This window comes from Cannabis sativa, chromosome 8 (assembly GCF_029168945.1).
Source record: "Cannabis sativa cultivar Pink pepper isolate KNU-18-1 chromosome 8, ASM2916894v1, whole genome shotgun sequence".
Taxonomy (NCBI): Eukaryota; Viridiplantae; Streptophyta; class Magnoliopsida; order Rosales; family Cannabaceae; genus Cannabis; species Cannabis sativa.
Window position 1 is genome coordinate 34,565,183 of NC_083608.1, and position 72,089 is coordinate 34,637,271.

The window sequence follows — 72,089 nt, forward strand, 5'->3', positions numbered from 1 at the left end:
AATATTGATGAATTAGATTATAATCTGTTTTGTTAATGAGTAAATAATGTATAATTGATAATTAATAGAGTTACTATAGCATTTAAAAAAAAATAGATTACTAGTAACTCTACTAAAATATTTTCCAGTGTCATTATATATACATATATTTAAATAGAACAATTGCAAAATAATGGAGAAACTATCCTACATGCATGTGATCTGATAAATTTATAGGCTTTAAATAATATCTGTCGTTCGAATTCATAAGTCAAATATTCGATCGGTGCTGAAATTCTCGAGTTGCCTTAAATTGCTGATAATTCATGTAATCATGCATTTTGACCAAAAGGCTCAATTTTCGATCAAATTAATTAATAACTAAATTAACTACAACAAGTGGACATATATTCTCTTCCCTATATATACTTTGTATAATAAAATGAACAGTACTTGGCAGGACAGCTACCCAAGTGTTTACCAAAATATAATTAATTGTTCAATGTGTACGTAGACTCTATATATATATATATATATATATATATATATACTACTGATATGTATGTAGAAGTCAATTGTTAGTTATGTCTTATTCTGTGGGAGAGAAACTAATTTGAATCGGAGCACTCGATAAGACATGAGGATAATGTTAAAGCATTTCCTCTCTGCTTCCCTAACTACTATTCTTGTTCTCACAGCTCTTGTTCTTGCTCATGCTCAGACTCAAACAGGTCTTTTTTTTTTTTTTTTTTTTTTTTTTTTTTTAATGCACATAAGAAACAACAGTTAATGTAGAAAATCCCATCACTGATTTTTTAATTTCTTTTCTCTTTTATGATTTGGATCTTAGGCTTCATCAGTATAGATTGTGGAATACCAGAGAACTCGACTTACACCGACAAAACAACCGGCTTAATCTACGTTTCAGACTCAGGTTTTATAGATCGCCATGTTGGTGTAAGTAATACTATTTCAGTTGAGCACCATTCTGATACTCTTGAGCAGCAATTTTCAACTTTAAGAAGTTTCCCCCAAGGACACAAAAATTGCTACACCCTAAGGCCAGCAGATGGGAAAGGGAACAAGTACTTGATAAGAGCAAGGTTCTTGTATGGAAATTATGATGGAAAAATGATAGTGCCAGGGTTCGATGTGTACCTTGGAGCTAACAAATGGGGTTCTGTGAAATTGGATAATGTATCCATAGTTGTGAGCATGGAGATCATACATATTCCAAAAGCAGATTACATATTTGTGTGTGTAGTGAATACAGGCCATGGCACACCTTTTATTTCGGCTTTGGAGCTTAGGACTTTGAAGAATTCTACGTATGCTCCTGTTGAAGCGGCTGTTCTATATCGGCGCTATGATGTAGGCTCAGCAAGTAATAAATACACCAGGTATATATATACATATATTGACTATATCACATGCATATCCATGCAAATGCTATTTAGCAAAGTTAATTTTTATATATATCTTTATCGTTATACGTAAATCAGTAAATGGAACTATTGAACTGTTTTTGTTGTTTTAACCAATTTTGTTATTCTTCAGTTAAAGTTAGAACTAATATCCTTAAATTAATTAGTTAGTTAACTAATTCTGTTTTTAGAATAATTTTTTATTATATTTTTGCTTGAAATAGATCTAAATTAAATGTTTTATTTTAACTCATATAATTACTTAATCCAGTTAATTAACTTTCTTTTTTCATTTTCCATAAAATGGTAGATAATATTTGTTTAATTAGAATACATAAATTAATTTTTTTGATTTATATATAGTTATTAAAAAGATAAGTACTCATATAATTATTTTTAAAAAATAGGCTAGATAATTTTTTATTTAAGTCTAAATTTAAATATGAATAGAATTGAATAAGATTTTTTTTGTTATTATCGTTTAAATTAATAATTTTTTATATCTTTATATACATAAAACTAAAAAAAAGAGTTAAGACATGCAATATTAATTTCTTATATACCTATTATTATTATTATTATTATTATTATTATTTTGTAAACTCTTAATTTTGTTATATTAATTATTTGTAATTATGTTAATGGAATGTCATATAAACAACAAATAAATTGTAAAGGATGATTGTGTTGAATTAATGTTTTTTATATATATATATATATATATATATATGATAGGACTAATATTATATGTTTATATATAGCTGTTGACTTAACTTGTACATGATCTATAATATGGATCACTGCATGCAGAAAATAGCAATGAAAATCAAAATTAACATATATATCATTCTAATTGAATTTATGATTTATTAATTACATAGTATTTATGTTATGTGCATATATAAATTTATCTATTTTTTTATTTTTAAAATCGTGAAGAGTTGTTGCATATTTATTAAATTATTTTTAATTTTAATCAAGAAAAATAACATATTGATTATTATATATTGCATAGTTTATTATTTAAAATTATATAATAATTAATTTTCTTAATGAAAATAAAATAATATAAAGTTTTTAAGTAAAACTAAATAAACATGCAATATAGTTGCTATTACCTAATATTTAATAAGACCGTGTCAAGTTCCCATAAATTATCATAAAGTTTTAAATAATTGAAGATACTAAATCAACATTCAAACAATTCCATTCTATAGTCTATTAGAGTTGTGTAATTGTATAATGTATACCTACTTTAATTAGTTTATTTATTTTTATTTTTATTTTCATATTCTATAAGATATATACATACTTTTATAGATAATATTTCTGTTATACTCATTAGGTTAATGTAAATTATGTATTACACTTAGGTAGAAAGTGAAAATATATTGAGCAACTCACAAAGATAAGTATATTTTAATAAAATATAACACGAAAGTATTTTTAATTGATAAATAAAAAAAATATTCCTCCCTTATATATGCCATCAATAATTGAATTTATTATTATAGTCACCAATATAAATGTATAGATGCCAATCGCAACAATTACCTTGTTTTTGATATATTTTATAAATTATTCTGTTGGTTAGCTAAAAGACTTGAGAAATGTATTAAGGTGGCAAAAGGTAATTAAAAACTATATCAAACAATTAACTAAAAAAATCTTCTTCTTCTTTTTTTTTTTTTTTTTTTTTTTTTTAAGTGTTATATATAAATAATTTATTTTTTAATGTCCTTTGAACGATGAAAGACTGTTATATACTCAAATATAATGCAAAACGTTCTTGGTACTTATCGGAATTAATATGTTGTTATGAATAACTAATGTATTAGGGTGGTTCGAGAGACCAACTCTTATTAGGGGTGTGTATAAATTGATCTAATCCAATAAGAATCGATCAATTCAATTACAACCGACTACTAAATATTGAATATCCTGATCAAATCGGATTGGATGTTATTATTAAATATCCAATTGGATCGGATCGAATGGTGGATGGGTGTCTAAAAATCCAATACATCCAACATCCAACATCCAACAGAACTAATTAATATTTTTATTTAGTTTGGATGAGTAATTAGATTTTATATTGTTTTACGTCAAATCTATATGTATTATGTATATATGAAAATTAACATTAAAATTTTATTCTTTTTCTCTTGGATTGGATGGATCCAGTCCAATCTAATAGTACTGGGCCTAAAATGTTGGATGGATCTGATCCGATCCAAACGTCTAAAATATTGGATAAATTCAAATTAAACCCATAAATATATATAAAATACATGAATAGAATGAACACCCCTAACTCTTATGTCATTTATCAACCTAGTTGGAATTCTTTGTTAACTTATATGATTTTTCTTAGTTTAATTTCTCGATGATTTTCAATTTTCAAGATACAAAGAAGATGTGTACGATCGTATATGGCAGCCCTTTAATTTCCCAGATCGCAAAGTTATAAGTACATCGTTGGCAATAGACTCTAATATTGTTCAATCCTCTTTCAACCCACCATCAAGTGTTATGGCCACTGCCATGTCCCCAGAAAATGTGACAAGTCCTTATTTTTCATTCTACTTGAAGCCTGAGAATCCCACAGCACAATACTATGTGTACATGCACTTTGCTGATCTACAAAAGCTCCTTCCAAATGAGTCCAGAGAATTCTACATCTATCAAAATGGGGAGTATTTTAATGGTGATGTTACACCTCTCATTCCTAACTACTTATATACCACCACTTCATATAGTCTTTCACCTGTCAGTGGTGATAAAATCGAGTATGATCTCCAACAAACCAAGACATCCACTCACCAACCTATTCTCAATGCTCTTGAGATTTATATTGTTAAGAATTTCACACAATCACAAACACATGAACAAGATGGTATGTATATATGCTTTTCATAATTGTTTCTAACATTTTTATGATTTTACCAACTGTAACGATTCTTTTTATGTACAAATTACATAATAGTTGGTGCTATGTTGAATATCAAGTCAAAATATGGAGTTAGTAAAGATTGGCAAGGGGATCCATGTGCTCCTTACACATGGAATGGTCTTAATTGCAGCAATATTGGCCAAGATCAAGTTAGAATCATATCCTTGTAAGTTAAAAAGTCTTCAGCTAATCAATTACAAATAACAAATTAATTCAAAACTACTTACAAAAATGTGTCATGTTATTAGAAACTTATCTTCAAGTGGATTGACTGGGATGATACCTTCTTATATAACAGATCTTACTATGATACAATTCCTGTAAGTCCATGCCTGACTTTCTCTATCTTTATAATCATTATAATATTAATAATGGTTTAAATTTAAGACTCCTTATTACTAAAAATGTACGTGCTCGATCATTTCAGGGATTTATCAAACAATAGTTTAACTGGCACTGTACCTGATTTTCTTTCCAAACTACAATCCTTAAGCTTTTTGTAAGCTTTTCAGATTTTACATTATTACATAAAATAATGAGTTGTGAGTGGCCACTCACCATGCTAGTACTTTTGATTATAACTTATACTTTGTTTATGTTATTCAGAGACTTGAGAGGAAATAATCTCACTGGTTCAATTCCAGTCAACCTCATTGAAAGATCCAAAAATGGCAAACTAGTACTAAGGTACAGGATAACACATATACATTATATATTTTTGGTATATATATATGTGTATTATATGATTCCTATTGATTTAAATTAAATATTTTTGATATGGTTTCATTGTGCTTTGTTTTTTATTCAGTGTTACTGGAAACACAAATCTCTGCTCCTCAAATTCTTGCCAGAAACAAAAGAAGCATAAAAACAATAATGTTTTTATTATAGCACTTGTTGTATCTCTCTCTGCCCTCCTAGTTGCCTTCTTTATCGGATGGAGATTGATTAAAAGAAGAAAAAAAGGTAATATTTTAAATTTATACAACAGTGTATGATATGTACATGTAGAGATAAGAAGCCATTATGAATTCTTGAAATTATACAAATATAATAATATAGGAGCAGACAAGACCAAATCAATGAACAATTTTGGGTCAGAATTGGAGCGTAAAAAAAATCAATTTACTTACTCTGAAATCACAAGTATTACCAACAACTTTGAGAAAGTCATTGGAAAAGGAGGATTTGGACCTGTTTATTATGGCTACCTAAATGACACTCCAGTGGCTATTAAAGTACTCTCTGAAGCATCAGAGCAAGGGTATAAGGAGTTTCAATCTGAGGTATTATGTCTGTAAAAATTTAGAAATGCATTACATTGATTAGAACAAGAATACAGAAGACACAAATTAATGTACTTAGTTTAGTTGAGTGTATTTTGTTCGGACATTTATCTCCACAGTATGATAGTAAGCCTGACACCTTTTCAAAAAGCCTCATAGTAATATGGATAATGTCTATCCTTATATACCAATGATTCTTTTTATTTCTAACCAACATAGAATTTTGGTTGCACACCCGATAATCCTCCCCTCAAACAACGTACCACCTTGCCTCGCTTCCATCCGTCCACTCTTCACCAACTAGTGTACTTCCCTCCAATTCATTGAGGAACTTTGGTTGCACACCTAACATATTTTATCATTGTGAAAAATAATTTTCTCTATTTGTTTCTTGGTTAAATCTGCAGTCCAAACAAAACTTGAAATCTAAACAATGTCCCAATAGTTTTCTCCAACAAATACAATTCTTACACCTTTATACAACCCCATGAACCAATAAAATGAAGCCATCATATTAATAAGCTTAGCAAATCTAGTAACTAACTACATTTACTAGTAAGTTACAAGCAAGAGGCAACAATATTTATTGGATGGCCTATCATTTTAACTTATTTTGGATTTGTTTGCTATTTATTCATTTTAAGAAGTTTAACTTACAGGTATTACTTCTAATGAGAGTCCATCACAGAAACTTGACTAGTCTCATTGGATATTGCATTGAAGACAATTGCATGGCACTTATCTATGAGTACATGTTCAATGGAAACTTGAAGCAACATCTCTCAGGTTCAAAATTTTTCATTCAGCACTAAATTAACAATAAGGTTGAGTTTATTTCAAGTCCGTAATTATATATAAAAACAACAGGAAATGAGTTTTTTTTAATATTTTGCAATGCAGAAAAAAATACTTGTATATTAAGTTGGGAGTCTAGACTAAAAATTGCAGTGGATGCAGCACAAGGTTAGTTGTATATATAAGTAGTACATTATCATATGTATGTCTAAATGTAGTTGAAACTAAATTATGTGGTAGAATTTGGTTAAAATTTCAGGTTTAGAGTATCTGCATCATGGTTGTAAGCCCCCAATAGTCCACAGGGATGTGAAAACTCCCAACATCTTGTTGAATGAGAAATTGGAAGCCAAAATTGCTGATTTCGGGCTTTCAAGAGCTTTTCCTATTGAAGGTGGCACACATGTATCAACCATTGTTGCTGGCACTCCTGGATATCTTGATCCTGAGTAAGTTCTTTAATTGAGTTTTTTGCCTGATACATTAAATAGATAATTAGAATATATTTGTATATATCTCGATAGGACAACGTTCTCATCTATTTTCAAGTAATAAATTATGTTTTTTGTCTTGTGATGTTGGGTAGGTACTTCCAATCAAACTGGTTAAATGAAAAGAGTGATGTATACAGTTTTGGAGTAGTTCTATTAGAGATAATTACAAGTCGAAGTGTTCTATCAAGAAGTAGTGATAATGAGAACATTCATCTATCTCAATGGGTTCAATTCATGGTTGGAAATGGAGAAATTAAGAGCATTGTTGATCCACGATTACAAGGACACTTCCAAGTCAACTCTGCATGGAAATATGTTGAAATAGCTACTGCTTGTCTAAATAAAAATTCTATTGATAGGCCAACAATGACTCAGGTTGTGATGGAATTAAATGAGTGTTTGGCACTAGAAATTGCTAAGGATAGTCCTTTGACTAAAAAGACGACTCTGAAAGTCCCTACTGATATAAAACCTTCACCTAGATAGACTTTGGTAAGTGGAGTAATTGTGGATTTTGTGGGTTAATTTTATTTTAATCAAGCTACATGTACTAATATTTTTGGTAAAATGTTGTTCAAGTTTGACATTAATTTATTATTATTGTTAAATTCCTTTATGTACTAAAAGCTTTTATAATTATTATTTTTTTTAGGGTAAATACCCTTTTGGACCTTCTGTTTTACAAAAGTTACCAATTGGACCCTGTGTTTTGTTAAATGACAAAATAGACCCTGTATTTTCTAAAATAGTACAAATAGGATCCTAAATTGATTTTTTGTCAAAATAAAGTTTAATTATAATCTGATCTAAAAGTGCTATGACAAAACTGTTTACATTTTTTGTATCTGTTCGTATTAAGCATTGTCTTCAACTTGGTTGTATTAAAAAAAAATTGTCAAAAATTAAGCTCAGGGTCCTATTTTTACTATTTTAGAAAATACAGGGTCCATTTTGTCATTTAACAAAACAGAGGGTCCAAGCTGTAACTTTTGCAAAACACAGGGTCCAAAATGGTATTTACCCTTTTTTTTATCAAAGAAGAATTATCATTAATCACCAAATTATTACAAGCCAAATTACAAACTCTACATCCAAACTACCCAACAATTATAATTGATCAAAGTACTTCTAGTATAGTTTTTCCTCTTTGGTACCCTTCCCTCTAATTACAAGAGATAATCTAGTTTTGACACTCTTCTCAAAAATACAAATATCTATGTTAACCCATATGTTGTAGAGGAGTGCTAATCACACTCTATTTTACACTCTCTTTTGCACTCTCTTTATATTTTAATGACAAGTGTCACTTTATAAGCAATACTTACTTATGCCTAATAATTAGTCTTAACATTATAATTTAATTACATTTGTGCCATTCTAATTAAATTGTCTACTACTAATTTAGCAATTTGTTCTCTATAGGAGAATAAATATATTTTTAATTGTTTAGTTTTTTCATCATTTAAACAAAAACTATGATTATAATTATGTATTCTTGTAAATTATAATTTTTATAAAGTTTGCATATCATTTGTAGGAGAGTTATAACACGAGTACATTTAATTTTTTTTCTTAATGTTTTATATTGATACTCTTTTAAATTTAAAGTTACTAATATTATAATGGTGTTAGTATATATATTATTGTTTTTCTTTTCATTTTTTAATTAATTAATAAATTTTATTTATGAATACTTTAATTTTCGTTATGTAAATTATTTCAATTAATTAATGATCTTATTCTTTCTTAACATTGAATTTAATAATTTATTATTTTTGATTTACTAATAGATTAGAACTATTTTCGAGAAGATAAATAATTTTAAGTTTTTATTTTTTATTCACAATTATATATTGTGTTAATTGAGCTAATTAAAGAAAATAATCAAATTATTTTCATTATAATGTTATAATAATAAATTAATATTTATTGAACTAATTAAATTTTTAGTCATTACTTATAAACAAAAATAAGTTCTAAGATATTTATATATTGAGTTAAAATTAATTTTACTTTAATTGTATGTATCATATGAATAATTTGTTAATGTTAAACAAGAATATATAGTGATAATTAATTTTATTCAATTTAAAATGGGAGAACTAAAATAAACTAAAAAACTTTATATATATATACTCCAAAAATTTATTTACACATCCCAATAGAATAAATCAACTTAAATTATTTTTAAATTTACACTTATTACTTTTTATATATATTTGTTCTACGTTAATTTTTAGTAATTTTTTAAATTTTATTTTCATATATTTTTTAAAATAATAACTTTATTTTATTTTTACTCTAATATTTTTCTATATTATTTTCTAATTTCTTCGTATTAATATTCAAAATATATTCTGTTTTATTTTTTATAACGTGGGAAAGAAAAAAAGAAGTATGAATTAAATATATATATGTATTTTATGCCAAATGTATTTATATATTTTAGGGTGTAAATATTATTTCATTTAAAAATATTTATTGTTCTATAAATGAACAAATTATTTAACTAGTAGAGTAGTTTAATTAAAATGGCACAAATGTAATAAAGTTATAATAATATGACTAAATATTAGCTATAAATAAACATTGCTTAAAAAATGACACTTGTCATTAAAATATAGAGAGAGTGCAAAAGAGAGTGTAAAATAGGGTGTGATTAGCACTCCTCTATGTTGTAAACAACTCCAGCAAGGAGAGAATTCGTCATTTTTTATGTTCCCAATTTGGTGAGATTTCGTCCAACTAACCCATCCTGCATAATCAATCAGCCAGCTGACCATACCAAGCCAACTCTGAATCTTTTGTAAAACTTTCCTTGAAAACATACATTCTAGGAATTAGTGTTTATGACACTCATAATATTTCATAAACAGGGCATTTTGTGGTTTCTAATGCCAAATTCATCTTAGCCAAAACATCTCTTGATAGCTGATGAGAATTAGGCTTGCCAGAAGTAGTGTAGAGATCCACATTTTTCCCATAGGGATGAGGCCCCGCGGGGACCCGCCTCTACTGGGGCGGAAATTCTCCATCTAAATAGGGAAGAGGGCAGAGACGAGAATTATTTTTTATCCCAAAATATTAAACGAGGCGGGAATGATGATGACAAACTCCCGCCTCGACGAGGATCCCGTTTTGTACTTTATTTTATATTTCTAATAATTTTTTATAATTTATAATTTATGTTTTTATTGTTTTTAGTATATTAGTATCATTTTTTATGAATTTTAAGTTGTATTTTAGATAATAATTAGTTTACTGAATAATAATTAATGTGTAATATTTTAATTTTTATGTAGTTTAACATTGTTATATATTTGAATTTTTATTATAAACTTTATTTTCTTATATTAGGAGATTCCTCGCCCCGTCCGTGCCTCTATTAGGGGACTCCCCACCCTATCCTCGATCGAGAATAAGCGGAGATGGAGATCAAAATCCTTAACGGGAATGGGGACCGGGAGAGCACTCCTGCCGATTTTCTGCCTCATATGCACCCCTAGCCATAAGACAAACCTGTGTTTTGGTGTCGCTAACCTACACCAAATAACTTTGCCATAGTCTACATTTACATCATTTTGCCGAAAAATGCTCATAAACTTAGATTATTTTAAATTTACCCATGCTCCTGTTGCTAAAATTTATGATCACTACGCAAGTGCACGCAATCAAGTAGTATACTCACGCAAGTGAGGTCGAACCACAGGGAATTGGATTAATTACTACTAAACTATACTTATAATTCTATTTGGCAAATTAAAAGTATTTATGATTTAAAAGGAAGAAAGAAATTCAAGAAACTTAAAGAAACAAGTGAATATTAATCAAGATGAGAGAATAGGGAGACGAATCCTGTTGTTAAGTTACCAATATTAATGTCTAATTGCTATCCTTCTCTTGAAGTGAATGACAGATTATAAATTAACCTAGCTCTTTTCAGATCTTCTAGGTTCTAAATCTCATGCTCTCTAATTAATCTCTTAATTAAACTAACATGAAATCAGCATTAAGCAATAATCTAAATATCACAAAGGCTATGTAAATACTTTTGTTTCACATCAAAACCTAGACTATCCAATTTTAGCATTCTCAATTCTCACTTTTCAGATTTCGAATTGAGATCATAAAACATGTAAAAGGTGATCAATCTTGCACATGAAAATTAAACACAAATATGAATAGTGTTCACAATCAAGATGGAGGAATGACAATTATTCATTAACTAGGAAAAACTTAAACAACATTCATCATTCTCCCTAAATAGGAGTTTAGTTCAAAACATCCATAATTAACATTGAAATAGAAAAGAACATAGAAAAATTAAAGAGAAGAGAAAGAACTAGTTGAAGCAATTGATCCAGGTCGCCACAAGCCGCTCTTCTAGCCTCCACCTTTGTTTCTAGGGTTCCAATTCTGAATACTCTCTAATTTTCACGAACCCTTGCTATTTAAACCAATTCTCATCTTTAAAATTCGTGAAATTACGAAATTGCCCAAAAATCCCGTCATAAGGGTCCCCGTCGCGACTGGCAAAGCCCCCGTCGCGACGGGAGTTCACTTCGAATTTTTTTGAAACTTTCTGCCAGTTCCCGTCGCGACTGGCAGACTCCCAGTCGCGACTGGAGTACAGTTTGAGTTCTTGGGGATGTCTCTGCCAATTCCCGTCGCGACTGACAAATTCCCCGTCGCGACTGGAACTGGCAGCGACACCAATTTTGGATTTTCTTCTCGATTCTTTCACCATTTTTCCTCAATTCTTGTACATACTTTCTTTAAATGCCTGAGGACCTGAAACAAAAGAATCAAGCGTAATATAGCCCTAAAACTAGAAACAAAGAGTGAAAACTAACCGAAATATGACCCGAAACTTAGACTAATTTAAGTCTAACAGCTCCCTGCTGAAACAATCTCAAATTGAGAGAAGCACTCCCTAAGCTTCATGAGCTTCTTCCAATACCAACTAACATCAAATTTTAGCTTATTGTCCCTTTAAGTAGACGTTGTTGACCTATTTAACCCATAACACATCATTTTTGAAAGTGAGTGCCCATATGCATTTTGTCATTGTCGCCTTGTTCCATTTGGACCATCTTGGAACCCCAAACCACCATATGCTTTCGGTTTACACACAAAATCCCAAGAGGCAATATGTATTTGGCTAGTATTCCATCTTTCTCGCCACAAAAAGTTCCTACATAGTACCTATAAGCATTATTTTTTGAAAAAGAAAGTATATGCCCATCCAATAACTACTAATGCCAATAAGTACCGAATTGAATAGCTAAACTTGGCCTGCATACGAAAGATGCCTACTAGCCCTAAAATTGAGCTTGATTCGAATCTTCTTGATTATTGTCTCACAATCATTATACTTCCATTTTGTTGGCCTCAATTGCACTTCCAAATATTTCATTAAGAAAGTCCCTGAAATTTCAGCAATTGCAGCATTTATTGTTATTTTTCTTATCCATTAACCGCTGCTAGAAGAATATTTGATTTGGCATTGTTGGCTACAAGACCTATGCTAAACTCCAGTATGACATCAGCTATTTGTTGGAAATATTTTACTAGGATCTAGATTTACTAACGTGTATGTTTGATTTTAAAATCTATAATCTAACATCTTAAATATGAATTTCCTAAGAATAATCAATTAAACACATAAAGTAGTAATAGAAAACTTTACATTAATGGCAGCAGAATAACTATGACTCCTTCCGTTCAGATCTCTAACCCTTGATCCTTTCTGTTGCAGAGCATGATCAAGATCTGAACCTCGTATTACCTTCAAGTGATAAGAACGCTACACAATCTTCCACACTATCTTGAGTATTAACTTGAATTGTGTGGGTAATCACTCATTCACTATAGGGTTCAAAAATATGAGAAGAATAAGAAATGGGATTCGAAAATAGAAGTATCTCTCTTTAATTTCTATTTATTTGACAAAGAGTCAATTAGATTATGAAAAAGAGCTATTTTATGATAGATATTAGGGTTAGGTTTAGAATTTAAAATAGAATAAAAAAAAAAGTTAAAATTGACTTTATTTAAACCCTTATGGTCGAATTCCTTAGTGGGCCTAATGAGTCTCAATTTCGCCACTTTATTAAAACTTATCTTTCTTTTCTTAAATGTCATCTTTTAATTCTAACACTATAAATGTCAATTCTATCTATTTAATAATTATAATTAATTATCAAATAAAGTTACCATTTAACTTATTTATTAATTAGATTAGGAGTGTACGTCGGTCAGTTTGATCGGTTTATACTATATTTTATTCAATCCAATGTCAAATTCAGGATACAAAAATATAATTGCAACCCGTCTAATTAAGAAAAAAGAAATTAGTAATCCGTCCAATAAAATTGGTCGGTTTGGTCGGATGAAACCGCTCAAACTGACAACTAATATTTTTTTTTAAATTTTTTTTTACATTCAATTATTATATTTTAGTTAATTGTGATAATAAGACAAATATATATATAGATTGAATTCAAAGTTTAAATCAACTATCATAAAAGAAACATAATAGTTTGAACTTTATATTTTTTTTTTAAATATGTATAAAAATTATATGATATGTAAATATATATACATACATAACCCTTTTTATCAGGTTGGTTGAGTTAGTTCAGATTGATTGGACGTACTGATATTATTTTTAACCTGCCCAATATAAAGATTGGGGTGGTTATATTTTCGTCGGGTTATTCAGTTTGCATTATTCGTTAGGTTATGTCGGTTTGGTTTAGGCGGGTTGTTCAGTTTGGGCGGTTTACAAAACTTTATGTACATCCCTAAATTAGACCTTTCAAAGTCTCTTAATTAATAACTAAATCTTAAAAAAAAATTTCTTCTCAAATAAACCCTTGCTTAGTGAAAACTCATAATAGTCTTACTTAGAATTAAAATTGCTTAATAAAATCAATTAATTGAGTCTACAAGATAATATTATCTCAACTAGTGTGGGGACCATGGGCCTATATAATCAAGCTCTCAATAAGTAGTTATAGAATTTACGGAGTAAATTCTATATTATATTAATTCCTCCTGATTCTACTATAAATTAGAATTGTACTCCTGATTATATAAAGCGCTCTATACCAAGTATAGATGCGCAATAAATTATCCATTATTTCAATCTAAATAATTAATGATCTTCTATTGAAGATCTACATCGAGTAGGAAAAAAATTTTCGTTCTACCATATATTTTATCTTTAAAACACTTAGCTACTTGTAAATGATATTCCAGTAAACTAATAAAATTAGGCAAATGAGCACTCCATCATTTAAGTTCATTTAGCTAAGCTCAAAGGAAACTATCGTTTCACTTCTATGTATTTATAGAACTTATAGATTTTGTATCCATGATCAGTGCTCCCACTCAATTGCACTACCGTGTTCCCAAGATGTAAATATTGGGCCAATCCAATTGGTTAGATTTAATGAACAAGTCAAAGAACACAATTACGGTAAGTTTATGATATCTTTTTCACTGTAAATATCGTTCGAGTCTGATGTATAACTATACATCCAATATAAGCTTACTTTGCTAATGCCTTGGAAAAGTCATTCCACTATACAAGTGTAAGTAAATTAAATTGTTAATTATCATATCAGTATAAATCCTGTGTACGGATAAATCATGGGACTAATTAGTTTAATCACATAATCTTGATTATTTTCTACTATATAGATAACACAATAATCATGAATAGCAATGTAATAAGAATTTAATAGAATTTATATATCAAACATATGATCATGAAATAAACATGTGAACCAAACATTATATTAAACAAGTAATAAAATAATTTTTTTCCTTTATTGATAATAAAATTCAAGATAACATTAAAATAGGATTTTAGTTAGGGCACAAAACCCAATAAAATCCTACTTGTACTAACATAAAATAATCACTACATTTCAACTAATTTTAAGATTTTCTCTATACTTTTGAAATGTAGTCCGTGTCAATGTCTTGGTGAATAGGTCAGCTATATTGTCTTCAGTATCAACCTTTTCTACCAGCATGTCTCCTCCTGCCACATATTCTCTGATGATGTGGTATTTCCTCTCAATGTATTTACTCCTCTTGTGGCTTCGAGGCTCTTTACTGTTGGCAATTGCACTGGTGTTGTGACAAAGTAACTCAATGGTTTTTCTATATTTGGAATAACACCAAGCTTTGTGAAGAATTTTCTTAGCCAGACCAGTTCCTTAGTAGCCTCAACGGCAACTATGTATTCAGCCTCCATATTGTATAATCAGAAATTGCAGATTGCTTGACACTTCTCTAAACAACTACTCCACCCCTATAAGAGTGAAAACTATCCTAGATGTAGACTTCCTATTTCAAGAAAAGCTTGAAAATCTGAGTCAGTATAACCTAAGGGATTCAAAGAACCACCCTTGTAGACTAACACATGGTTCTTTATCCTCTTTAAGTATTTTAGAATATGCTTAACTATTGTCTAATATTCTTTTCATGGGTTAGACTAATATATACCTGCTCACAATTCTCACTGCATAGAAAATGTCTGGTCTAATGCATAATATAGCATACATCAAACTTCGAACTGTTGAAACATAAGAAATTTTTCTCATGGCTTCTATCTCTTGGGGATCAGTAGAAGACTATCCCATTTGGCATTGGTCCTTGAGAAACACTCTAACATCTTATCAATGTAAGTTGCTTGTGAGAGAACAAGTGCTCTGTTCTTGCGATCTCTAATAATTTGGATTCCAAGAACATAATTAATTAGCTTCACCCAAGTCTTTCATTTTAAACTGGGTGCTAAGCCATTCCTTTACGTCAGTCATCTTCTTGACATTGTTACCAATAAGATGTCATCAACATAAAGGACCAGGAATATACTACCACTTGATTATCCTTGAGTCGGTAAACACAAGGTTCATCTTCATTTTAGTGAAAGTTGTAAGTTTTGATTATTTGATCAAACTTTTTATTCTAAGAGTGAGAAGCCTGCTTAAGTTTATAAATGGACTTATTCAGCTTGCAAACTTTCTCTTCAATTTCCTAGAAGTTTGTAACCTTCTAGTTTCTTCATATAGATTGTCTCATCAAGAATTTCGTTAAGGAAAACTGTCTTGACATTCATTTGTCAAATCTCATAACCGAGATTGGCTGCTATGGAGAGAAGTATTCTGATGGATTTGAGTATGGCAATTGGACTAAAAGTATCCTTATAGTACTCCACACCTTCTCTTTGGGTATATATAACCCTTTGCTACAAGTCTAACTTTAAATGTTTCGACTTGTCCATCAACACCTCTTTTCTTCTTGTAGACCCATTTACATCTAATTAGATGGTAATCATCAGGTGCATCTACATATTCTCAGACTTTATTTTTTTTTTCATGGAATCTATTTTTGAATCTATGCTAGCTGACCATTATTTTTGTTCAGGACTTGTCATTTTCTGTTTTTATAGATTAATGGGTGGTCATCAATACTGTCACCAATAACCATATTAATTTAACAATATAAGAAATAATTTTGTAGAAACCCTCTCTTTATGACAAGGAACTATGATCTTTTAAATAGGAAAATTAGTGATAGTCTCCTCGGTGGTGTCAATTTGCATAATTTTGTAATGTGCATAATTCAGTAATGTCCATAATTTGGAAATTTTACAATGTGAACAAAATGAGAGGACACAATCTAATAATGTTGTAGTTAATAGTAATTGAGGGCAAAAATTTTATTTATTCTTTTTTTTTTTTTTTGTAATTACTAATTTTGTTTACTAACAAGAGAAATGGATATATGGAGTATTGGAGTTTATACATACTTTAAAGTAAATGAATTGTTTCAATGCATATATTTGCAAGTTGGATTTGTTAATTTATCTACATGTACCTAATGTATTACTTTATATGAATGTTTGACTTGAAAAGAAAAGGAAGAAAAAATGAAACAGCTGGAATATATATATATATATATATTTATATGTTTGTGCATATATGTTTGTTTGACTGTGATGATCATTGACAATTAGAAGTCCATAGAACGTGATCTGTAGTGCTTTAAAAATGTGTTAGATCTCTGCTGTAATAATTAATCTGACTAATTCTTAATATTTTAATAATTTCCATTTCTCTTTTCTATAGGATACATAATTTCTACTTGCTTGATTCATACTACGATACATATTTAATTTTCATACCATTGAATACTGTGTAATTGAGAAGGAGAAATGCTAAAGGATATCAGTAGTATTTGATAATTTTTTATATGGTAATATCGCTATTGGTTTGATTAAGTATAGAATTTTATATACTTTAATGTAATAATTTTTAAAAACTATCATATCTAAAATAGTAAATACTGCTGCTACACAATTAAAAACTTATTAAAGCCAAGTGTGCATATAAATATATATATAGTATATATTTATATACGTAATAACGTTTCGATCATTTGAATACTTGAAATCAACCAATTTAATTTGCCCCCCAGCAAATACGTACAGCTATTGTAGTACTAATTAACAAAAGCAATGAATCTAATGATGCCTTATAACTTATATACATATTTATAGCTTCATGACTTTACATGATTCTGATCAATATATATATAAGAGACCACAATAAAATTAAGTCGGCCAAAGCTTATTATTCTTTACAAAAACAAATGATTGAAGATGTTAAAACATTTCCTCTTCGTTGCATACCTTACTGTTCTTCTAGCCTCAACATTTCTTGTTCAAGCTCAAACTCAATCAGGTACAAAATTAATGTTATGTGCAGATATATGCAAGCCTTAAAAATATGCTATCAGAACTGCAAAATATCAATAAATTCTTTCTTTCCTTTACATTATATAATAATCTAAATTTTTCTATTTGTCTGAATTATTCTCAGGCTTCATCAGCATAGATTGTGGAATGCCAAAGAACTCGACTTACACAGACAAAACAACTGGCTTAACATATGTATCAGAGTCTGATTTTATTGAAACCAACTTAGGTGAAACCAGTTCCATATCACTCGAATACCTTTCAGATACTCTTGAGCAGCAATTTTCAACTTTAAGAAGTTTCCCACAAGGAGACAAAAATTGTTACACCCTAAAGACATCAAATGGGAAAGGAAACAAATTTCTAGTAAGGGCAAGGTTCTTGTACGGAAATTACGATGGAAAAATGACAGTACCACGGTTTGATTTATACATTGGAGCCAACAAATGGGGAACTGTGAAATTGGATAATGCATCCATAGCTGCAACAAAGGAGATCATACATATTCCAATTTCAGAGTATATATTTGTATGTCTAGTAAATACTGGACATGGTACACCTTTTATTTCGGCTTTGGAGCTTAGGCCTTTGAAGAATAATTTGTACACTCCTACTACAGCCGTTCTCTATCGACGGTTGGATGTAGGGTCGAGAAGTAATACGTCAATAAGGTATGAAGTATTGGATTCAGTTTAATTACTATTCTCTGTGTGGATTATATTACATTTAGTAGCTTGCAAATATCATGTTTGGTGATATTTATATATACCAAGTCTTAACATCATGATAGTGTTATAATGTTATAGTAAATACTGCTGTGTTTGTCTATATAAGAAAAAAAATAATAATTGTTAAATTAGATCTCACTGTAATTTTTATTATTACAGTTTTACAAGATGAAGAGAAAGTACAAATAAAATACAACAGGATACAAAAGAAAAAAAAAAACAGATCCTATGTGGCTTCGCCTCTAGTGGATCAAGATCTGGTTGTTAGTTACAACCGAAATTGTAACTAACTTCCAGATCTATGATCAACCCTAAAACTACAAGTATAAAAGGGACACTAGATCATACCAGATCTCTCAGTCGAGAGATACCAGAAACTCGAACCCTAGAGTGCAAGATCTGAAAGCTTCAGCTCCAAATCTCAGCAGTCCATGTTCATGCAAAGAAAAGAAAAGTGTTAGTGAGTGAGAAACCAAGGGAAGACAGAGAGATAAACACATAGAAAGAAAAAGAGAGTTAATCTGAAATACCAGTCAAAGTATTGTGACTTGGATTTCTCACCTTTGTATCAATATTCATCATAATAGTGCAGATCTGTAGATCGTCTTCAAGGCGAGCTCAAAGAGGACGTACCCCTGATTTAGGGCGAACCTCTATAAACTCTGGTGTCATTTTTCTAAACCCTAACCTAAATGATCTATGCTTGATATTTGTATGTGTGTGTTGTGTGGTGTTTTTTGGGAAGGTTTCTGGGTAAGATCGATCAATAGATCGAGAAGGATCTCTGGTTCTAGGGTTTGAGAACCAGAGAGAAGGCAGAGAGAAAGAGAGAGAATTTGAGAAATTCTCGAATGTTCGAAGGTGCAAATGAGCTAGGGTTAGCTCTGATTGAACTTACTTGTGTTCAATCCAGAACGACAAATCGTTTGGTTTAAACGATTTGTCGTGTGAGTGAAGAACGACAAGTTTCCATTGTCGTGTAGGATAAACGACCGGGGTTCTTTGGTCGTTGATTGAGGTTTAAATTGAATTTTTCTGGGACAAATTTGTCCCTGTCGTTTTGACTCTTTTCTTGAGTGGTGTAGGGCAAACTTGGGATTTCACCAAGCAATTTTTCCTACAGTGGTATCAGAGCTTTGGTTCAAGCTTAAATCAACTCAAGAAAGAATCAAGAAAGTGATCAAGACTGGGAGAAGAAGAAGAAACACAACAAGAAGTTGTGGACAGTGGGAAACCTGTGGAAATTCCACAAACTGATAATAAACAAATTTTTCTAAACTCAACTCAATTTAATTTTGATTTTTCTAACATGAGCAATATCAAAGTTGACATTGATCGTTTTGATGGATCTGGTGATTACAGGATCTGGAGGAGAAAGATCAGATCTCTGTTGGCTCAACAGAAACTACTTAGGGTTCTTGAAGACCCTATTGAATGGCCAGACAACACTTCAAAGATTCAACAAGAAGAACTGTTGGAAACAGCCACTGGAATCATAATTTTCAACCTTTCTGATGCCATCATCAGATTGGTTGATAAAGAAGAAACACCAGCTAAAATTTGGAAGAAACTTGAAGAGCAGTTTCAACAAAAATCCCTAACTAACAAGATCTACCTGAAAGAAAGGATCTTTGGGTTTAAGATGAGTCACACTAAAACCCTAGATCAGAATCTTGATGAGTTTCTCAGAATGCACATTGAATTGGCAAATTCAGGAGAGAATGAAGCTCTAAGTGATGAAAATCAGGCAATAATCATTTTGAATTCATTGCCTGATTCATACAGAGAGGTAAAGACAGCAATCAAGTATGGAAGGACTTCTATCACACTTGATGAAGTCATCTCAGCCCTAAAATCTAAAGACTTGGAGATGAAGAGTGAAAAATCCAATTCTGGACATGGTGAAATGAATCTAAGTAGGGGAAGGCCATCTCACAAGAAATCCTACCAGAACAGGGGTAGAAGTAATAGTGCACATCATCATAGAAACTCAAACAGAGGGAAGAGTAGATCACCATCAAAAGATTCTGGTGATTCTACAGGGTGTTTCTATTGTGGAAAACCTGGACACTACAAGAAAGACTGCTATTTCTACAACAACAAATACAAGAACAAGAAAGGTGGAAGGTTTCCAGAGAGATCAGATCAAAACAGGCAACAAAATGACAAGCAACAAGAAGCAAACTACTCAGATGGCTATGATAGTGGTGAAGTTTATGTTGCATCTACATCTTTCAAAGATGACTGGATTTTGGATTCTGGGTGTACCTTTCACATGACAAATTCTAGGGAAATCCTAACTGATTACAGAAATTCTAATGGTGGCAAAGTAATTCTGGGAAATAACAATACATGCAATATAGAAGGCTCAGGTAATGTCAGTTTTAAAATGTTTGATGGAATTGTCAGAACTCTAACTGGTGTAAGGTATGTTCCTAATCTTGCTAGAAATTTGATTTCTATAAGTGTTCTAGATGACATGGGTATTGTTAGCAAAATTGAAGCAGGTTCAATGAAGCTAAGTAAGGGTGCTATGACAATAATCAAAGGCCACAAACATGAAGGATTATACTACCTAGATGGAGAACCAGTGACTCACTGCAACAATGCAGTCACTAGCAATCCAGAGGACCTAAAGGCTGTTCTATGGCACAGAAGGCTGGGGCATATCAGTGAGAAAGGCCTACAGATCATGAGTGATCAAAGGCTACTGGGTAAGGACAGAGTAAGTAAAGTGGATTTCTGTGAATCCTGTGTCCTAGGTAAACACCATAGGTTAAAGTTTAAAACTGGTATTCACAAAACTAAGCACATATTGGAGTATGTTCACTCTGATCTTTGGGGACCAGAGAAAACTCCAACACATGGTGGAAATGTGTATTTTATGTCTATTGTTGATGACCATTCTAGAAAAGTTTGGGTATTTTTACTTAAACATAAAAATGAGGCTTTATCTAAATTCATACAATGGAAAACCCTAATGGAAAATTTAACTAATCAAAGGGTTAAAACCCTAAGAACTGACAATGGTTTAGAGTTTTGCAGTGATGAATTTAACAGGTATTGTGGCTCTGTTGGAATTCAAAGGCACAGAACTGTGAGAATTACTCCTCAACAGAATGGGGTAGCTGAGAGAATGAATAGGACCTTGATGAACAAGGTCAGATGCCTATTATTGCAATCTGGACTCACTAAAGGATTTTGGGGAGAAGCTGTGTTAACAGCAGCCTACTTGGTGAACAGAAGTCCATCCAGTGCCATTGAATTCAAGACACCAGAGGAGATCTGGTCAGGTAAGCCTCCTGATCTCTCAAACTTAAGAGTATTTGGATGTGCAGCCTATGCACATCAGAGTGTAGGTAAGTTAGAGCCTAGAGCTCTGAAATGTGTGTTCCTAGGCTATCCTGAAGGCACTAAAGGCTACAGACTATGGGTAAGAGAGAAACAAGGGTTTAAAGCTATAAACAGTAGGGATGTTGTTTTTAAGGAAGATTTATTTCCTTGTATTACTAATAATAATGCAATATCTAGTCCTATTCTAGACACTAACCCTGCAGGCACATCTGTGGACATGCAAACAAGGAACACTCAACCTAACACTGTTCAGGTGGAACCAGAACAGGTGGAAAATACTCAGGGAGATGAAAACTTGGTAGGAAATGACCAAGTTCAGGATGACAACATTCAGGTGGAACCTATTACTGAAGAAGGACAAGAAAATGAGGAAATCCAAGACTACCAACTGACCAGAGATAGAACTAGAAGGATTCCTAGACCTACACAGAGATTCAGCTTCACAGCTTGGGAAGAAGTGCTAGCCTATGCATTTTTCTGTGCTATGGGAGTGGAAATGACAGAACCTAAGACCTATGAAGAAGCTATGACTGATAAAGATGCCAAGAAATGGTCCAAGGCAATGGATACGAGAGATGGAATCTCCGAGAAAGAACAACTCGGATACTAGTAAAGAAACCTAAAGGAAAGAGCATAGTATCATGCAAATGGCTTTTCTAACACAATGAAGGACTCACTGAGACAGATCCTAAGAAGTTTAAGGCCAGACTAGTGGCTAAGGGATTTACAGAAAGAAGGGATAGATTTTAATGAGATATTCTCACCTGTGGCTAAGTATAAAACCATCAGAATTATACTTACCATAGCTACTCAATTTGACCTAGAAGTTGATCAAATGGATGTAACTACTGCATTTCTACATGGGGAACTTGAGGAAGAAATCTACATGCAACAACCTAAAGGATATGAGGAAAAAGGCAAGGAAGACTTGGTTTGCAAACTGATTAAGTCCCTGTATGGACTTAAACAGTCACCAAGACAATGGAATAAAAGGTTTGATGAGTTCATGATCAAGAAAGGATTTTCTAGGAGCTATTATGACACCTGTCTATACTACAAAGGCACTAAGATTGATGAAGTCATCTACTTACTGCTGTATGTAGATGACATGCTCATTGTGAGCAAGGAAAGGACCAGGATTGACCTAATGAAAGGTTGGCTAAGGGAAGAGTTTGAGATGAAGGACTTAGGCAAGGCTGCTAAGATCCTAGGCATTAACATCTCTAGGGACAGGGAACATGGGACACTAAGGCTACATCAGAAAAACTACATCAAGAAAGTCTTAGAGAATTTCTCTATGACTAATGCAAAGCAAACTAAGCAACCTATGACTAATCAGTACTACCTAAGCAAGGAGCAATGTCCTAAAACTACAGCTGAGAAAGAATCTATGAGTGAAGTGCCTTATTCTAGTGCAGTGGGATCAGTGATGTACCTAATGGTTAGCACCAGACCTGATTTAGCCTATGCCATTAGTGTACTAAGTAAGTACATGGCTAACCCAGGTAAACAACACTGGGAGGCTATGAAATGGTTACTAAGATACTTATTGGGATCTACTGAAGTAGGGTTAAACTACAAAAGGAGGGACAAAAGCAGAATGATCACTGGGTATAGTGATGCAGACTATGCAGGTGACAGAGATAGTAGAAAATCTACCTCTGCCTATTTCTTTACTTTATGGGGGAATTGTATCAGCTGGAAAGTACAACTACAGCCTGTTGTAGCATTATCTACAACAGAATCTGAGTATGTAGCTGTTACAGAGGCTATTAAAGAAGCTATTTGGCTTAAAGGACTACTAGAAGAACTTAAACTACTAGATGAAGAACCTATAATCTACTCAGACAGCCAGAGTTGTATCCACTTGTGTAAGAATCCTGTCTTTCACGACAGAACCAAACATGTGGAAATTAAGTATCACTTTATACGAGATAAAGTGACACAGAAGGTTGTACAGATAGAGAAAGTTCCCACTGAAGAGAATCCTTCTGATATCGGTACTAAGGTGCTACCCTTAACCAAGTTCAAGCACTGCTTGGACTTGTTAGGGGTTGGTAGTGGTGGATGACCACTACCACTATGAGCTAAGACCCTTGAGGACGAAGAACTATGATAATAAACATTACAGAAGAGATCTAAGGTGGAAATTGTTAAATTAGATCTCACTGTAATTTTTATTATTACAGTTTTACAAGATGAAGAGAAAGTACAAATAAAATACAACAGGATACAAAAGAAAAAAAAAACAGATCCTATGTGGCTTCGCCTCTAGTGGATCAAGATCTGGTTGTTAGTTACAACCGAAATTGTAACTAACTTCCAGATCTATGATCAACCCTAAAACTACAAGTATAAAAGGGACACTAGATCATACCAGATCTCTCAGTCGAGAGATACCAGAAACTCGAACCCTAGAGTGCAAGATCTGAAAGCTTCAGCTCCAAATCTCAGCAGTCCATGTTCATGCAAAGAAAAGAAAAGTGTTAGTGAGTGAGAAACCAAGGGAAGACAGAGAGATAAACACATAGAAAGAAAAAGAGAGTTAATCTGAAATACCAGTCAAAGTATTGTGACTTGGATTTCTCACCTTTGTATCAATATTCATCATAATAGTGCAGATCTGTAGATCGTCTTCAAGGCGAGCTCAAAGAGGACGTACCCCTGATTTAGGGCGAACCTCTATAAACTCTGGTGTCATTTTTCTAAACCCTAACCTAAATGATCTATGCTTGATATTTGTATGTGTGTGTTGTGTGGTGTTTTTTGGGAAGGTTTCTGGGTAAGATCGATCAATAGATCGAGAAGGATCTCTGGTTCTAGGGTTTGAGAACCAGAGAGAAGGCAGAGAGAAAGAGAGAGAATTTGAGAAATTCTCGAATGTTCGAAGGTGCAAATGAGCTAGGGTTAGCTCTGATTGAACTTACTTGTGTTCAATCCAGAACGACAAATCGTTTGGTTTAAACGATTTGTCGTGTGAGTGAAGAACGACAAGTTTCCATTGTCGTGTAGGATAAACGACCGGGGTTCTTTGGTCGTTGATTGAGGTTTAAATTGAATTTTTCTGGGACAAATTTGTCCCTGTCGTTTTGACTCTTTTCTTGAGTGGTGTAGGGCAAACTTGGGATTTCACCAAGCAATTTTTCCTACAATAATCATTATCTAAAACTATATTTCTTTTTTTCAGTAGAAATCTAAAACTAATTAAAGTAGATATTTGTTCTTCACTGGGTTTTAAGGTACAAAGACGATGTTTATGATCGTATATGGCAGCCTTTCAATTTCCCAGAACGCAAAGTATTAAGCACATCATCAAAAATAGACTTAAATACTAGAAGCATTTACGAGCCTCCATCAAATGTTATGGGCACAGCTATGTCACCAGCCAATGTGACAAGTCCTTTATTTTCATTTTACTTAAGTCCGGATGATCCCATGGCTGAATATTATGTATATATGCACTTTGCGGAGTTGGAAAAGCTCCAACCCAATGAGTCGAGACAGTTCAGAATCTATGAAAATGGTGAGTTTTGGAATGGTGATGACAAACCTTTTACTCCTAAGTATTTGCAAACCACTACTTTATCCAGCCTTGCATCTGTGAGGGCCGATAGTTCATCCATAAACTATGACTTCTTCCAATACTCCACATCTACACACCAACCCATCCTCAATGCTCTTGAGGTTTATATTATTCAGAATTTCTCAGAGCCACAAACGCATGATAATGATGGTAAGTACGGATGTATGAATGCATTAATGTATATACATATATTATATCTATTTCGTGTCTTAATTAATTATATAGAGTAAATCTTTGCTAATAGAGTTTTATTGGTGTAAGATTTAGAGATAGTTATACAAAATGAAATATGCTAATTAATCGTTTGGCATGTATAAAATAGAATAGTTTATTTTATAAAATTTCCATAACACTTTCTCTTTTAAAAAAAGGTTTAGATATCTCCCCCATATTTCTATTTTGCTTTTCTTTCCTTATTTTTCATCATTGTTAATATGATAAAAATTTACAGTATTATTTTTTTAATTATATTTATATTAGTTGTATTATTTTATTACTATATTTAACTATATATAATATTAAATTATGAATTATTTATATTATTTATTATTGGTCTTATAAATTAAAATAATAATAAAACTATTAGTTTTTAATTTTTTTAATAAAAAAATAATTAAATATTAAATTTTACATCAAAATTTTGTAATTGTACATGAGCTCAATGCTAAAATTTAATGTAAATCTACCACAAAGTTACTTTTTGTAAAGAATATAACACAACTTTATATCTTCCATTAGAGATGTTCTTAGTGATATGTTCTCTAAAAACTATTATATTAAATTAGATTTATGACTAAATGTTTAGTCACAAAAAAATATTACTTATAACTAAAACATTTATTTAGTTACAAATTGTCACTAATTTAGTTTTAGTTACAATAAGTATTGTTACTAAAAATACATTTAGTCACAACAAATTAGAATTTTTGTGACTAATAATTTTAGTTACAGACCTTTTAGTCACAACATAGGAATCTTGATTTATAATTAGTCACAATTTTTTTTATTTTCTAATCACAGGTTTTGTTGTAACTAAAAATAAGATTTTTTTGTAGTATCACTATTACCGCATTTTAGCATTTTATAATGATGCATAATTAAGTCAATACCTATGACTTAATAACATTAAGGGCTTTTTTCATAAATGTACAACAAAAATAATATAATTACAAAAAATGTGCAAAAAAAAATTATTTTAAAAACTTATATATTTTGAAAACTTATTACATCAAACCATACATTTTAATCATTAAATAATAAACAATGTTTATTAAAACTCAAAATAAACAATTTCGTAAAATTAATTAAACAGTTTTATAAAAATAAACAAGTTAATTTTTTTTCATTAAAAGATAAATGTTTATAATCTATTTTAGTATGAATTATTATAATTTAATAAGATTTTTTTTAATAAAATACAATATCAAAATTATAAACATTAATGTATATAAATATAAATCAATACTTAAAATTACTAAAAATAAACATGACACATAAAGTGATATAATAAACATATCTGAATATTATTATTTTGTTTATTAAATTAGTATGTTTAATAAATAGAAAAAAAAAATAAACATATATATACAAAATATTTTATATTATTAGTATGTTTATTATAATTGTAAACATAAAAACAGATATAGACAATTTATACTATACTAAAATAAGTATATTTTTTTTTTCTGTTGTTTCTATATATTGATTATTTTTTAATGAATTAGTGAACGAATTTTCTATTGAAGTATAATTCTTACATCAAAAAAATAAATAAACAAACATAACTTTATAAACTCCAAAAATTATTCAATTAGAAAAAATAAACATGACACAATAAACAAAGATAAAGATAAAGATAAACAAGTTTTTTATATATATTATTTATTTTCTAAAAAATTACTAAAAAATAAATATAATACACGTAGAGTGATATAATAAACTTATATGAATATTATTATTTTGTTCATTAAATTAGTATGTTTAATTAATAGAAAATAAAATAAACATATATAAAATATTTTATATTATTGGTATGTTTTTTATTATAATTGTAAACATAAAAATAAACATAGCCAATATTACCATATATATAATAATTAATAATTATTACCATATATATATTATAAAAGAAATTGAAAAAAAGTTTTTAATTATATATAAAAATGTATGAGAAAATGATAATAAGTTTTTTTGCACATATTTTGTAATTAATTAAAATAATGTATACAAAATTGTAAAATGCTCTAACATTAATACTTTTCTGATGAATTTAGAATACTAATTAACGACTTTATAAAAAATAATGAAAAAAAATCTAATTGAAGATGCTAATCATATTAAATCCTTCTATTTTTTTTATCTAGTTGGTGCTGTGTTGAATATCAAATCTATGTACGGCGTACAGAAAAATTGGCAAGGGGATCCATGTTCTCCAAAAATATACACATGGGCTGGTCTTGATTGCAGCTTTAGTGGTCAAGATTCAGTTAGAATCATATCGTTGTGAGTTTTAGATTTCAACTCTTAAATTACTATAATTAATCATTATTTTGATCAAAAATTTTGAGGCTATAGTTTCCAACTTATAAATGTACTGCTTGCAACTTATAACTCTTGTTCCACTTATGTATTTATGCAAATATTAGAAACCTATCTTCAAGTGGATTGACGGGGGAGATAGCATCCTCCATATCTGATCTTACCATGATACAATTTCTGTAAGTCAATATATTAATTCATACTAAAACTTTACTTAAGGTCCTCTTAATTTATAGCATGGATTAGTTTGATTAAGAAAAAAAATTGATTATCTGTATAATAATTTCAGGGATTTATCAAATAACAACTTGAGCGGATTTGTACCTGAATTTCTTTCTGAACTACAGTTCTTAAAAGTTTTGTAAGTTTAGTCTATAGTACAATCCAAATGTAAATATATACATGTATATTTATTAATAAGGAATCATAATTTTGTCCATGATTTCATATATTTTGTTAGATACCAATTTATTAACAAAGAATCATAATTTTGTCTATGGTTTCAGAGATTTGAGTGGAAACAACCTCACAGGATCAATTCCAAGTGACCTCATTAAAAAATCCATCAATGGCTCGTTATTACTAAGGTCTTTTTCTTTTGGTTCCACGCTATATATCAACTATTTATTTATTTTAGTGTAATAAACACTAAACACTATATGTATTTTTTTTGTATCTTTATTTATTTTATAGAAAATGATTATTATCAAGACATGATTTGACTCTAACATCATGAATTTTTATCTACAGTGTTTCGGGAAACAAGGATCTTTGTTCTTCACCTTCTTGCCAAAAGATAAAGAAGAAAAAATATATAGTTCCGATTGTAGCATCAATTGCTTCTTTATTAGCCCTCTTAGTTGCATTCTTTATTGGCTGGAGGCTTATTATCAAAGGAAGAAAAAAAGGTAATTAAATGTATTTTCATATATTTGTTTCATCAATATATGTACCATTAGTACAAACATCGATCATTATCAATATCAAATATATTATAGTCTGAATAGATAGTGTATATGTATGTATAGAGAGAGCTTAAATAGTGACATAATTCATGAACAAAGGTAGTGTGTTTTAAGGGGTAATTAAGTCAGTTAATTATCCTCCACTAATTTTCCTAATATTAAAACATTTAATTAATGAGTTTGAATGTATTACTTGGCTAAAACATAAGAATGATGCTTGTTTGTTATCCTTTACTTTGTGTTAGCTCAATAATTAGTATTTTGTGTTTCAGGTAATAAATAAAAAACAGAAGTTAGAGTCTTTTTCTATTGAAGGCGATGAGTCGAAGAGAGGCCCCGACTGAATGTGTGTGTGCATGTGATGATAACTATTGATATTATAATTAGATGTAAAAAGAATCCTTGGTTCATTTAGAATTTTAAATTATGTTTTCAAGTTTATGCTTTGTTAGTCATATGTTTTATTTCAAAGCTCAATATTACCGTTTCAGTTAGATGCAATAACATGTTTACTTTGGATATGCGATTAAAGATCATTAAGGGCTTGAAACCTAGTTTAATTTTACTTTCTAATAAATGTATGTGATTGTTGTTAAAGAAATTTTACAACACCAAAATAAATTATAATAATAATAATAATAACTGATGAACAAGTGCGAGTATTCAACCTAGAATGGCGAGTACTCGAACCGGAAACACAAATACTTAACAAAAAGGCTGGAAAGAATAAGCGATAAATTGATGAATACCTCTATTTTTCATAAACTAATCAAAAATAACTGCATATTAAAATTCATTCAAATCTAACCACTTTTATAAGTTTTATACCAAATATACCCTTACTTTACATATCCTAACAGATTGTCCCTATCCTAACCTAAACCCATGCACACAAGCTCCGCCTCCTGTGCCATCACCTGCGTCCTTCCGCCTCCTCCACCGGCGAAATCAACACTACACCTATGCAATCACAATCGCACCCCCTAACCTCCAACCTCCTTCGATATTTGAATGTAAGTATTGCTTGGGACTTTTTTATTAAAATCCAATTATGAAATCAATGTCTAATTATGCTTGTCTACAAGAGCAGGTATTCGATGAAAGTTCAGGTATATTATAGACTCACCTTGATAAACTTTAAGCTTTTTATCATCTTTTGGTTTAAATTAATGCATATTTAATTTATATGTATCGTTAATTTGTTTTTATTTTAATAGTCACTGTACTCCATAAGAAGAAAGCTTCTATATTTTGCTAAGAATTTTTTTATATCATATCGGAATGTAATTATCGCAAGAGGAGGAGCGGAGGTGATCATCATATTTGGACTCTGGAAAAGTAATTGATTTTTTTTTTTTTGATTAAGCTAAGGGCAAAATAGGGAAATGACTTATAAAAGTGGCTATAAATGAAATAACATGAAAAGAACGGTAAAAATCAAATGGGCTAAGTTAAAATGGGTATACGGTGAAATTTTCACAAAGAATAATAAACACAAGAGAATTATAGTGGTTCAATCAGATCACAGTCTGCTTGGTCCACTGTTGCAAAGATTCTGTCCTTGTGTTTCACGGTGGATCACTCTTTTATATACAAAGCAAGTGTCCTATCATTTACATAAGGATTGCATTCATTGTCAACCCGTTTATACATTGATTTACAATAATTAAGCTAAAAACGTAAACATTAATAAATGAAGAACAATTTCCAGTTTCATTCACTAAATACAGCAACGTACGCGACTTCTATAATGCGAGTTGGCTGTTCACATTCTTAGACAAGCTTCGCAGGCTTAGAATGCATTCGAGACTAGTTGAGTCTAAGATGTCTGCGGTCTTGTACAGTCGCTTTTACGGACATCATATAACGAGTTGATAGAACCAAGACATACGAGTCTACATCAGTTTATCGAGGCTATTGGGTCATCGGGACAACTTGCAACGTAGAGAATTGATCTCTATGTTTTCGTAGGAGGATCGTGGAGATACTCGCATATATCTTGGTATATGCGGGTTAAATCTGTTCCTTGGTCCTACATAATGCGATTCATACGAATGCGATTAGACTTGGTCATATCCGCATCATCTCGCTGAGTCTAGTTCAGGCGAGGTTTGAACTCGAGGAGTCTCTCAATGACATCTCATCTTTCCTTGGGGAAATTGAGTACACGTGTCCTTCAAACATGAGTCTGGTCTCGAGTTTCTAGGTGAGAAAAATCTCACTATAACACATGCCCCTAGTTTCGCGACTTGACAGGTGCGGTCATGAGGGAAACTATAAGCGAGAGATAGGTGAAAAGTTGTCACGAGGTGGTGACCTTTGGTTGTCCCATCGAGGGTTTCGAAAAATGACGGCTGTAATTATTGCATTTTATCCTGCCTATGGTGCCACGTCACGAAACTCTTCGGTTTCCGTCTAGGTGTGCCCATGGCTGACCGTTGGATGGGATGACCTTAGGCATTCCTGTTGCCACGTGTCACAATCCCAATTTATGAGGGCTATTGGTATTTAAGCCTCTTGATACGAAACGATTCCCTTATTTTCCCTCTCATTTTCGTTTTCTCTACTCATTCGAAACTCTCAAAGACAAAATCCCTCTTTCAGATAAATTTCTGTTTTGCCCCTTTTGAATCTTCAAAGTTCCTGAATCGATCGAAACTTTTCACAAGGAGAATCGTCAAATCTTAAGGTTAGTTTTTGAATCTACCTTCTAATTTGGTTTCTTGATTTGAGAAAAATTCTGCACTCTGAATTTTTTGAAATTTTAAGGAATAGAAAATGCATGTTTATTTGTAGGGAATACACATAGGGCCTTATTTTTCTGTTAGAACTGGGTAATTCTCAGAAAAAAAATAGACCTGAAATTTTTATAACCGTGAATTCTAGGAAGGACATTTTGAATATTCGCACCTTTCTTACTTGTTATTTTGAATACTCGCGAGTATTAGGATAAACATCTTGAATACTCGCATGCATACTTCCTTAGAAATTCTGGAGATTTGGTCATTCCAACCCATAGTTTAGAACTTAGGGTTTTCTTTATACTTTCTGTGTATTTTTGTATGGGGAATATGTTGGGTTTTATGCCCTAAATAAAACTCATTTCAATATAATCAGATTTACTTATTAATATAGATCAGAAATAACATTTAATGTTGCATGGTTCACATGATTTATTTCATGATTATATGTACATAATGTATGAATTCTATTTAAGTCCAGAACATATCAATTTGTTAATGATTATAGTGTTGTCAACACAGTGGAATATAATCTTAATTATATGTTCGAAAGTTTATTCCTTAATTTGTCAGAACACTGGATTTAGACTGATATGGTATAATCAACGATAGGTATTCTTACACCTTGGATAAGTGTTATGTCCTTTCCAGGACATTGGCAAAGTTTACCAGCATCGGATGTATGGAGTATACATCGGAAGGGACCGATATTGAACTTTGATTAGATATATTAGAATTTACCGTAATATCTATTCAATTCAATATCACCTGTTGATCCAGATCAAATGATCTTAATCCTGATATGATTAGGCTCAATCTCAAGATGTTATTCGTGTTCTTTGATTTGTTAGTTAAGCCTACTTTTGGGTCAGGGTAATACGTACATTTTGGGAACACGGTAGTGCAATTCAATGGGAGCGCTAACATAAATATGGAATCTATAGCTTCTATCTGACGAATAGAAAGTAAAGGATGATTTCCTTCGAGCTTAACCAAACGAAAATAAATGGTGGAGATCTCATTTCACTTAGCTGAAATATCATTTATACGGGCTTAAGTGTTTTAAGGATAAAATACATTGTAGGGTGTTATGGTAATTTAATCCCTTTACAGTGTAAATCATCTATATAGAGGATCATTGATCACATTAGGATTATAACAATGGATAACTAATGACGTGTCTATATCGTGGAACATATAGAGCGTTCTATATACTGAGAGTGCAATTCTAAGTTCTATGCGTGGATTCAACGAAGAATTAATAAGTCAGTGAATTTAAGATATAAATTCTTGATCTGCTTATTGGAAGCTCGGATATATAGACCCATGGTCCCCATACTAGTTGAGACCATAGTGCTTGTAAGACTCAGTTAATTGATTTTGATTAATCAATTATAATTCTAAAGTTAGACTATGTCTACTTTGTGAATTTTCACTAAGCAAGGGCGAAATTGTAAAGAAAAGAGATTCTAGGTTTATTTATTAATTAAGAGACTTTATATGTCTAATTAATAAATATATTAAATGACAATATTATTTAATAATTAATTTTAGTTATTAAATAATTAGAATTGGAATTTAAATGGTTGAATTTGAAAATTGGCATTTTTGAGAAAATGAGATGCATGAATGATAAAACAGCCAAATTGCATAAGTGAGGCCCATTATCCAAGGCCAATGGCCGGTCACACTTATAGGCTTTTATCATTTATTTTTTCATTATTTTAATACCAAATAATTCTAACCTAAACCTAGGCGGTTACCTATAAATAGATACTGATGGCTCTCATTCACACTTGAACTTCTGTCAGATGAAAACTGAGCCTCTATCTTTTCTCTATAGGCCGAACCTCTTCCCTTCTCTTTTCTTCTCTAAATTTCGAATTCCTTGAGTGACTGAGTGAGTGCCGATACACATCAAATGGTATCTCAATCATAGTGTGTAAGACTGTGGAAAAACAACCAACAAGAAGGAGATTCAGCATCAAAGGAAGGAGAGAAAGAGATCCAGGTTCAGATATTGATAATGCTCTGCTACAGAAAGGAATCAAGGGCTAGATATCTGAACGGAAGGAGTCATTATATTCCGCTGCACCCAATGTAAGGTTTCCTAAACTTTATATGTGTTTATTTCATTGTTTTAGAATTCATATTAGGATGTTAATGAAACATACTTGTTAGTAAATCTAGATCCTGGTAAAATATATCCAACAGAATACTGGTTAAGTCTTTCAAATGGTGGGTGTGTCACTGTATTCCAATGCTCATGCGTGCAATTGCATGTCCCTTGAGGTACTGTGATACACCCAGCCATTTGCAACATATGCCAGCGTTCCCTTTTCACATACAACCGCGTATTTCAACTGGTATGTTTTCTCGAAACAGTGAGGAGTTTTCGTTAGCCCAATGGTTATGCGAAGAAGGCATGCCCCTTGAGATATAGGAGATTCCTCAGATGTTTCTTGAGATATATCACTAGTTGGATATGCGTGATATGTTCGCAGGTTGTGATTGGTTAGATTTCTCGAAACTGTGGGTGTTTCCCAGTATCTCCATGGTCATGCTCGAAAACGCATGCCCTTTGGGTCACTGGGTAACTCCTTGCCGTTTTTTGAGATATTCTTCTAGTCGCACACATGCGATTTATGCCTTGGGGGTTGGTTGGGTTTTCGAGAGAATTCGAACTAGCCTTCCAAGAAAAATTTGAACTTTTTATGCGGGTGAGGTCACTTGTATTGTTTTCGCACATTCAACACACTGAAAAGATCTTTTATCTTTCAGATGAGCAACCTGTCGGACAACCATATGCTTGGATTTGGAGGCCATGCTTTCGACGGTGACCAAGATCAGGAGGATAGCTTCATCCCAACCTCGATCTCAGAAGCGGAGACCCCAACTGTCGGAACTGCAGAGCTTGGCCCGTTGTCTTCCGCGGATATATAAAGAATGGTTCAGGAACTCGCTGAACCGGGGACAATCGCGATCCGTGATAGCGAGTCCACGGTGTCTACTCATGAACATCTTGTTCACTCTAGGCATGCTCCTGATGCTGAAGTCAAAGAGATAAGTGAGGACTGGGAGGCTCCTGATCGCGAGGTAGATGAGGAAGAGGATGCTGAGGGAAGCGGGACAGATTCAGTGGACAACCCGCAAATGAACGAGCCCTTCTCATGCGAGGACTTGCCTAACCACCTTTATGAGATTAAACTTGTTGCGACTTGCCTCCCTGCGTCCTCGTTCTACCCAGGGACCACATCTTTCTTTTACTAACCCTGCGATCATCCTCACAGAGGATGTGGTTGTCTCAATACCCATACTTCGATGTGGAGTATCGATTCCCTTCCATCCATATTTTTTTATTATGGGTACGCGATCGACATTCGTGTTCGAAAGGCTAGGGTTTGACGGGCCCGTTGTTCGATGTTCGTGGTGGACAGTGTGTAGGACTTTGAGTTTAAACATGGACTGGCTTTAGATCTGAATGTTTTTTGTTGTTTAGATTTATTTTGTTCAAAGTATATGTAATATTTTGAAACTGATTTGGGCTTATTTTATTTTAAATGAACACTAAATAAATAATCTGATCAGGGTATTTTTTTTTTTTTTTCATGTTTTTGTATTTTTTAATAGAAACTAATATGAGTTGCTATTAAATTTCATACCATTTGTATTATTTTAGTTAATAAACTTAATACAAATAAATATTTTAAGTAATAAAAATATTTTGTAATTTGTTTTATAGTTTTATTATTTTAGTTGAAATTATTTTTATAGTATTATTTACATTTACTTAATTAATTAAAATTATTATTTTTATATTTAATTGTATTAATAATTAATTAATTAAAATTATTATTTTTATATTTAATTGTATTAATAATTAATTAATTAAATTATTATTTATATTATATAAAATCTGAATTAAAAGAATTAAATATTATATTTTTTTTTAAAAAAATATCTAATATAGTGGCCTTTTTGTGGGTCACTATATCTCTAAAAATAATAATAAAGAATAAAAAAAAAGATATAGTGACACTTTTTGTATGTTGCTGTTAATTTTCAAGTCTGACAAAATTTGACTTTAAACGCCTATAGTGACGCACAGTGAGTGATTGTAAAATGGTTCAGTGACACGCATGAAGTGTCACTAAAAAACTGTTTTTCCAATCACCCTCATTAGTGACGCGCGGTGAAGTGTCACTAAACAGTTTTAGAGTTACTCAATGTGGGTCACTGACCCAGTAGTGTAAGAAATTTTTACTTCTAGGTTGCTAAATCAAATTCCACATACTTCTAATTACCCCAATACCTACATTATCAACTTACCACAATATTCTCATCACTACTACAAAAATTATTTTTCTCGATGTTTTAAAACAATCGTTTAAAGTATTCATGTTAGTTTCTATAAATGTTGCCTATATGACCATCGCAAAACGGGCAAAATAGACGACGGTTAAAAACCGTCGCTAATGTGGACTTTTCGACGGTTTAAAACTGCCGCCTATAACAAGGTATAGGCAGAAAAATCTGTATTTCCCCCACTTTCTATTCCTGCATTTGTTTTATAATTTTACCTAAATTAAAATAAAACAACTAATTAATTTTGTTACAATAACATCTAACTTTAAAACACATTAAATTTATACAACAACAAAATAAATATATATAATAAATAAAAAAATATATAAATAAATAAATATATTTATACCGAGCTTGGAGAGAGAGAAAGAGAGAGGGAGATGGATGGGAGGTGGTGGTGGTGGTCCGACGTATGAGACAGAGATGAGAGAGACACTAACGAGAGGTGGTGGTGGTCCGACGTATGCGACAGAGAGTAGAGGGAGGCCGACGGGAGGAGGGGTGGGTGGAGATTGATGGACGAGAGAGACAAGAAGAAAGGAAGATCAGAGAGGGAGGAACACAGAAAGAGACGAGAGTGTGGTGTGGAGGCGTGGGTGGGGTTTAGGAGAGTTAAGACTTTTTCGTTTTAGGGTGTGGGAAATGGAGAAGAAATAGGTGGGCTTGTAGGAAATAGAAAAAAAGTAAGTGGGTACGTGGAAAATATGGTGAGAAGTAGGTGACGATTTTTTAATGGACCCTTATAGGCGACCGTCACCTATACTATACCCAACAGTTTTAAACCATCGGGTATAAGGGTCCATTAAAAAATCACATTTTATTTAAAAAACGTTGCTTGTTTTGTTTACTACGATTTTAAATCGTTGGGAATACTAAATTTTTCTCAGCATTTTTAAATAGTTACTTAATTTTTTTAGCGACGGTCCCTGAAAAAATTGATTTTAGGACCGTCGCGAATTCTGATATTTGTAGTATCAATTCTATCAATTAAGCCCGTTATGACATTTCTAGCCTCCAATCGAGTCTCCAAGGTTGCCAGTGAAATTATTTGTATTCCACATATAGCTCATATTATATTCACACATACTATATAAATCTCCGTAATTTATAAATTACGTTTATTTAGTCACTTATAGAAAATTTAAAATTTATGTTGAACTACATTAGTAGGATCATAATCCCACTTATAATCTAATTAACCCATAATAAAATTATAAATCTTAATTACTTACCATTAGGCTTATTGGGGTATTACAACTATGTTCCTGGACTACGTACGATCACTTGGCAATGTCAAAAGAGCTACACAGTTTTGGAGGGGATACGAAAAAGGCATGGAATAAGCTTAATATTGAGAAATATGGAGAGGAAGATGCGAATAGGAGATCACATCGAGAGAGGATCACACCGAAGGTACTGTTGGCAGAATCATTGTATACTAGAAAGACCCAAAACAACAGGTAGAAAATTAAAATTGTAAAGTTGAATCTCCATTAACTTATGCTTTTTTGAATTTTGTTAACAGTAAATTTACTTTATATTACAGGCAAGAGTTGAATAAAATACGAACAATTGAGACCAGATGAAGATTTATAGTGGATGGAGATCTAAGACCATAGTTGGCCACATTTTCGGTGGGGTATGATGTTATAAATATTATTGCCTAAAAATTAATAATTTTTGAATAATATATTTCTATTTTCTTATGTATGAAAAATAGGCTAATCCTGAGAAGGGAGAACTTTTCAGTGCCGTAAACAGTTTTCAAAAGTTCCACTACAAGAACAACAAATGTCACGATGAACACACAACTATTGGATGTAAGTAATTTTATATCTTGAAGAAACTCGTTTTCATATATATATATATATATATATATATATATATTTAATTTCTATTTAACTCTAACAGTTTATTAAATAATTTATAGGCTAAAATAGTTGAGATTCGTGAAACTCAACCAGCACCGACCGATGTCCCCCTACAATAGACCCCACCCAATGTCCCATAGACATGTCTATTATGACAAAGGTATTGGGTGAGCGGTCACGCCATTTAAGAAGAATGGGAAAGTTGCCAAGACTTAGGGTGGGGGCTAAGAGAGAAATTTTCAGGGCAAGTCCCTCTGGGCAACCTACTTTCACCTAGGAGAAATATGAGGCTCTGAAGTGAAAGGTGGAAGAGCAAGAAGCATGGAGCAAATGATAGCAACAAATGATCCAGACTCGATTATCAATTCTTGAACACGTTTCAGGAGTAGTTCAGGTATCTTTCTATCGTCGTTCCTAGCTTCAACTTGCTCTCGATGGCTCTAATTCCTGTTGGATTTTGTGCCCTAAATAAAATCTATTTTAATATAATCAGATTTACTAGTTAATAAAGATCAGAAATCACATGATTTATTTCATGATTATTTAATGTATAAATTCTGTTAAGTCAAGAACATATGTTTTTGTACATGATTATAGTGTTATCAGCACAGTGGAATATAATCATAATTATATGTTCGAAAGTTTAATTTCCTGATTTGTCAGTTCACTGGATTTAGACTGGCATGATAATCAGCGATAGGTATGCTTACACCTTGGATAAGTGTTATGTCCTTTCCAGGGCTTTGGCAAAGTTTACCAGTATCGGATGTATGGAGTATACATTGGAAGGGACCGATATTGAACTTTGATTAGATATGATAAATTTACCGTAATATCTATTCAATTTAATATCACCTAGTTGATCCTAGATCAAATGATCTTAATCCTAACATGGTTAGGTTCGATCTCAAGAGTATTATACATGTTCTTTGATTTGTTAGTTAAGTCTACTTTTTGGTCAAGGTGATACGTACATTTTGGGAACATGATAGTGCAATTGAGTGGGAGCGCTAATCATAGATATGGAATCTATAGCTTCTATAGGTATTTAGAAGTGAAACGATGATTTCTTTCGAGCTTGCTAAATAGAGATAAATGATAGAGCGCTCATTTTAGTGACTATATTAGTTCACTATAATATCATTTATAGGTGGGCAAGTGTTTTAAGGATAAAATACATTGGAAGGGTGTAACGGTAATTTTATCTCTATGCAATGTAGATCATCTATAGAGGATCATTGATTATTGGGATTATAACAATGGATAATTAATAGCGTATCTTTATCGTGGAACATATAGAGCGTTCTATATGACTGAGAGTGCAATTCCAAGTTCTATGCGTGGATGCAACAAGGAATTAATAAGTTAGTGGTAAATTCTAGATCAGCTTATTGGAAGCTCAGTTATATAAGCCCATGGTCCCCATACTAGTTGAGACCATACTGCTTGTAAGACTCAGTTAATTGATTTTAATTAATCAATTATAATTCTAAAATTATACTATGTCTAGTTTATGAATTTTCACTAAGCAAGGGCTTTAATGTGAAGAAAAGAGATTAATTATTAATTAAGAGACTTTATCAAGTCCAATTAATAAATATATTAAATGACAATATTATTTAATAATTAATTTTTAGTTATTAAATAATTATAATTGGCATTTAAGTGGTTAAATTAGAAAATTAGCGTTTTTGAGAAAATAAGATGGGAAAATGATAAAATGGCAAAATAGCAAAGTGGGGCCCAATCCAATACATGGCCGGCCACTTAGTGTGGATTTTACCATTTATTTTTCTATTATTTTAATGCTAATTAAATCTAACATAAACCTAGGTGGTTACCTATAAATAGATAGTGATGGCTCACACTTAAAGTTGATGAAATTTCTTGTCTTCAGAAAAATTGAGCCACCTATTCTATAGTCATAGCCGAACCCTCTTCCCTCTCTTATTTTCTTCAATTTTTTTCATACCTTGAGTGATAGAGTGAGTGCCCACACACATCAAGTGGTATGTCAATCATAGTGTGTAAGACTGTGAAGAATCCAATCAACAAGAAGGAGAATCCGGCTCAAGGAAGGAGAGAAAGAGATCCAAGTTCAGATCTTGATAATGCTCTGCTACAGAAAGGAATCAAAGGCTAGAGATCTGAACGGAAGGAGTCATTATATTCCGCTGCACCCAATGTAAGGTTTCTTAAACTTTTTATGTGTTTATTTCATTGTTTTAGAAATTCATATTAGGATGTTAATGAAACATACTAGTTAGTAAATCTAGATCCTCGTAAAATATTTCCAACAATTCCACCATTTCATCCTACTAGTGGTTGGTCTTTTTCACAAGCTGCCCTCCCACTTAGGACAACGATAACCATGCTATTGGTTTGTAGTTTTGTATTTAGTTTATAGTTTTTAGTGTAAATATTACTAATTTTTATAAACTAACAACACTTTATTTAGTTTTAGACACTTTACTTACTTTTAGAATTATAATATACATTCTAATTTTATAATGCAGTTTAAATTATATTATTACTAAAAAAAATTAGTTTTAGTTTTAATTTAATTTTAATTTTATTATATATATTAAAATTATTTTAAAATTTTCAAAAAAAAAATGTTTCGCCGGTGAAGTTAATTGTGTCGTTAAAACATAATTTATTTTTACAAAAATTGAAAAAACTTTTTCCATAGCGAAGTAACATGCACCAATAAAAATTTTGCAAGAAATAAAATAAGGCACGAAAATTTTGCCGGCAACTTACCTTGCCAACAAAAGTCACCGGGGAACTTCTCAGTCGACCCACCAATGGCAGTTTGGAGCCTACGCCAGCAACGAAACTCGCTGGTATAAACTCGTTGGTCGGTGCAATTACATGATTTGTTGACAAAAATTCTTTTCCCGACCATTTATTACCGAGAGAACTTGTTGGTGCATAAATTCGCCAACAAAATTGCACCAGCAAATTATGCCTTGTTTTCTTGCCAGCAAAAATTAAGATTCTTGTAGTAACTTTTATTGACATTTGAAATGTTATCAATACAAATCATACAGTGACATTTGAAGATTTAGTGACCAATATATCTTATATATTTTTAGCAAATGTTACTAGGTAATTTAATAAATGTGAGAAAGAGTAACAAATGGTAACATTTTTAAGTGTAACTAATTTCATTTCTTGGTGTATTGAACAATGTTTGTGTGTAGAATCAAAAAGTTTATACTGTAAATGTAACTGTCAAATAAAAAAGAAGTGTGTATAATAGATTCCCTTATTGTAGTAAAAGAGAAATAATTAGTAAGATTGATTTTAAACTTTGAGTTCCTTTAAATGAACTTGGAGTTTGGTGTTGCAAATAGTATTCTTTTGAGAAATAAAATTTATTCATACATAAATATATAAGATTAATAAACTTGTTGTAATCCATTAAAAAAAATAAATGAATAACGTGATGCATAATACCCAACTTGTACGATATATATATATGCCTTGACAATATATATGAAACAGGAAAGAATATTTGCCTTAATTTTTTTTTTTAATATATATAGACATATATATAATATATGCTAAGTTTTGTGATGATCATGAGCAGTCACCATATAGAACATGGTTTGTTAGTGGTTTAACATTAGATGTTTTAGAATTAATAAACTAATTTGACTAATTCAACTCGTTATTACATCTTCATTTTCTTTGTTTTTATGGGTGTTGACATGCTTTTATACTCTCTAGTATGATGCGTAAATGAGGATATAGTTGAATTTTGTGCAATAAATGGACTAATAATGAAAAACAAGTGGACATTAAATTTAGGTTAGTTTATCGTTACAATAAAAATTGAAAAAACTTAATTGATACCCCATCTAGTACAGCTATTAAGTACGTATAAGCATATATGTGTAGCCTTAATTTATAATTTATAGATTCATGACTTTCTGAATGGTAATGATCATTATACTTATATATATACACATATAAGAGATACAACGATAATATTAGTTTGGGGGACTCTCTTACCAAAAACAAACTAATTATGAAGATGTTAAGAGTACATTCCTTCTTTGTTGCGTATTTTTGTGGTATTCTAGCCTTAACAACTCTAGTTCATGCTCAAACTCAATCAGGTAAAAAAAGTTACATGTGATGTGTAACATATATAAGCTTCAAAATCACGTATATGATACACAAAGTGATACGTTATTATATATATATATATATATATATATATAAATATGCCTATGCATGATATTAGTGAACATCAATAAATTCAAATTGTACCCCAGGCCTTTTTCTTATAGAGTACTTTTATATATAAATAACTATTGTGACTTATGTATATTTCAGGGTTCATCAGTATAGACTGTGGAATACCAGAAAGTTCAACCTACATAGACAAAACAACAAGCTTAACATACATGTCAGACTCTGATTTCATTGAAAACAACATAGGCGAAAGTAAAACAATTCAACTTGAATACCATTCCGATACTCTTGATCAACAATTTTCAAATCTAAGAAGTTTCCCACAAGGAGACAGAAATTGCTACACCCTAAAGCCAGCAGATGGGAAAGGGAACAAGTATTTAATTAGGGCAAGGTTCTTGTACGGAAATTATGATGGAAAAATGGTAGCACCTGGGTTCGATCTGTACCTTGGAGCTAACAAATGGGGTTCTGTGAAATTGGACAATGCATCCACAACTGCCACAAAAGAGATCATTCATATTCCAAATTCAGACTATATATTTGTGTGTCTTGTAAATACTGGACATGGCACACCTTTTATGTCAGCTTTGGAGTTAAGGCCTTTGATGAATTCTACATACGCTTCTACACCGGCAGCTGTTCTATTTCGACGCTCAGATGTAGGGTCCAGAAGTAATACATCAATAAGGTACGTTCCATATAGATATTGATCAATATTAATAAATATTTAATATTTAACATGTGAGTAAGTGAATATAATTTATGATTTTTAGGTACAAAGATGATGTTTATGATCGTATATGGCAGCCTTTCAATTTTCCAAGACGAAAAGTGTTAAGCACATCGTTGACAGTAGATTCTAGTTCTAACATTTACCAACCTCCAACAAGTGTAATGGAGACTGCTATGTCTCCAGAAAATGTGACAAGTCCTATGTTTTCGTTTTACTGGAGTCCTGATGATCCGACCGCTCAATACTATGTATATATGCACTTTGCGGAGTTGGAAAAGCTCCAAGCAAATGAGTCGAGACAATTCTTTATCATTGAAAACATAATGGAGGCATGGAATAATCAAAAACCATTTAGTCCTGAGTACTTGACTGCAACCACTTTATCGAATGTTGCACCAGTGAGTGGCAAACAAATTGACTACACCCTCTACCAAACTCCTAAATCTACTCATCAACCGATTCTCAATGCCTTTGAGGTTTATATGCTTCTAAATTTCTCAGAACCACAAACCTACGAACAAGACGGTACGTACCAATTATTGACATATTTTTCTATATAATTATAATAACTTATAAGTCATCAAAAAAATTTGGTATGCTCGTTTTGTCCTTATATTTTTTTAATTTGTAGTTAATTTCTTAAAAGAAAATAAAAGCAAGGAGTATACGATCATTATAATCCAAAGAAAATAAATGATTTGCACTGATCAAATATTACTCTATTACCTTCATTGGAATTTCTTCTTGTACGGTAATTGTTAAAACTAATTTGAATATATTTTACATGAGCATTGAAAATGGAAATAAGTGATGTAATGTTAAATATATTGCTCACTTAAGAGAAAATGTGCTCTAATAATTTTATTAGCACACAGTAAATGTTATGCTAAATTTAACACAATATTTTGCTATAATATAAAATTTAGGAAAATTCTATAATACACCCCTTAAAATAAATATATTGATGTATCCCTATCTGTTTTAGCATCCGAAATAATTTTTTAATCAAATTTTTTCTCATGGTCATGTATGTTATTGTTATTTAAGACATCCGGCAAAATTTTAAGAAATTTGGAAAAGTTTAACACGCCAAAAACTATGTCCAAACAGTGTATTGCACGCGTAACTATTTTATTTTATACGCGTGTAAAATAGATTGTTTGGACATTATTTTCTATATTGTAAATTATTCCGAATTTTTCAAAATTTTGTAGGATATCTAAAATAGCTATAACGTACATGAATATGAAAAAAAAAATTAGACTAAAAATTTTTTTTAGATACCGAAACAAGTAGAGGGTACATCAGTATATCCCTTTTAAGGGGGTGCACTGTAGAATCACCCTAAAATTTATATCACCATAAATATATAATTTTATTATTAAATTTTATGGCACATTATTATTTCATTAATATATTTAGTTATATTATTAATGATGGATTATTTAATTTTTTTTTTATTATTTTACATAATATAAAAATAATAATATTAATGATAAAGTTATAATTTTTTTTTATATACTTTTATGAAAAGTTTAAATTTTACATAATTACGATCGAGTATAATACTAAAAGTCGATACAAATATATTACAAAATATTATTTTGCCAAACATATAAATTTTTTTACATCTACTGTGGGAGCTGGTCTAATCATTTTCACACAACTACAAATAATTGGATACTAAAATGAATTAATGTAAAAGGTTTCTTCTTAATTACAATCTATAATAATAGAGATATCTTAAAGCGAGTGTAACAGTATTAAATTAATTGGCAATTTAATATTAGCTACCTATGTTTTTTTTTTTATTATTTATCAATTCCGATTAGGTCAACGAAAAAATAGTTGCGCAATGAACCCACTTTAGACACTTTTGATTTTTAGCCAATTACATTTTTTTTTTAATTAAAATATAAAGGAGCACTGGTGCTCAATATATAATCTTTTCTTTATCTCTTTCTTCTGTTTGTTGCCATATAATATAATTTGACTATTTATTTTTGGTTAATTAGGATTTTTGCCCAACAGAATTTTGATATGTATCAAATTATGTTCCTTGAACTTTTAAAGTAGTTAAAACTACCTTTAAACTATTGAGATTGTTGGATTTAAGGATTTTTGTCTAATTTTAGTAAAAAAAAAATCTAACATGAATGAAAGTTAAGGGAGCATGATTTAATACATGTCAAAATTCGAGGGACATGATTTGGTAGATATATCAAAGTATGGGAAGTATGGTTTAGTACATAAATAATTATTGAAATAGTAGTAAAATTGAATGAAATTAGACAAAAATCTTTATATCTAACAATCTCAATAGTTCAACAAAATTTTTTAATAGCCAAAAATATTGAAGGAGCATGATTTGGTATACATGTTTAAATTTAGAGGACAAAAATTCTAATTAGCATTTATTTTTTGGTTAACTAGACTAGCTACCTAGTTGGTAAAATGAAATGGTAAAAACATCCCCATAATTATGTTTATGTTAGAAGATTTTTGGTAAATGCTCTAATTAATCAACCTATGATAATCTCTTATAAAATCATGGATATAAAAATCTGTGTTCGTAGTTGGCTTGTAACTTGTTAAGAATATATGTATAATGCAGTATGTAGTACGAACATATTTTGCATTCAGAAAATAGTAACAACGAAGCTAATTATATTATAACTTTTTGATTTTGTTTGGTAGTTGGTGCAATGTTTAATATCAAGTCTACGTACGATGTTCAGAAAAACTGGCAAGGAGATCCATGTGCTCCGAAAACTTACATCTGGGATGGTCTTAATTGCAGCTTTACTGGTCAAGATCCAATTAGAATCGTTTCGTTGTAAGTCTACGAAATCAACTATTAAGTTAGTTTTATTAACTAGCTAGTTATTAATTGTTACCATATAATAATGTTTTACATGCTACTACTCCAACTAACTCGATCTACTTCCTTTGTAACTAATACTCTACTATTTCATACATACATATGTATTAGAGACTTATCCTCAAGTGGGTTGACTGGGGAAATAGCTTCTTCTATATCAAATCTTACTATGATACAATCTATGTAAGTTCATATATTATTATAATGAATTTATATAATAAAATTTTACTAAAGAGATTTAGTACCAATAATTATATATATCTATATATCATTTCAGAGATTTATCAAACAATAGCTTAAGTGGATCGGTGCCTGCATTTCTTTCCAAACTGCAGAACTTAAAAGTTTTGTAAGTTTTTTTACTATATTAATTTAAATATATAATGATATGAATATATATATATATATATATATATATATTTTTATTTGATGAAGAGCGAAGAAACACATTTTTTCCATTTCAGAGACTTGAGAGGAAACAAGTTCATCGGTTCAGTTCCAAGCGAGCTCATCGAAAAATCTATCAGTGGCTCATTATTGCTAAAGTATATTTTCATTTTCTCTATATTGGCAATAATTTTTATACATTAATTTGTCAGCACAGTGAGAGTTATGTCTATAATTAATAACTTCTTTATTGTATAGTGTTTCGGGTAACCCAGATCTTTGTTTCTCACATTCGTGCCAAAAGAAGAAAAAGAAAAACTATATAATTCCTATAATAGCAACACTAGGCTCTCTATTAGTCCTCTTTGCTGCATTCTTTATCGGATGGAAAATCATCAAAAGAAGAAATAAAGGTATTTATACATAAATATATACATATATATATATATATATGTTTATATATGTATATTTACCAATCCTTATCGGAATGATAAATCAAGTATGTAAATAAAGCTTAATTATAACGATAACAGGAGCAGAAGTTGGGATAAGGCAACCCAACGATATTGTCCCAAAGTCAAGTAATAACGAAATTAATGGATCGGGATTTGAGCCACAAAACCATCAATATACTTACGCTGAAGTAATGAGAATTACCAACAACTTTGAGAAAGTTATTGGAAAAGGAGGATTTGGAACTGTTTATCATGGCTTCTTAAACAACACTCAAGTGGCAGTCAAGATGCTCTCGGAGTCATCAGCTCAGGGCTACAAAGAGCTTCAAGCTGAGGTATATAAATTTCTAATTAAGATGATTAATTTCTCATTTCATATACTTTGTTTTGTTTAGAGTGTTTATTATTATCTGAATTTCATGGTTTAATATTACTGACAGGTAAAAATTTTAATGAGAGTTCACCACAGAAACTTGACTAGTCTTGTTGGATATTGCATTGAGGATGACAAACACATGGGGCTTATCTATGAGTACATGGCTAATGGAAACTTAGGGAAACATCTCTCAGGTTCATTAAATTCATTACTTAGTTGATACCAAAATATATCCAAGAAAACTAACACAAAGGAATTGATCAATTCTTCATCTAAATATTAAAATTACAGATAAACAAGCTTATACATTGACTTGGAAGGAGAGATTGCAAATGGCTGTGGATGCAGCACAAGGTAGCCATTATATACATATGTTAATATACATACACAAAATGTAAAGTTTGGGTAGTGAAAGTGTAATTATATATAATTAATTGGATTTTGTTTGTTAATGGAACTTAGGTTTGGAGTATCTACACTATGGTTGCAAGCCACCAATAGTTCATAGAGATGTGAAAAGCACCAATATATTGTTGAATGAAAAATTTCAAGCCAAACTTGCTGATTTTGGACTCTCAAGAGCTTTCAATGTTGAAGGTGGTGGTCATGTGTCAACAGTTGTAGCTGGCACCCCTGGATATCTTGACCCAGAGTAAGTATAAATATATATATTTAAATGTTAATTAATTTGATTACATATAACTTTGAAAATGTACATAAAATATTATATATGATTATATCTTGAACTTTAGGTATTACAAATCGAATTGGTTAAGTGAGAAAAGTGATGTTTATGCTTTTGGAGTTGTTCTATTAGAGATAATCACTAGTCGACCAGTGATTGCAAAAATAAGTAGCAATGAAGTCATCCACATATCTCAATGGGTTGAGAACATGCTTCGTGAAAATGGAGAAATTAAAAGCATAGTTGATCCCAAACTGAGAGGAAACTTCCAACTCAATTCTGCATGGAAAACTATGGAAATTGCCACAGCTTGTGTGCGTATAAACTCAGCTGAAAGACCAACAATGAATCAAGTTGTGGTGGAATTGAAGGAGTGTTTGTCACTAGAGATTTCTCCCAATAAGGATGGACTTTTCTAATTTAATAAGTGATTCTCTTTGGAAGATAACTCTTATTATATACGGAAACTCATCTTATAATAAACTACCTCTATCTAACATACAAGATAATAAAGTTTTAGATTTATTATACACCAACGAATTATTATATTTTTATTTTCTGTGAACTTTGTAGAAAGATGGAGCGATCATGGATTAATAACCATTAATTTTGGTGTACTAGCTATTTTCTTGTATCAATATTGTTATTGATCCAAATTCCAATGGGTAGACGTTTCGGTCGATAATATAATAAAATCATGATGCAGATTTGTTATGCACTTAGGCTTTGTTATTTAATTATGTTTTATAAATGATATTTATATTTCTTCTTGGAAGTTATCATATTTTGGACTAAGGTACGTACACAACCATTTTCGACACAAAGGAATAAAATTAGATGTTTAAGGATTTTTAATACTATAATTTGGACATGAAAAATTGGATGTTCATGTCTCACAATGCAAGTCACTAAAAATATAAAAAGATATTAAATAATTATTTTTTCTTATATATATAATTTTTTTAAAAAAAAAAACTTGTTAGGTATGAGAGATTCGCACAAAGAGACACTAGTGAGGTTGTTTTTTTTTTAAAGAAAAAAACAAGTCTATCAAATTTTATCTATATAAATATTAAAATTAATTAATAAATAAGTAATTAATACAAGAATAAAAAAAACCTAAGAATGAAGTATCTTTATCTCTCACTCTCTTGCTTTTTTTTGGCTTCTCTGTAAATGTAACCCTATCCCTATGTGATCAAGTTGGATGGGCAATGTTTCTTTTATAGCTAGATAGGCCCAAACAGGCTTCACACCATTGAATCCAAGACCCTTTGTGTTATTCCAATTTTTATCCATCTGATGTGACACTTCCACGTGGATGAAACCATTACAACTAAACAGGGTCATTCTGTTTAGCTTCGAAGTCAAGAACAAAGATAGAGATACACAAGTATTAACAAGACCATGGCAGGATGACCAGCAGGCCAGACAACTTGTAGCCTGTAGAAGACCGGACAGCTTACATCCTGTAGATGGGCAGATAGCTTACTACCTGTAGAAGGCAGGACAACTTAATGTCAGGCGACTCCATGACTACAAAGTTTTAAGGTTTCAAGAAAGAATAACACAAGCTTAAAATAAGATATTGACAAGACCCTAGCCGAGTCATCAAATGCCCGATCAGAGGTGGAATGAAGACAATCGAGCAGCTTCTAGATAGGTTTGGTCGGCCAACTCACAATGCACATCCCGACAGCCTGTATGGGCTGTGGTTTTTCCAAGGGCCTTCTTGAAGACTTCCAAGCTATCCTATAACTTTGGAACAGCTCAAATTACCCACGATTAAGTAGGGATTCTTCACCAACAAGTAAAGGGACCTCTCTTTTCATTTTCTACACATGCATTTAAGAGCTTAGAAGCACTAAGGTATTGGACTCTCTCTTCTTCTCATCACTTCACGAGTCTTTTTATACTTCTCATATGTAACACATGTTAATTACTGTACATTTAAATAATCTTCTTCTCTCTCTCTCTCTCTCTCTCTCTCTCTCTCTCTCTCTCTCTCTCTCTCTCTCTCTCTCTCTCTCTCTCTCTCTCTCTCTCTCTCTCTCTCTCTTGCAGCTCTTGGGCTGGTGCTATGGCAAAGACTAGGGCGAGGCAGGGGAAGCTAAAATCGGAGCTCAAGAAGCCAAGGAAACGAGGTCCTACCTCCACTGCTGATGTATGCAAGACAAGAACCGTGGACTCAATCATTGGTATCAAGCCAATTAAATTCTCAAATGCAAAAAATGATGGCGATAAGGAGCAGAACATGGAGCAGAACACGCAAGATGTGAATTTATTTCAAGCTCCTATATCACTGAGATCGTCGTTACACGCCATTAAGAGGAAGATGAAGTGAGTAAAGACTTTGAATTCTTCCTGCAAGCAAATCGACAGTGTTCATCTCACATTCAACAAGGTAACTCTGCAACTCCCCCTATTCTACAATCTGGTATTTTGGTGAGAAATTTAGAGACATCCTTTAAGAATTCTGAGACTGTTAATAAGGTCAAAATCACATTAGAAGACATTGAAGATGAAATTCATTTTTGGAGCTCTTCTATTGTGTGCTATGTTTTAGGGGCTAACCCTCCATTAACTGTCATTGAGGGCTTTATCAAGAGAATTTGGAACACTAAGGTGGATAGAGTGGGATCATTTCTTATGGTGTTTTCCTGGTGAGACTCAACTCTGTTGAAACCAGGAATGTTGAGATTCTGAATGGAGGATATGTGTTTTTTAACAATAGGCCAGTGGTGATGTGAAAGCTTGGGACCCTAATGTTAACTTCAAGAAAGAAGACATTAGATCAGTCCCCATTTGGATTCAAATATGCCAGATTTAGAGCTCAAGTACTGGGGAGAGAAATCTGTTGGGTTTTGTGCCCTAATTAAAACCCATTTCAATATAATCAGATTTACTTATTAATAAAGATCAGAAATAACATTTTATGTTGCATGGTTCACATGATTTATTTCATGATTATATATATAATGTACGAATTCTATTTAAGTCCAGAACATATGAATTTGTTAAAGATTATAGTGTTGTCAGCACAGTGGAATATAATCTTAATTATATATGTTCGAAAGTTTATTCCCTGATTTGTCAGTTCAGTGGATTTAGACTGACATGATAATTAGCGATAGGTATTCTTACACCTTGGATAAGTGTTATGTCCTTTCGAGGGCATTGGCAAAGTTTACCAGCATCACATGTATGGAGTATATATCGGAAGGGACCGATATTGAACTTTGATTAGATATATTAAAATTACCGTAATATCTATTCAATTCAATATCACCCATTGATCCTAGATCAAATGATCTTAATCCTGATATGGTTAGATTCGATCTCAAGAGTACTATACATGTTCTTTGATTTGTTAGTTAAGCCTACTTTTGGGTCAGGGTGATACATACATTTTGGAACATGATAGTATAATTGAGTGGGAGCGCTAACATAAATATGGAGTCTATAACTTCTATAGGAATTTAGAAGTGAAACGATGATATCCTTCGAGCTTGGCTAAACAGAGATAAATGGTGGAGATCTCATTTCACTACGCTGAAATATCATTTATACGGAGCTAAGTGTTTTAAGGATAAAATACATTGAAGGTGTAATGGTAATTTAGTTCCTATTCAATGTAGATCATCTATTAGAGGGTCATGATCAAATTAGGATTATAACAATGGATAACTAATAGTGTATCTATATCGTAGAACATATAGAGCGTTCTATATGACTGAGAGTGAAATTCCAAGTTCTAAGTGTGGATTCAATAAGGAATTAATAAGCTAGGGAATTTACTTGGTAAATTCGGTTCGACTTATTGGAAGCTCGGAAATATAGGCTCATGGTCCCATACTAGTTGAGACCATACTGCTTGTAAGACTCAGTTAATTGATTTTAATTAATCAATTATAATTCTAAAGTTAGACTATGTCTAGTTTAAGAATTTTCACTAAGCAAGGGCGAAATCGTAAAGAAAAGAGATTCTAGGTTTATTTATTAATTAAGAGACTTTACATGTCTAAATTAATAAATATATTAAACGACACTATTATTTAATAATTATTTTTTAAGTTATTAAATAATTAGAATTTGCATTTAAATGGTTAAATTGGAAAATTGACATTTTTGAGAAAATGGGAATGAAAAATAACAAAATGGGAAAGTTGCAAAGTGAGGCCAAATTTCCTTATATGGCCGGCCACTATGCAAGCTTCTACCATTTTATTTTTCCATTATTTTAATGTCAAACAATTCTAACCTAAACCTAGATGGCATTCTATAAATAGAAAGTGTTGGCTTCTGGAAACTCATGACTTGCATATTGTTTCTTTCAGAAAAAGCCATAGCCGCCGCTCTCTCTCTTTTCCTCTCTTCAATTTCGAAATCCTTGAGTGAATGAGTAGTGCCCACACACATCAAGTGGTATCTCAATCATAGTGTGTAAGACTGTGGAGAATCCAAACAACAAGAAAGAGAATCGGCATCAAAGGAAGGAGAGAAAGAGATCCAGATTAAAATCTTGATAATGCTCTGCTACAGAAAGGAATCAAGGGCTAGAAATCTGAATGGAAGGAGTCATTATATTTCGCTGCACCCAATGTAAGGTTTCCTAAACTTTATATGTGTTTATTTCATTGTTTTAGAATTCATATTAGGATGTTAATGAAACATACTTGGTAGTAAATCTAGATCCTGGTAAAATAATTTCCAACAAAATCTCTATTCAAAATAGTAGGCCAATTGGGTACTCCACTACAGGTGGATGCTATGACCAAAGAGAGAAATAAATTGAGCTATCCGAGAGTGCTCATAGAAGTTTCGATTCAGCAAGAATTTCTTGAACTAGTTTCTTTTGAGGATGAGCATGGATTTAATGTGTATGCTGCCATAAAATATGAGTAGAAGCCTCTACAATGCAACCATTGTAAAGGCTTGGGACACTCTACTACAGATTACAAAAGAAATAAGGGAAACAGACACAGTGGGTTGTTGAAACCAGCAACAATATGGCTGGTGCTGAGGTTGGAAATAAAGAGAAAGTGGATAGTGAAGGATTTCAACAGGTTGGCAAGGGAGTCAAGGCTAAAAGTACAGAGGAGGTTGTAAAGACACATACAACCAACTCATATCAGGTTGTGGCTGAGAATTTTACTGCTGTCAACACTGAAACAGAAACCACGACTGGTAAAGAAGATATAGCAGCTAGTGAGATCATTATTGGGTCCAACAAAATTGCTACAATGAGTAATATAAGAGGAGGGGGAGATCCTCCTCTTGGAAATGGATAGAATAATTTTTTGGAACGTCCGAGGGATTAACGATCACTACAAGCAAAATCAATTCAAGAGCATGCTTCATGCTCAAAGGGCTGGTCTTGTTGGTCTCCTTGAGACGAGAGTTAAGGCCTCAAAGCTTGAGGTCTTATACTTAAATATGTTCAAAGGATGGTGTTTTACGACTAACATAGCTTGGCATGATGGAGGTCGAATAATTGTGGCATGGAATCCCTCAAGTTACTCTGTGAACATACTAAAGTGTACAAGCCAACTTATCCATCTATAAGTAACTACAATGGATGGTAAGTCTAATTTCTTTGCTACATTTGTGTATGCTTTCAATGAGTTAGAGGGTAGGAAACTATTATGGACTGATCTAAGGAGCTTAGCTTCCCATGAATCATGGAGGGTTATGGGAGACTTCAATGACATCTTGTTTAAGGAAGAAAGGATTGGAAAAAGAGTGAAATACAATGTTGCAACGGATTTTATTGATTGTGTTGAAACATGTCAACTTGAAGACATAAAGTATAGGGGCGGCTTCTATACTTGGAATAACAAGAGACAAGGGAATGAACGAATATGCTCCAAAATTGATCGAGTTCTTGCTAATCAATTGTTGTTAGATAATTTCTCTTCTACTAAAGTAATTTTTGCAGCTGAGGAGCTATTTGACCACACCCTATCTATAATCTCATTATCTCATGAAGTACTTAGTGGAAAAAAGCCATTCAAGTATTTCAAGATGTGGACTTCTCATCCTCGATACTCTGAGATTGTAAAAGGGGTTTGGAACCAATGAATTGACGGCTCTAAAATTTTCTAAACAGTTACAAAGCTAAAGCATCTCAAAGTAGCTTTTAAAGAGCTAAATCATAACCACTTTTCAAACATTCAAAGTGCTACTGATAAAGCAAAAAAAAAAAGAGCTACTTGAAGTACAACAGAAGCTGCAATCAGAACCACTCTGCCCGAAGCTTATAGTAAAGGAAGAAATTGCTCGAAATAAGTATGGGCAACTCTTGAAGGGTCTCAATTCTTTCTTGTACTAGAAATCCAAGATTGCTTGGGTTAAAAATGGAGATGACAACACAGCCATCTTCCATGCTAGTATCAAGGCTAGGAGGAGAGCCAATAGTATTCTCTCCATCGAAGGCCAACATGGAACCCGAACTGACAAACTAGAAGACATCTCAGAGGCATTCCTATCTTTTTATTATCAATTACTTGGTACTAAAATTGAAGGAAGGAAGAAGGTTAAGGAAGGAGTTATGAAACTGGGTCCCCTTGTCTCCAAAGCACAAACTGAAATACTAACGAAAGAATATACCAAAGAAGAAATCAAGACAGCTATCTTTGCAATGCCGGGCATCAAGGCACCATGTCCAGATGGTTACACTAGTTGTTTTTTCCATGACAATTGGGACGTAATAGGAGATGACATTAGTGAAGCTGTGATATCCTTCTTGCATTCAGGTCAGATTCTCAAAGAGATTAACACTACTGTTTTAACACTTATCCCCAAATGTAAGTGTCCTAATATAGTTAGTGACTTTAAACCTATTGCTTGTTGTAATGTTATTCACAAAGTTGCTACTAAGCTAATCTTCTCGAGGCTTAAAGCTATCTTACCTGATTTGGTTGCTCAAAATCAAGGAGGATTCATCACTGGCAGATTTATAGCTCATCACATCATGATTTGCCAGGACTTGATCAGGCACTATGGACGAAAAAACTCTAAAGCTTGATGTATGATCAAGCTTGATCTTCAAAAAGCTTATGATACCCTTGATTGGGATTTCTTGGAAGAAGTTCTTCAAGCCTATCATTTTCCTAATAAGTTTGTCAAATTGATCATGATCTGTGTTCGTACTCCCAGATTCTCACTTATGTTCAATGGCTCACTTCGTGGATATTTTGAAGGGAAAAGAGGTTTGCGCCAGGCAAACCCATTGTCACCATTGCTATATTCTTCGTATGGAGTATCTGTCGAGAATAATGCTTAAGATTGGGTCCAAGTAGGAGTTCAAATTCCATGATAGATGTGCAGAACTCAAATTGAATCATCTGATGTTTGCTGATGATGTTATACTCTTTTGTCATGGAGACTATAAGAGTATTTACTACATGCTACATTGAATAAAATTATTCTTAGCCACTTCTGGTCTACAGCCAAATTCCAACAAATCGGCCATCTACTGCTGTGGTATGGAAGAATCTGATATTCAACGCATCATTGATTGCCCAGGATTCAGCAAAAAAGAGGTACCTTTTAAATACTTAGGTATCCCAATTTGTGCTAAAAGAATATCAGGGAAAGAATGCATGATTGTAGCAGATAAAATGACAGCGAGAATCAAAACATGGCGTACAAGAAACCTATCTCTTAGAGGAAGGGCCATTCTTGTTAACCCTGTGCTTATGTCCATTCACTCCTACTGGAGCCAAGTTATGGTGTTACTAAAGAGAACTATAAGAGATATCGAAGCCATTTGTCGAGCGTTCTTATGAAAAGGCAATCATGTTTTTAATGTTCCTGGACTTATTACTTGGGAACAGGTTTGTCAACCAAAAGCTGGAAGGGGCATCGACTTGAAAAGAATTTTAGAATGGAATATTATAGCGATGACAAAATATGTGTGGGCAATTGCAAATAAGGAGGACAATTTATGGATTAGATGGATTCACTGTGTATACATCAAAGAGGAGAATTGGTGGGACTACCAAGCTCCCCCTCAGGCAAGCTGGTATTGGAGGAAATTGAATGTTGTCAAAACTCAGATTAAGACTGTTATGGACATACAACAGTTTGCAGCAAACAAATACAAGATATCTAATGGCTACAAAACTCTTTGACCCACTCAAAACAAAGATTATTGGTGCCATGAGGTATGGAATAGACTAAACACACCTAGTTATAGCTTTTGTTTATGGATTGCAATCCAAGACAGGCTTAGAACTAGAGAAAGATTGCATAAATTCAATATCATTGGTGAAGATCAATGTCTGTTTTGTAACACTCAATCTGAAACTTCAGAGCATTTATTTTTCCAGTGTTCCTTCTCCATTCTTTGTCTCTCTCAAGTTAAAGCTTGGCTTGGTTGGAGAGCTGAAACAACAGCCTGGAACAAGCTGTTAAGGTGACTAGAAAGAGCCAAGATGAACAGGTTTAGAAAATCAGTCTACATTGCTGTCGTTACTGCTCTAGTGTATTACATTTGGAAAAATCACAATGATTTGTTGTGGAATTCAGGGAAAATTGCATCAGACCAGGCGCTTCATGCTAGGGTTGTACATCGGTCGGTTTAGTCGGTTTATACTACATATTTTCTAACCCAACATTAAGATCGGTTTGTAAAATTCTGCATACAACCTACCTAATTAAAAAAAATCTTAACCCGACCGACGGTTTGGGCGGTTTGGTCGAGTTAACCCGCCCAAACCGAAATAAGAGGGTTTTTTTTTTTTTTTTAGTTTCAACTAAAATTAAAATTAACCACATAAATACACAATATATGTGAGAAAGAATTTTATTGAGAGGTTGAGAAAGAATTTTAGGATTTAGGACTTTTTTTTTTAATATATATTATATATTATATATTATATATCTAAATAAAAAAAATAAAGTAAAAATCGGGTTGGGCGGTTTGGGCGGTTTGGGTCAATTTTCAACCCGCCCAATTAACTGATTGGGCAGTTTAGAATTTTGTCGAGTTATGTCGGTTTGTATTTTTTATCGGTTTTGTCGGTTTAGTTTGGGCGGGTTATTCGGGTTGGGCTGTTTACGAAAAATTTTTGTACACCCCTAATTCATGCCACTAAAGAAGCTGTGAAGAAGAGAGTGATCTGTAATTGGCCAAAAAAAATTCAGCAAGAGGAAGCTGACTGGTTCAAAAGTCTATAGCATGTTTTTTATTTTTTTGCTGATGTTGGTTGCTGCTAGCCTTTCTTTCAACAATGAAAATGCTGAATTGTTGACTGCTGCTAGCATTTGTTTTCAACAACAGGTTTTTAAAAAAAATGCTGAATAGTTTGTTTCTAATTTGAGATCAATGTACAGATAGAAAAATAGGTCTTCTAATGAAGATGCTATGTAATGACCGCTTTAGTAATTTGGATTAGTAAAGGCAATTAGCACTAATTTTTATTATTTTATTATTATTGTAAATTTCTTTAATAATGGATCCCAATATTTAGAAATAAATATTAGAGTTATAATTTCTCAATTCGGGAGATTTTATTAGACTCTAGGGGTATTATTTAGTTTATATGTGGAATATAATATTTTTGTAATTTTTGTTCGGCGACAACGGAAAATGCGATGGATGGCTAGATTGATCACATGGGTAAGTTTAGAACCTTATTTCTTAGTGGGGAATATTTTAGAGAAAATTAATTATCGGGTTTGAGCGGGGTTATGGGATTTGACCATTTTACCCCTAGTTTGGTGAAGCACCTAAGTTTTAAGTTGGAGGGCATTTTAGTCATTTCCTTTATTGAAGGATAGGTGGCTGCCCTAAGAAAGTGACACCTAGCAATTTATTTCAGCAAGAGTTAAGCTTAGCCAAACTCATTTATCTCATTTGAAGAAAAATAAGGAAATTAGACATTTCATGAACTCTCTCTTTCTCTCTTTCTTTCGGCTGGAACAATCAAGGGGCAAGAACCAATTTTCTTTGCCATTTTTCTGAGTTTTCAGCAAGGATTCAAGGGGGGAAATCAATCTAAGGTAAGCCCTAATGGTCTCTTCTCTAAAATTTCAAGTTTTGAATTAGTTGAAGTAGTGAAATTGTAAATCATGGGCTGTTAGGGTTAGAGTTGTTTGAATTTCGGATTCTAGGGTTAGTTTGAGTTAATTTAAGTTCCTAGTAGCTGGTGTAGTGATTGATTGTAAGTTTTATGCAACTTTGAGCTTTGAGTTCAAAGCTTTGGGCTTTAATGGCAACTTGGGTTTTGATGGATTGTTCTGTGAATTATTGGCTGGAAATTATTGTTTATGCCCTAATTAGGTACTCTGGAAGCTTTCATTGCATTTGGTGGAAGATTGGGCATTGAATGAAAGGTTTTGGGAAACACAGTGCAAAGCCAAGCTAGCCGGTTTGCAGGGCCACAAAAACCGGCTAGCCGGTTTTGGCAGGGTTCCCCGGGCCTTTCATTTTCTCAATTTTTTCCATTTCGATGCCTCGGGTGGGTGTTTCCCCATTTCCAGAGTTAGAATAACCCATTAGGAGCATAGCAGAACCTATGGTTTTGGTTTTGGATTTTCCGGGATTAGGGTTTTGAATCATGTAACTTACCCGGTTTCAAAATGTGGTTAGGGCATCCATCTAGCACGAGATTTCCGTTCAGGTCGGCCAGCACGTTTGAATTCGGAAAACAGGTAAGAACTGAATATAACGTGTGATATAAATATCTGGGTGTATGTATATGTATGATATATATATGCATGCTGTGTGTATCCTTGTATGTGTTTGGGTGATATCATAGCGACACAACCATTGTGTCGGTTCAGCAGTACAGGCATCGTACTGGTTAAGAGTGTTATTCACCCTGGAAAGTATGTTTTGGTACTATCATAGCGACACAACCATTGTGTCGGTTCAGCAGTACAGGCATCGTACTGGTTAAGAGTGATATCATGGCCAATCATACTTTTGGATGCTATTGATGCTATCATAGCGGCACAAACATAGTGCCGGTCCTACAGCACGATTATAGTGCTAGTAGGAGTGATATCATGGTCAGTAGCACAAGCAGTTAGAACGTTCTTGCTCATCTGTTAAGCCCTGTAGATAGGTGTATGGGCGCCTATTTACAGGTCGGAATTTATGTGATATGTTATATGCATTTCTTACTGAGTCTGTCGACTCACAGTTTCTACTTTCATGTGTAGGTAAAGGAAAGGCGAAGGCTGAACAGGAGTGAACCTGAGCTCAGGTGAGAATGTACATGTCAAAGCAGCGCGACCTGGAGTGTTCGGTCTCGGGACATCTGGGGATTTGTATTTTGGTAGTCGCTGTGCGACCTGTAATAAATGTATATTTTGAAAAGTTAATTTTACAAAGTTTAAAATCGGGATCCCGGCACTTGTAAATATTTTATTATATTACAAAGTTTAATATTTAATGCAAAAGTTTTAATTTGACACGTTTTTCGAGAAACTTCTTTGATTAGCAAAGATTGCACAATAATTGAAAATGCACTGTAGCGTGCCTTAGCATTAGGGCGTTACAATTTTGGTATCAGAGCCGCCAGGTTTGTCTACAGAAGCTTGCTAAGATATGTACAATCTTCATCAGAGAAAGCTCGGTTCACGGTTCAGTAAGCCCGTACTTGTTTAGTATTTTCTTTTTAAAAGTTACGAATGTGAAGGCATGTTAGGAAGCATATTAGATTATAATTATTTATGTTAAGTGCATTGCCTTAAAATCCGTAAGTGCGGTAGTAAGTATGTAATAGGTCGTTGCCTGACCAGACTGACTTACTAACTGACAGGTTAGTCTTATTAAATGGACACCTGGTGCTATATGGAGAGTCAGAGTAAAGTGGCCAGGGCTAGTAACGGTTGGAGAGAATGGAGTCCAAATTGTCCCCGTAACCAAGGTGAAATCCCTTGGAGGGCTTCCGACGGGAGTGATGGTTATCCGTCACAGGCTCCGTTGGATTTGGAGCAAAGGTTTACGAAAATGGAAGCTGTGATTCAACGACATGAAGAAGAGATTCAGAGGTTGAAACAGCAGAGGTCTCCTGTAGTATCTTTACCACATATGCCAATCATTTTTGATTCGGTATTACCAGCGAAGCATGGAATGGCTGGTAATCAAGTGGAACCATTACATGGAAAGATTTGGATCCAAGAACCTTCAGACTTTCAGGGAGGTTCAAATATGAAGAATGCTTCTTGGGTTGGAAGCCCTGAGGAAATTATTATGAGACCTCAGGAGATTATGGTAGAGGGTCAGAATATTACTTGCCTGAATTCAAATTATGGTGAAAGTGGCAGGAGCTCCATGATTGAGCAAAAGAGGAAACCTACGTCATCAGTGGTGGGTTTAAGACAGAACAAGCGGTTCCGAAGGTTTCAAGGCAAGGGAGGACGCCAGGGTTATTCTTACCCTGAATGCCCACGTTGCATGAAACACCATCCCGGAGAATGCAACCGAAAGGTATGTTTTCAATGTGGCAAGGCTGGGCATTTTAAGAAAGATTGCCCACAGGTGGAGAAAGAAGAACAAGAGCAGAAAGCGGTATTTGTTCCTACCACGGTGAATGCTAATGCTCAAGCTGATGATGCAGCAAGCCCTTCTGTAGTGGCAGGTTAGCTCCCTGTAAACGACTTTTTTTTTTATCGTGTTAATTGATTCGGGAGCTGCACGTTCAGATGTAGCTATGAGAATAATTCATTTTTGAGTAGGCCTTGGGATATTTTAGAAAGAAGGTTTGGAACCCTAATGCCTAGTGGGGAATTGGTTATCTCTAATAGGCGCATTAGGTCTATGCCGATTAGGATCGAAGATAGGGAATTGAGCGCTGACCTCATAGAATTGGAATTAACTGAGTTTGACATTATACTGGGAATGGATTTTTGTCCAAGTATTCGGCCAGTATAGATTGTAAGCGGAGAATGGTTATTTTTCAGCCAATAGGTGAAGATCCATTTGTTTATGTTGGGTCAGTTCAGGGGTCCCAGATCCCGGTTATTTCTATATTAAGGGCTAGAGATTTACTATGCAGTGGCTGTATAGGATTTCTAGCAGTGGTAATTAACTCCCGCAGACCTGAAACATTTGGGCCTGAGGCAGTTAGAGTGGTAAAAGATTTTCTCGGCGTCCCGAGGAGTTACCGGGATTGCCGCCACAGCGAGAGATTGATTTTGTAATTGATCTGGCATCTGGAGTCGAACTTGTTTCTAAAGTTTCCATATAGAATGGCTCCAGCCGAACTCAAGGAGTTTAAGTTGCAACTTCAGGGGATGCTTTGACATTGGGTTTATCCAACCCAGTGCATCGCCCTGGGGAGCTCCGGTTCTGTTTATGAAGAAGAAAGATGGTTCCCTCAGAATATGTATTAATTAATCAGAAACTAAACAAATTAATGTTTAAAAACAAGTACCCGTTGCCCTGAATCGGCGATCTGTTTGATCAGCTTCAGGGAAAGACAGAGTTTTCAAGGATTGATTTACGATCTGGTTATCAACAAATTAGAATTCGAGAGAAGGACATATCGAAGACTGCTTTTAGAACCAGATATGGGCACTATGAGTTTCTGGTAATGTCATTTTGATTGACTAATGCTCCTGCGGCTTTTATGGATCTCTCGAATAGGGTATTCAAGGATTTCCTCGATAACTGCGTTATAGTGTTTGTCGATGACATCCTTGTATACTCTCGATCAGAAGAGAAGCACGAGCATTATCTTCGAATGGTATTGCGGCGACTTAGGGATCACAAGTTATATGCAAAGTTCAAAAGTGCGAATTCTGGTTGTCTGAGGTGTCTTTTCTGGGTCATATTGTTGGCAAAAAAATGGAATTATGGTTGATCCAAACAAGGTGGAATCAGTGAAGAATTGGCCGAGGCCCAAGTCTGTGACGGAAATTCGAAGTTTTCTCGGGTTAGCAGGGTATTATCGACGTTTCGTCGAAGGATTTTCTAAACTTTTTATGCCCCTAACCGAATTGATCAAGAAAAATCAGAGGTTTGTGTGGTCAGATAAGTGTGAAACAAGCTTGCAGGAGTTGAAGCAACGTTTGATAACAGCTCCGGTGTTAGCTTTGCTATCAGATTAAGAGAAATTTGTGGTGTACTGTGATACATCCAAACAAGGTCTGGGATGTGTTCTGATGCAAGCTAACAGAGTCATAGCTTATGCCTTTCGTCAACTGAAAGATTATGAGCAGCGCTATCCAACTCTTGATTTAGAGCTCGCTGCTGTGGTTTTTGCTTTGAAGATATGGCAACATTATCTTTATGGTGAAAAGTGTGAGAATTATATTGATCATAAAAGTCTCAAATGCTTTTTCACCCAAAAAGATTTGAGTATGAGGCAGAGAATGGAGCTGGTTAAGGACTACGATTGTGAAATTTTGTATCACCCTGGGAAAGCCAATGTTGTAGCCGATGCTCTAAGCAGAAAAGGTTCCGGGCAAATTTGTACCCCAGTTATGATAGCCCCTCAACTAGCCTCGGAAATGGTTAGTGCAGGGATTGAGTTCATGGTCGGGAAATTACATAATGTAACACTCCAATCTGATCTGTTAGAGAGAATCAGAAAGGCACAGCGGGAAGATCCCGAGCTAGTTAAGGTTCGAGACAAAGTAATAACTGGTCGGCCTAGAGGCTTTTCAGTCTCGAACAATGAAATGATGTTATATAAAGCTCGAGTTTGTGTTCCTAGTGTTGATGAGCTTAAGAAAGAAATACTGGATGAAGCTCATACCACACCTTATTCGTTTCATCCGGGAACCACCAAAATGTATTAGGATTTGAAACCCTATTTTTGGTGATATGGGATGAAAGGAGATGTGGTGGACTACGTGTTCAAATGTTTAACCTGCCAGCAGATTAAAGCAGAACATCAGAGGCCGGCAAGGTTACTGCAACCTTTAGCCCTTCCTGAATGGAAGTGGGGGGGACATTGCAATGAATTTCGTAACTGGTTTACCTAAAACTACGGGGATGTATGATTTAGTATGGGTCATCGTGGAAAGATTCACAAAGTCAGCTCACTTTCTACCAGTGAAAGTTACATATTCAGTGGATCAATACACTGGTTGTATGTGAAGGAGATAGTTTGTCTCCATGGAGCCCCTAAATCTATTGTGTCAGATAGGGATCCAAAGTTTACATCGAAGTTTTGGGTGAGTCTTCAGAAGGCTATGGGTACCAAGTTAAGATTCAGTACAGCCTATCACTCTCAGACTGATGGTCAATCAGAAAGAACTATTCAAATTTTGGAAGACTTACTACGAGCCTGTGCTATGAACTTTGAGGGTTTTTAGAGTAAGTACTTGCCTTTAATTGAATTCTCCCACAACAATAGCTACCAGAGTACAATAGGGATGGCTCCCTATGAAATGTTATATGGTAGAAAATGTCGTTCTCCTATTCATTGGGACGAGACAGGAGAAAGGAAGTACTTGGGTCTAGAGTTAGTGCAGAGGACCAATGAAGCTATTGATAAGATCAAGGCTCGGATGCTTGCTGCTCAAAGCAGGCAAAAAAGTTATGCTGATCCGAAGCGTAGAGATGTTACATTTCAGGCAGGAGAACATGTTTTCCTGCGGATTTCACCAATGAAGGGTATTAGACGCTTCGGGAAGAAGGGTAAGTTAAGCCCTAGGTTCATTGGGCCATTTCAGATACTCGAGAAGGTCGGGCAGGTAGCATATCGGCTAGCAGCGTTATTGGCTGTTCATAACGTATTTCACATATCTATGCTGAGGAAATACGTATCAGACCCGACCATGTCTTGAGTTATGAAGCCCTTGAACTGCAACTAGATTTATTTTATGAGGAGCAACCTGTACAGATTTTGGATAAAAATGAAAAAGTTCTTCGGAATAAGACTATTGGACTGGTTAAAGTACTCTGGAGGAATAGTAAGGTGGAAGAAGCCACCTGAGAATCGGAGTCGGATATAAGGACTCAACATCCAGAGCTATTCAAGTTAGATTTCGGGGACGAAATCCTTTTAACGGGGGGATAATTGTAATGACCGCTTTAGTAATTTGGATTAGTAAAGGCAATTAGCACTAATTTTTATTATTTTATTATTATTGTAAATTTCTTTAATAATGGATCCCAATATTTTGAAATAAATATTAGAGTTATAATTTCTCAATTCCGGAGATTTTATTAGACTCTAGGGGTATTATTTAGTTTATATGTGGAATATAATATTTTTGTAATTTTTGTTCGGCGACAACGGAAAATGCGATGGATGGCTAGATTGATCACATGGGTAAGTTTAGAACCTTATTTCTTAGTGGGGAATATTTTAGAGAAAATTAATTATCGGGTTTGAGCGGGGTTATGGGATTTGACCATTTTAACCCTAGTTTGGTGAAGCACCTAAGTTTTAAGTTGGAGGGCATTTTAGTCATTTCCTTTATTGAAGGATAGGTGGCTGCCCTAAGAAAGTGACACCTAGCAATTTATTTCAGCAAGAGTTAAGCTTAGCCAAACTCATTTATCTCATTTGAAGAAAAATAAGGAAATTAGACATTTCATGAACTCTCTCTTTCTCTCTTTCTTTCGGCTGGAACAATCAAGGGGCAAGAACCAATTTTCTTTGCCATTTTTCTGAGTTTTCAGCAAGGATTCAAGGGGGGAAATCAATCTAAGGTAAGCCCTAATGGTCTCTTCTCTAAATTTCAAGTTTTGAATTAGTTGAAGTAGTGAAATTGTAAATCATGGGCTGTTAGGGTTAGAGTTGTTTGAATTTCGGATTCTAGGGTTAGTTTGAGTTAATTTAAGTTCCTAGTAGCTGGTGTAGTGATTGATTGTAAGTTTTATGCAACTTTGAGCTTTGAGTTCAAAGCTTTGGGCTTTAATGGCAACTTGGGTTTTGATGGATTGTTCTGTGAATTATTGGCTGGAAATTATTGTTTATGCCCTAATTAGGTACTCTGGAAGGTTTCATTGCATTTGGTGGAAGATTGGGCATTGAATGAAAGGTTTTGGGAAACCTGGTGCAAACCGGCTAGCCGGTTTTGGGAAACCTGGTGCAAACCGGCTAGCCGGTTTTGGCAGGGTTCCCCGGGCCTTTCATTTTCTCAATTTTTGCTATTTCGATGCCTCGGGTGGGTGTTTCCCCATTTCCAGAGTTAAAATAACCCATTAGGAGCATAGCAGAACCTAGGGTTTTGGTTTTGGATTTCCCGGGATTAGGGTTTTGAATCATGTAACTTAGCCGGTTTCAAAATGTGATTAGGGCATCCATCTAGCACGAGATTTCCGTTCAGGTCGGCCAGCACGTTTGAATTCGGAAAACAGGTAAGAACTGAATATAACGTGTGATATAAATATCTGGGTGTATGTATATGTATGATATATATATGCATGCTGTGTGTATCCTTGTATGTGTTTGGGTGATATCATAGCGACACAACCATTGTGTCGGTTCAGCTATACATGCATCGTACTGGTTAAGAGTGTTATTCACCCTGGAAAGTATGTTTTGGTACTATCATAGCGACACAACCATTGTGTCGGTTCAGCAGTACAGGCATCGTACTGGTTAAGAGTGATATCATGGCCAATCATACTTTTGGATGCTATTGATGCTATCATAGCGGCACAAACATAGTGCTGGGCCCCACAAAGACGATTATAGTGCTAGTAGGAGTGATATCATGGTCAGTAGCACAAGCAGTTAGAACGTTCTTGCTCATCTGTTAAGCCCTGTAGATAGGTGTATGGGCGCCTATTTACAGGTCGGAATTTATGTGATATGTTATATGCATTTCTTACTGAGTCTGTCGACTCACAGTTTCTACTTTCATGTGTAGGTAAAGGAAAGGCGAAGGCTGAACAGGAGTGAACCTGAGCTCGGGTGAGATTGTACATGTCAAAGCAGCGCGACCTGGAGTGTTCGGTCTCGGGACATGTTGCTATATTTTTAAACACTACGCAAGTATACGCAATCAAGTAGTAAATCTCACACAGGTGAGGTCGATCCCACAGGGAATTGGATTAAGCACTACTAAATTATACTTATGATTCTATTCGGTAAATCAAAAGCAATTATGATTTAAAAACAGTAAAATATGAAAGAAATTCAGAAAACTTAATAACACAGTTTAAAGTTGAGCAAGATGAGACAATAGGGAGGAGAATCCTGTTGTTGTTTACCCAAATTGTTAATGATTAATTACTATCCTATTCTTGGAGTGAATGACAGATTATGAAATAACCTAGCTCCTTTCAGATCTTCTAGATTCTAAATCTCATGTTATCTAATTAATTCCTTAATTAAACTAACATGAAATCAGCATTAAGTAATAATCTACTCGTCACATAAGTCATGTAAATACTTTCGTTTCACATAGAACATTGATTATCTTAATTTTAGCATTCTCAATTCTCACTTTTCAGATTTTGAATTGAGATCATAAAGCATGCACAAGGTGATCAATCTTAAACATGAAATTAAGAACAAATTAAGATAATTTCACACACAAGAATTGAGGAATGGTAATTAAACATTAACTAGGCAAAACATTAAACAACAATCATCATCCTCCCTAAATGGGAAATTTAGTTCAGAAATAAATCCATAACCATTCCTATAGCAATATTCAACATAAATAAATTAAAGAGGAATAAAGAAAAGAACTGTTGGTGGATGAACTCTGGATCTTCACTTGAATCTCTATGCTCTTCCTGCCGCTCTTAGCTGTGTTTTAGGGTTCCAAATCGCTCTCCCTGACTTCCAATCGCAGTTTTCTATTTATACTTGAAATTTAGGGTTCGATGGACGAAAATACCCCTGGTCCGTACGGGATCTCGCCGCGGCCAAGCTTCCTCTCGCCGCGGCGAGAATTTGCCAATTTTAGGTGCTTTCTGTTACTCGTAACTCGCCGCGGCGAGCCTCTTCATCGCCGCGGCCAGATATGGAAAAACTCAAAAATTAAGTTTTTCTTCGGCTCAGCACGTCTTTCAATGAATTTCTGCACCCGAGACCTCTTTTACTCCAAAGAACCTGAAAACATAGAAAACAAGCGTAATTCCGTCCCAACACAGCTAAAGATGCACATAAATTGGATCCAAAACATAGGCTAAAAATAGCCTAACAGGACATCTGGGGATTTGTATTTTGGTAGTCGTTGTGCGACCTGTAATAAATGTATATTTTGAAAAGTTAATTTTACAAAGTTTAAAATCGGGATCCCGGCACTTGTAAATATTTTATTATATTACAAAGTTTAATATTTAATGCAAAAGTTTTAATTTGACACGTTTTTCGAGAAACTTCTTTGATTAGCAAAGATTGCACAATAATTGAAAAAACACTGTAGCGTGCCTTAGCATTAGGGCGTTACATGCTAATAGGTTGTAAATTGTTATTGGAGTAATAAATTTCATGATTGATTGACCAAGAAAAAATACTAACGAAAGTCAGAGCTAGAAATTACAAGGTTTCCGCCTGTAATTTGTGTGGTATCATCTCAAGAGTAAATACAACAAAAGGAGAGTAGGTCATTACCTAATCAAAGGGGTCGAACCTCTATAAATTCTTGTGTCTTTTACATTTATTATTGTTCCGCACATGGCAGTCATAAGCAAAATCTAATCCTAGTCAAACTCTGGATTGGTTGGCTAAATTCACAATCAATATTTTAGTGCTTTCATTGAGAGCCCAAAATTCTTATTTAGAAAGCTTGCATCTCATCCATTTTCTTAAATTTCATTCTATATGGCTGTCACAAGATGCGGAGGTTCTACTGAACCACGAGACCCTATGGCAGTGGACCCCAATGTCCAAGTACCACCCAACTATGACCAACCTGAATGTGGTTATCTGGCTACCACGGCTCGGCTAGGCCAACTAGCCAACACCTCTACCACAGAGGTCCGACTAGAAGAGAAACCTGTTGCTGGACCCACTATTTAGCCAATGACTGAAATTCCTAACACGCGGGCTTGTTCTCAAGTTTATGCTTGTGAGATTGGACCAAGGGTTGGCCAATCTGGCATCAACAAACCCCAGGTGGACCTAGGGGATGACCCTGCACTAGACAGGTTGAGAGAGATCATAGAGAAAGTGCATATTCACACGAACTTCCTTCACTGTGAACAAAAGAAACACACGCTACTGTGAGTGATGTTTTTGCCCTACAAAAATGTAAATTCTAAGAATGGATGGATCGATAGGCCACAATCCTACAAGCCCATCAGGTGGAGTTGAACCACCAAAATAGGGAGGCTAACAAACTGATCAGACAGTTCAACAAGAGAGTTGAATCTAAGATTGAACAGCCACCACTCATTAGGGATTTCCTTTGGGGAAAAGGTCCCTATGTTCCAAAGGGAACTTGGCGCCCTAGGGATCACAGGCAAACCTCACGGCTATGGGGACCAACTGTATCCCAAACAAGGCTGCCACCCTATCAGCCTAATAATGATCAAATTTTTCCCTAATGGGCATATGACATGACTGGCCAATTTTAGGGCTTGCCCTGAGACAAAGAAAGAAGGGAAGATGTCCTACCAAGGCAAGACTGGAGTAGGTATAGCAGTGGGGAGTCTTACCCCAATACCAATGAGGATAGTGCTGTTGGAAGTTATCTTACCAGGATCTAGATTTACAAACATGTATGTTTGATTAACATCCTGAATATGAATTCTCTAATACGATGAAATAAACACATAAAGTTTAGAAAGTCTTAAATTAATGGCAGCAGAATAACATGACTCATTATGCTCAGATCTCTAACCCTTTTTCCTTTTTATCATAGAGTAATAACAAGATTTGAGCCTGGATCTCCTTCTCTCCTTTAGTTTGGTTAACCACAGTCTTTCGCATAAAGATTGAGTACTTGACTTGCTATGTGTAGACATGATACTCTATCACTAAAGGCTTGAATTTGATGAAGAATAACAAGAGGGGCAAAATCACTATAAAAGGAGTCTCTCGTCTACTAGTTGTCTGACAAAGATAGAAAATTAGATTTAGATGGCTTTAAAGATTTAATGAGAATGAGAGTATCATGTTCCTTTTATAGTATTTTAACTAGGGTTTAGGATTTAATTATATGGATTAAAAAAGAATAAAATAATAGACAAAAAACCCTTCCAGTGGTCGGCCACTTAACGGGTCTCACTAGTTACAATTTTGCCACTTTATTTAAACAATTTATCTTTTCTTTCAATAATTCCATATTTTCTAATTTCAATCCTATAAATGTGAAAACTATTTATTTAATAATTATAATTAATTATCATATAAAATTCCTATTTATGTTATTTATTAATTAGACTTGACAATGTCTCTTAATTAACAAGTAGACCCCAAAATTTCTTTTGAAATGCCCTGGTTTACCATAGTGATGAGCCTTTAGAATATGATCTTTCTTTGTTATGATTGATGTTTCCCTTTTGAGATTCTATCTGCTAGTGCTTCTGCCTCTGTTTTTCTAAGGACTATTGTGTAGACCTTTCCCTACTTATATTTAGATCCCCATTTGAGTTTCTAGGTCTTTCCACTTTAATCTCCAAGTATTTGGACTTTAGTGCTGAGATTACTTCCTCAAGAGTAATCTCAATTCTTCCATACTTTATTATTTTTTTTACTTCCCTGTAAGAATTGGGTAGTGAGTTGAGAATAATAATATTGCTTGATTCTAATCACTCAAAGCCTCATTCTCCCTTGAGTTTTCCAACTCAATATGCAACCTTAAGAACTCATCTAGGTTTTGTTCCAGAGTCTTTGAATGACTCATTTTAAAACCAAAGATTCTTTCCTTTGGATAAATCTTGTTGATCAAAGACTTCTTTTGAAACTGTTCTTCCAACTTCTTCCATATTTTTGCTGGTGTATCTTCATTATCAACTAGTTTGATTATGGAATCAGACAAGTTAAAAATTATTAAACCAGTTGCTATTTCAAGCAGTTCTTCTTGTTGAGCATTTGTTGTATCAGCTAGCCATTCAACTAGATATCACTTAGAACTATCAGTAGTTTATTTTGGGCAAGTAAGGCTCTAATTTTCTTCCTCCAAATTCGATAGACACCAAAACCAACAAATTTGTCATTTTCCATTTTAATGGAACTCATATTTGCATATAAAGATTTAAATCAAGAATTTGTAAAGATATTGAGTTTAGAAATATCCTAATGTTAATCTTGTAATTATGTGAAATGTAGAATTGTTCGTGATGTTCTGAGTTTTCTTGTTCCTTCATTGATTTCTTCCCTATTTTTTGTTGCAACTTTGTTGCCTCAATTGGCTTTGATACCAATGTAGGATTGTACCACTTTATCCTACACCCAACAAATAAACTAATCAAGTTGATTAAGGACATAACAGGCCATTTATCCTGAGTCAAACACAAGTTCACTCAATCAAAACATTGTCATTTTGACCCCCAAACAAAATCCTTAGAACTCTCTCGAACCCCAAAACACTTCTCCCCTGACCTAATTGAACCAAACCCTAGCAGCGCTTCGAGTTTCTTCTAAAGAAACTCGAAGGCTGCTAATATACAAGATCCAGCCTTGTTCCCATCCCAAATCAAAACCAGAACTCTAAATGCAGATACAGAAACATATAAAGAAATAAAAGCAATGAAAAACAATAGAGATATAGCACCAGATTTAAAGAGGTTCCCCAAAATTTTTGTTGGGTACTTCCTCGTTTGAGCTTGCCTCAAAATTGGCTCGATTCCACTATTAGATCTTCTAGATCAGCAGTTTACAAGCATGGATTCCAAATCACAGGTACAATTGGTAATCCTTTAATTTTGAAGTGTTTATAGTATTTTTCTCTCTGTGTCTTTCTCTCTTTCTATTACTAACTTCTTCTTCTTCCTTTTGTGTATGGTACTCCCTTGAATTGGATCTCCGAGCCCTAACCCAAATCTCCTCCTTTTCTTTTTCTTCTGATCTGATCTATATTTTTCAGTTGTTATGAGCTTGTATTTATAGCTTAGAGAGTAGTTGAGAGAGTTGAGAGTTAGTTACAATAGTTTTAACAAACTTTACAACTAACTTTTATTTTCTTAGTAGGTTATTAGAGGCCAAAGGCCACGTAAAGGTTTTATATTCTTGTAATTGTTTTTATGCTAATCTAGGCAATACATGTGGGGATTTATTTTGACACTTTGGTTGGCGATTCACATTTAGGAACAAAAGAAATAGTTGTTTCATTCAGTTCAGCTCGTATCTTACTAGTATCACAGAAATGATTAACATCCTTGCAAACTTGCTCCTTGATTTCCAGCCAAAGCTCTTTAAAGAAAGTAGACTCGAAACCATCTGGACCTCATTTCTTGACATTACGAATGCTAAAACGGGCAGATCTTATGGGTGAAAAGCTTGATCAACTAAACTTGCTGATCAAGATTTTGTTTGTTATACCTAAACCAATATTGCATATTAAGTCTACTTCCCATGTAGCTTTTGAAGTTTCTCATAAAGTGAGAATTTTTAGTGTTGTACTTGTACAGGTAAAGACTTGTGGAGGTGTATGTGTACATTGTGTAGGGTAAATTGAAATTTATACATATTTAGTAGTTCAAAGTAATACTGAGTTATCTTATTTTCCAAATAATTATAACAATAAGAAAAATGCTCAAAGGTATTACAAGTGCTTAGCACCTATTTCGGTGTTATAGTACTGTTGGTGTAATTAAGTATCAAATCTCATATACTTTAAGAAAATAACTTTTGAAAAATATCGCTAATAAATCATAGTACGTCACCTATAAAAAATATTAGCACCACTCGTAACTAATATTAATGCATTAATAATAATTATAAGAGAATGTGCTCGTCAACTAAATTAATCAAACTTAATTATCTAATACTATATCACATACAATTAAATAATAATATACATAAAAAAAAATATTAATTGAAGTGGAATTATATTAACTAAAAAATTATACCCCAATTTCCAAAAAAAAAAAATTAATGGCTATTAGTAATAAATATTTCCAAGTTGTAGGTATGATGGATGCATATAATAGTTTGTCAACTCTCTGAAAAAAAAAATATTAATGGGCAATTTGCTGTATAATATATGTTTGTGTGAAGTTTTTGTGCTCGGAGCATGGGACATTATTAGTTAGTGCTTTGACACTTAGAAAACAGCCGAGGAGCTATCTATATATAGGTCTATAGATATATGTTAGAGAGTATTAACTTGACTAATGATTACACTCTTTTAATATTATGTGGGGCATGTATAATTTTTTAGAATGTTGCTATTGAGTATCAGTTGTTACTAATACTTTTTATAATTGACACTTATTAGCGATATAAATTAATTAAAAGTTTTTTTTTTTTTAAGTTATATGATATTTAATATTTAATTATATTAGTAACAGTATAACACAAAGTAGTAAGCACTAATAATATCTTTTACCAATTCTCAATTTTTTATTACCTTCACTTATTAACCACGATAAAACTAGTAATGACTAATTAAAGTCCAAGTAGACAGATGTTTTATGATTTGAATAAATTATAAAATGAAAGTTAACAAATTTAGGTGGCGTTTGGTAACACT

At 33.1% G+C, this 72,089-nt stretch overlaps 3 protein-coding genes across 3 annotated transcripts; all 3 read left to right on the forward strand.

The window, feature by feature from the left end:
* Window positions 1-537: 537 nt before the first annotated feature.
* Window positions 538-7,573, forward strand: LOC115698705 (putative leucine-rich repeat receptor-like protein kinase At2g19210). The gene is made up of 13 exons (XM_030625849.2): window positions 538-710; window positions 830-1,379; window positions 3,809-4,299; window positions 4,390-4,522; window positions 4,605-4,676; window positions 4,784-4,855; window positions 4,963-5,043; window positions 5,165-5,322; window positions 5,419-5,642; window positions 6,302-6,428; window positions 6,543-6,605; window positions 6,697-6,886; window positions 7,024-7,573. Exons 1-13 carry the CDS (start codon window positions 617-619, stop codon window positions 7,415-7,417), a joined length of 2,649 nt encoding a protein of 882 aa, XP_030481709.2. The 5' UTR covers window positions 538-616; the 3' UTR covers window positions 7,418-7,573.
* An 8,770-nt stretch (window positions 7,574-16,343) lies between these two features.
* On the forward strand, window positions 16,344-29,420 carry LOC115698958 (probable LRR receptor-like serine/threonine-protein kinase At1g05700). The gene is made up of 9 exons (XM_030626172.2): window positions 16,344-17,691; window positions 17,830-18,376; window positions 25,027-25,520; window positions 27,734-27,872; window positions 28,016-28,087; window positions 28,198-28,269; window positions 28,415-28,495; window positions 28,659-28,816; window positions 29,146-29,420. The coding sequence occupies exons 1-9, from the start codon at window positions 17,610-17,612 to the stop codon at window positions 29,154-29,156; spliced, it is 1,656 nt and encodes a 551-aa protein (XP_030482032.2). The 5' UTR covers window positions 16,344-17,609; the 3' UTR covers window positions 29,157-29,420.
* A 12,111-nt stretch (window positions 29,421-41,531) lies between these two features.
* On the forward strand, window positions 41,532-48,293 carry LOC115700168 (putative leucine-rich repeat receptor-like protein kinase At2g19210). The gene is made up of 13 exons (XM_061102850.1): window positions 41,532-41,977; window positions 42,198-42,747; window positions 42,833-43,317; window positions 45,490-45,628; window positions 45,785-45,856; window positions 45,951-46,022; window positions 46,138-46,218; window positions 46,319-46,473; window positions 46,594-46,850; window positions 46,956-47,085; window positions 47,183-47,245; window positions 47,354-47,543; window positions 47,644-48,293. Exons 1-13 carry the CDS (start codon window positions 41,887-41,889, stop codon window positions 47,993-47,995), a joined length of 2,637 nt encoding a protein of 878 aa, XP_060958833.1. The 5' UTR covers window positions 41,532-41,886; the 3' UTR covers window positions 47,996-48,293.
* Window positions 48,294-72,089: the final 23,796 nt, after the last annotated feature.

Bases quoted from the DNA above. Each gene is read 5' to 3' on its own strand.
- LOC115698705 (XM_030625849.2), top strand. From the start codon at position 617: ATGAGGATAATGTTAAAGCATTTCCTCTCTGCTTCCCTAACTACTATT. The intron at 5,044-5,164 runs GTACAGGATAAC...TTTTTTATTCAG, and splicing joins AATGGCAAACTAGTACTAAG to TGTTACTGGAAACACAAATC. The intron at 6,606-6,696 runs GTTAGTTGTATA...TTAAAATTTCAG, and splicing joins TGCAGTGGATGCAGCACAAG to GTTTAGAGTATCTGCATCAT.
- LOC115698958 (XM_030626172.2), top strand. From the start codon at position 17,610: ATGTTAAAACATTTCCTCTTCGTTGCATACCTTACTGTTCTTCTAGCC. The intron at 18,377-25,026 runs GTATGAAGTATT...CTGGGTTTTAAG, and splicing joins AGAAGTAATACGTCAATAAG to GTACAAAGACGATGTTTATG. The intron at 27,873-28,015 runs GTGAGTTTTAGA...TGCAAATATTAG, and splicing joins TCAGTTAGAATCATATCGTT to AAACCTATCTTCAAGTGGAT.
- LOC115700168 (XM_061102850.1), top strand. From the start codon at position 41,887: ATGAAGATGTTAAGAGTACATTCCTTCTTTGTTGCGTATTTTTGTGGT. The intron at 47,246-47,353 runs GTAGCCATTATA...AATGGAACTTAG, and splicing joins GGCTGTGGATGCAGCACAAG to GTTTGGAGTATCTACACTAT. The intron at 47,544-47,643 runs GTAAGTATAAAT...CTTGAACTTTAG, and splicing joins CCTGGATATCTTGACCCAGA to GTATTACAAATCGAATTGGT.